Source organism: Grammomys surdaster, unplaced genomic scaffold, assembly GCF_004785775.1.
Source record: "Grammomys surdaster isolate TR1022 unplaced genomic scaffold, NIH_TR_1.0 125671, whole genome shotgun sequence".
In the NCBI taxonomy this organism is placed as follows: domain Eukaryota; kingdom Metazoa; phylum Chordata; class Mammalia; order Rodentia; family Muridae; genus Grammomys; species Grammomys surdaster.
This window is the reverse complement of record NW_021620508.1, coordinates 1,362,613-1,427,872: the sequence shown is the minus strand read 5'-3', so window position 1 is coordinate 1,427,872 and position 65,260 is coordinate 1,362,613. Positions and strand designations below refer to the sequence as shown.

Here is a 65,260-nt window from a genome sequence, read left to right as displayed (position 1 = left end):
AAACCAAAAAAAAAAAAAAAAAAAAAATTCCAGTATCTCGTCAGGCGGTGGTGGCTCACGCCTTTAATCCCAGCACCTGGGAGGCAGAGGCAGGCAGATTTCTGAGTTCGAGGCCAGCCTGGTCTACAGAGTGAGTTCCAGGGCAGCCTGGGCTATAAAGAGAAACCTTGTCTCGAAAAACAAAAACAAAAAACAACAACAAAACATTCCAGTATCTCTGGTGTGCATTATTTTTTGATGTCTTGTGTTTTACTCAGGGTCTCACGTAGCCCAAGCTGGCTTCTAGGTATGCGAGCTGCATTTTTTATTGTTGTTGTTGTTGTTTTGGCTGGCCTCGAACTCAGAAATCTGCCTGCCTCTGCCTTCCAAGTGCTGGGATTAAAGGCATGCGCCACCACCGCCCGGCGTGAGCTGCATTCTTATAAATAACTGGGTTTAAGGTTGGGGCACAGTGGTTCATACCTGTAACTGCCACACTTGAGAGTCAAATGCAGCAGTTCTCAACCTGTGTATTTGGAAAGTCAGTTATGTCAAATGATGTTCTCCTGGAGCACACAGGTAAAAAGATGTCTTGCTAAAGCAGACACAGTAAAGGACACATGATGAAGGAGTATAAATATGCCACCACAGACAATGAGAGAGAAGCCTTGGTTTGGTTTGTTCTACCTCACTATTCTTCACTAAGGACATGCATGTACTGGTTCACCTTACAAAGCGTTGTTGAGTTCAGCTTGTGGTAACACCAACATTGAGAGAAACTTGCCTGAGGACTGCTCGTTAAGTTCTTACGGCAGCTTGACACTTCAGCAGCTTTGCCTCAGGCTGGCAAGCCTTTTGGTTTCTTCAGGATTGAACTATAGCTGCTGGATCATGCATGGTGTCTGCCTGCCGAGAGGACTGTCTGCAGCTCCTAAGTTGTATTTGGCGTTTGCTATGGGACTGAACTGCTGACAAAGAAGGTTGAGCTCGCCTGCAAAGAACTATTGCTGAACAGATCCACTTCCCCCACATCCTAACAACTTTTCTCTTCCACGACCTCTGCAGGGTGGTGGGCTAGAGGAAAGATTGAGAGCTTATTAAAATAGGTTGCAAAAAAAAATTACGCCTACAACCCCATTGGGGGTAGAATAACCCTTTCACAGGTGTCGCCTAAGAATGTTTGAAAACACAGATATTTACATTAAAAATCATAATATTCGTAAGGATGAATATATAAAGTAACAACAAAAATAATTTTATGATTGGGGGTCACCACCATATGTGGAAGTGTATTAAAGGGCCACAACATTAAGAAGGTTCAGAAGCACCGTTCTTAAATATTGAGACTCTGAGGCCTTTGGTATACAGTGAGATCCCATCTCAAACAACAATAAAAAAAAAAAAAAAAACCCAAACTGGCTTTAGGGGCTTGGTAGACAGCTCATCAGAAAATCTACTTATTTTTGTTTGTTCTGTTTTTCCAAGACACAGTTTCTCTGTGTATCTTTGGCATTCTGGAACTCACTCTATAACCAGGCTGGTCTTGAACTCACAAAAATCCGCCTGCCTCTGCCTCCTGGGGGCTGTGATTAAAGGCATGTGCCACTAGCTGGTGGTAGACCTTATCTCTTAATGGCTGGTCTGTGTCCCCAGAGGTAGCTTCAGCCTTACACCCCAACCCCTCATCAAGTCTTAGGGCCACCACAACACTGCCTTCTGGGACTCCATTAGCTAAGAGTGCCTACTGCTTCTGCAGAAGATCTGAATACAGTGAACAAAAAATAGGAGTGAAGCTGTGATATGGAGTTTGTGACCCCTGGGAAAGACTCAATCCAATTATAAGTAAAATATTTATTGATTATGGGCTAATCTCTGAGCCAAACATGAGATTGCTTTGAGGAAGGGGTAAAGGGGCAGGACTTTTAAAGGGGGAAAACCACATGAAGACCTTCAATATCTATCTATACAGGCAAGTAAAAATTGTTCCGTTCTACCAAGTTAAGTGATTAAGGCAGGTCAGAACAATCTTTGGGTATCTGGGTAAGCAAGTTATAGAAGTTTTTTTTTTTTTTTTAAAGCAATTGTTACATTTTTGGGTGGGTGTCACTGAGTCAGGGTTAGTGGGAACTTATCTTCCAGGGACGAGAGTCAGAGACAACTGGTTTGGTGGGTACCAAGATGAACAGTATAAAACGGTACTTCTTTAGCATCTGGATGCTGTGTTCAGGTTTACAGAGCAGGAACTCTGAGACTTGTACAGGGCTGGTTCTTGACTTCAGAAACCACCACCAACATCCCATGCTGTTAACAATGTTGTGTCTTCTTACTCAAGAATTTCATCTAGAGACCAGCTTGTGACTTCCCTCTCACAGACCTTTCAGTGTCAGCCCCAAGTAGTCGTGAGGAGAAAGAGTGGCGAAAACAGCAGGGAACGTAGGTGGATCATGGACACATTGAACTACAAGCGGCCCAAGCAAAGTAAAAGACTTGCTCCTCAAGGCCGGTGGCACAGCCGCGCAGGCGCCCAGCCACCAGTCGCAGCTTCTCACTGTGCTTCCTAATCAGTAGAAACATCCCAACCCTTCCAGTCACAGCCCTCTTCCCCACCACCCGCGTTCTCTCACTCTTTCCTCTTCTCTCTTTCAACCCCTTCTCCTGCACACACGCATGCACAGCGTGGAACCCTCGGTTGGAACTACATTTCCCAGAAAACAACGGGTGCAAGCACCGCCGTAAGCGCGCTCCCACACATTCCTTCACACAGACACACAAAGTGCTCCTGTGCTCTTCACGAACCGACAGGCCTGACAACTGGCGGCTTCTCTATGTGAAATCAGGAGCTCCAAATTCGAGACATTTGTCTAGAGCCTTCCTCCACCGCCCTTGGACTTCGGGTGAATTGGTTTTGCGAAGCACGGAGATCCCTGCGGAGCGGAGGGGTGTTATTTGGTCACTGGGACTGGACCATAAATTGCCTGCACCCGTTGTTTTCTGGGAAATGTAGTTCCAACCGAGGGTTCCAAGCTGCAGTGACTTTCGGGAAGCACAAGCAAGAGCCCCAAATGCTCCCTCACACCTGTCACAATATCTCCTCTAAGCCCTTTCAAGGAGAATTCCTCTGAGCCAGATGGCCGAGATTGCCCCTTTCTCTTTCTCTCTCTGTGTCTCGGTATCTCTCTTCTGGAGATAGGGTTTCTCTGTGTAGTTATGGCATCCTGAAAATCACTCTGCAGACCAGGCTGATTCTCACGGCGATCCATCTGCCTGGGATTAAAGGTGTGCACCACTAACTGCAGGCTACATCTTCTCTGGCAGAATAGCTGCTTTAGTGTCCCCAGAGGTAGCTTCAGCTTTCTACATGGTGATCAAGTATTATACTGCTGAGCGCATCCCTAGCCAAAAGTACTGTTCTTTTCCTGGGACTGGAGGAATTAGACACAATTACCGTTCATTTTAATTTCAGTATTACACTAGATGTCCAAATTCATGTGTAGGACCGCTAGTAAGAGGTACAGCAATTAAAACACTTAAAAGCCATTATTTTTAGATATGATTTGGATTAGGTACTATATTCATAGAACAGTCCCCATTTCAAATTTTAAGGTGATATCAGGCGTACACACCTGTAGTTATGACAATGGGAAGAATGAGATAGAAAGATGGAAACATCAGAGTTCGCCTAGGAGACAAATCTTGTCTCAAAAAATAATAGAAAAATTAAGAAGAGGTAAAATGTTACAAGTTCATTGGAAAACATAAATTTATGTATTTAAGAATCACTGCTAGAGCCCGGCAGTGGTGGCACATGCCTTTAATCCCAGCACTTGAGAGGCAGAGGCAGGTGGATTTCTGAGTTCGAGGCCAGCCTGGTCTACAGAGTGAGTTCCAGGACAGCTAAGGCTATACAGAGAAACCTTGTCTCGAAAAACAAAAACAAACAAACAAACAAAGAATCACTGCTAGATATGATGTCTCAGGTTTGTAATCCCAACTCTCAGGAGGCTGAGACAATCGGTCCAAGTTTCAGGCAAGATTTGTCTCAAAAACAAACAACAAAGTCAGGGCATGAGTCTTGTCCCTTTAATTCCATTACCAGGATTACTGAAGCAGGAGCATCTCTATGAGTTAGAGGCCAGCCTGATCTACATAGCAAACAAGCTCCAGGCCAGACCACCGGCCAAGTCTACCTAGTAAGACTCTGCTTTCACAGCAGCAAAATCAACCAGCAATAACAAAACCCACCAAGACTTGTGGCAGGATGATACATATTTTTAATCACAGCAACCAGGAGCAGACATGGGATCTTAGGGTTTGAGGCCAGTATGGTCGACATTGAATTCTCATTATATTAGTAAGACAATATCTAAAAAACAATCAAATAAACAGAACTCGGTAAAATTTAATCCAACATAAATGTTCATGATTGGCCCAACTGAGTGTTTGGAACGGAACAGAAAGTGCTCTTAAACGCTGAACCGTCTATAGTTATTTTCCTTTTTTGACACAGGTTCTTAGGTAAACCTTGGCTTCAAACTTGCTATGTAACCGAGGCTAGCATTAAAATTCCTGGTTTTCCTGCCTCTACCTCCTGAGTTCTGGGATTACAACATGCAATGCTCAGCCCAGGCTAACGAAGCACTTTTAAATTAGTGGCTAAAGTGTAAGTAGATTAAATGTTCCAGTAAAGATAGGGCTATCTTTGCCCTATTCAGTCATTCACAGTCCTAAAAGTCTTGTCTCGATGATCCAGATGACCACACTGGAGAAGCTCTCAGACAGTCAAGAGCTGGACAAGTTCTTTACTGAGAACGTGGTCTGTGGTGTCTTCTGGGAAATGTAGTCCTGAGCTGGGTCATTTGCTCGAGTTCTTGCCTCACTTCTGTAACTGGAGTAAAGATCCACAGCACCGCAGAGCCGAAACTACTTAAGTTTCAGAGGCCTCAAGCCTTGGATCCTTGAGAAATTCCCCCTTTAGAAGATTAATCGTACGTTCTCTCATTTCAACATGTCTCTACTTCCTCTCTCGGACATTGAAATTCTGAGGACGCTAGAGCAGCACTCCCTTCTGGGAAATGTAGTCCACTATAAAAGCTCAGACACATGGCGGAAGTGGCTGGAGAGAGGTTGTTCCGGATCATCTCTGTGCCCTACCCGACCTAACCCGGTACTGTCCTGGTTGGTATTCGCTGGTCGTCCGAGTTCGAGGCCGTGAAGGCTCAGTTTATACTTTTGAGGTGAGTCTGCCCTTGGTTTTAGGGACTTTGGGTATGGGGCCTTGAGGCCTGTATTCGTTGGTCGCCGGCTGCAGGCTGGCTCTAGGGGACCCACCCGGTTTCCGGGATGGCGCTGAAGGCTTAAAGAGGTCTCCTCCGCAGGGATTAAGGCGGCGCGAGTGTGATTGCAGGGGCGAAAAGGTTTTTGGAGAATATGGATTGTACGGGAGGGTGAGAGAGAACGTGCGCGAGGTCGTCAGAACATGGGTGATAGGTGGTTGCCAGATCCTCTAGTCTTCCAACGCAAAGTCGGGGTGGAGGGGGTGTGGGGAGCGGAATACGTCTACTGCTTTCATGTCAAATTTACTTAAAAAACTGGAGAGAGAGAGAGAGAGAGAAAAGAAAGCTAAATAGTCGAGATGGTAGGGATTTCTGTGCTCAAGACAGATGAATTTACTAATCAGCGTGAGTTTTAGCTATAGTTAGGAGTTAGGTATGGTGACCCACATCTATAATTTCAGCACTTGAGCTGCGGAAGCTGGAAGTCGGTGACTTTGAGGACAACCGTCGGAACATAGTGAGTTCTAGGCTACCGGGAGCCACATAGGGAAATCTTATCTCAGAAATGTATGAGTGTGTAGAAATTGTATTTGTTAAAAAAAAAAAAAAAAGCTTAATTACTGTGGGATTTCTACTTTTCTGTCACACCCTCCGAGTAGGCATTTAGCCTTGTTTAGGGAACTTTTAGAGGGTCTGTAAGTCTCTGTTCACTACCATTAGAGAAATCAGAATTTTAAGTTCAGGATTCTGGGTGATCCACTTCAGGTTCTAAAAAAGACAACTTCCTCAGCTCCAGGCGTCTACGGCAGGAAACAGACATAGCACTGTGTCCCCGTGGTACCCCATCTTCACCCTGTCCAGTTTCTAGTTACAAACCCAGTCCTCCGTGGATTTAGAAGGCGGGGGCTTTTTGAAGGTAATTACGTGGGGGTAGTGCCCTGGCTGGATGGAGCTGCCCGCCTTCCCTAGGTGAGAGTGCATGCAGTACAGAGACTCCATCTGTGGACCGGGAAATCGGTTTTCACTAGACACCAGATATGTCCGTGCTGAGATAGAGACTGCTCTGCCACCACAACTGAGAAATAAATTTGTTGTTTATAAGCTACCTAGTCTCTAGTATTTTGTTATAGCAACTTAAATGGGCTAAAACGGACTTTAATACTGCACCTGACCAGTTCCTGCAGAAACTATTGGAAGTTCCTGAAATGTACTTTGTTTTTTTGTTTATGGCTTCCAGAGAGATCAGGTTCCTCTTTTTTTTTTTTTTTAAAATTTGCTTTGGTGGAGGAATCCACAGAAAAAGCCTTTCTTCATGACATAAGGAACTCTTTCTACTGTCCCAGTAAAAGGGAGTGTGGGGTGAGATAGCGTTGGGGGCTGACCAATCCTGGGTGAGATGTAGGGGTGGATGTGGAGGTTTTGAAAATTATTGAACCTGTTGATGATGGTAATACCTCACACTGAGAGCCTGGAGCCACAGCTTTGATCGTTGGACAGAATTTCATTTTATTTCTTTTTTTTTTTTAAAGATTTATTTATTTATTATATATGAATACACTGTAGCTGTCTTCAGACACACCAGAAGAGGGCATCAGATCTCATTACAGATGGTTGTGAGCCACCATGTGGTTGCTGGGATTTGAACTCAGGACCTCTGGAAGTGCAGTCAGTGCTCTTAACCACTGAGCCATCTCTCCAGCCCCTCATTTTATTTCTTATGTTATTTTTTTTGAATTGCTGGACTGAGCCCAAGTCTTTGAGCATCAGGTAAGGTTTCTGCTACTGAGCTCTGCGAAAAGCCCTTGGTCAGTCTTAGATGTGGAGGAAATGCCATGTGAGGAAGAGTCAGCAGGGGGAGGGACTTCCTTGTCAGCTTAGATATAGAGGGGGATCCCATGTCAGGAAGAGTCAGCAGGAGGAGGGATTTCCTTGTCCCTTTGGGAATTCTGGGGAGAAAACTATGTTCTGAGAAGCCCACCTAGGTCTCAGCTCTCCAAGTCTCTTGAAAGATTCTAGCGATTGGGGAAACTCCACTTACAGTGTCTGGACAGATGTCTCAGTGGTTAAGAGCACTGGCTGTTCTTCCAGAGAGTCTGGGTTCAGTTCCCAGCACCCTCATAGCTGTTCATAGCCATCCATAACTCCAGTTTCAGCCAATACAGTTCCCTCTTTGTGACCTCTCAGGGCACCAGGCATACACATGGTACACAGACACACGTGCAGGTGAAACACCCATAAACATAAAATAAGTAAATCTTTGTCAAAAACCAATTCTGAGCATAAACTCTCAGGCAGAAGTTTTATTAGGGGAGAAGGGGTTGAAGAAAAGGGAATAAAAGGCACTTGTTTAGAGAAGCTCAGGCTACCTGCAGAAAAAAAAAGAGCAGGTGTTTTACTGGGTTGTTGAAGGGACCTAGGGCATCAGTTGTGCAGGGTTGTTTTTTTTGTTTTTTTGTTTTTAAATTAAAGGCTGGTCACGGTGGTACATACCTTTAATCCTAGCACTCAGCAGAGGCAGGCAGATCTCTGTGAGTTTGAACCTAGCCTGGCCTACATATCGAGTTTCAGGACAGCCAGAGCTACAGGGTGAGACTGTATCCAAAAAAAAGAAAGAGAGAAAGAAAAGAGAAGAAAAATGCAAATAACGGAGCAAGGTATAGAGCACACATTTCAAATTCCAGTATTTGGGAGGCTGAGGCAAGCGGATCTTTGAGTTGGAGACCAGCCTAGTGTATTTAGTGAGACACCATCTTCAAAAAAGAAGGAAAATCTCTCTATGTTTAAAAGAAGGTTTTGCCGTGTATGCTTACAGATGAATGGCAGGTTTGTCCCTTGGCACATTCATCCCGTAGCTGGTGGGTTCTACCCTTGTGATAAGGGGATATGAGAAAGGTTTATTTCTTACCGTATTAATGAAGTAGGAAGGGAACTTCCTGGGTGGGTCGCAGGCCTTACAAACTGAAGGAATGAGGGTCTGTCATAATCCCTGTGAGTGTCTCTCAGGAGCTTTTCAGTTATTGTTGTTGTTTGTTTGTGTGTGTGTGTGTGTGTGTGTGTGTGTGTGTGTTTGAGGTAGAGTCTCACTAAGTAGCATTCCTGGCTAGCCCAGAACTCTCTATGTGTATACTGTGCTGGCCTTGAACTCCTATAGACTTTCTTACCACATGAATAGGAAAAGCACCTCAGCATCCATCTGTATATGCAGACTGAATATCCCGGTCTTGGGATGCTGGACCTAGTTTCTCCCAAGTCCATCTTTTTTCTTCTGTTCTGCAGTTTTCCCAACCCAGAAGAGCCGAGAAGCATGGCCGTGGTGGATGTCAACACCGTGTTTAAGGTGAGGTGAAAGTTCTCCTGTCAACTATCTTCTGGTTGCTGATTCCACATTGTTGCAGTAACTATGGAAGGGTTGAGCTCTGCCAACATAATTCTCTCTCCAGTATATGTGAACTATAAGGGACTGTTTGGCTTTTCTCTTCTTTCTTACCTTTTAATTTTAAATTTTATTTTATGTGCATTGGTATGAAGGTGTTAGATCCCCTAGAACTGGAATTATAGACAGTTGTGAGCTGCCATGTATGTGCTGGGAATTGAACTCAGGACCTTTGGAAGAGCAACTAGTGCTCTTAACCACTGAGCCATCTCTCTCTCCAGCCACTGTGTTTTCTTTTTTTTAATTCAAGCATCTTCCAGCCCGTGTAAGGAGCCCCAGTACCTACGTGTTCATGAATTTACTTCATTTTCTTGTTCCTCCGTTTCATTATCTGAAAGTGGAGGAAATAATAGCATTTCCTTTAGGTTAGTTTTGACTAAATTGATATGTGTAACGTGTCGAAGACCAGCTTCATTCAGCACGTCAGGGTCTGAGGAGGAGGAGGGGTGAAGTTGGCGGAATACATGGACACAGGAATCTTTTGATAGTTCAGACAAGTTCTCTTACTTTATTTCTGATGGGGTCCAGGAGTCACCCCATAAACTGCACAAATACTGATCTCAGTCAGACAAGGATGGTTTATTGAACGCATATCCTAAGAGTGACTGATCGGGGCCGTTGCTCAGAATTTGGGCGCTGAGGCTATGACCCCCAAACTCTTTTCTGTGTCAGCTTATAAAGGCTAAAACTGCAAAAACCACAATGAGCTCATAGGTGGGTGCTGGAAGTGCTGCCCAGTGGTCAGCCCTGACTCAGGCCATTTTAGACACAACAGTTCATACTGACCTTTAATTTGATGGGTCCTACATGAAGCCTATAGTTGTGGAATTTCTCAAGATTAACAAACCTCATAACCCACAGAGCTTAACAGAGTATGTGATCAGCATGGCCCTGCTCTGAGTCAAGTTATTTTTCTATGTCAGTGACTGGCAGGCAAATTACAGCAACAATATGAAATAACTGGTGGGTACGGGACAACATGGCTGTAGCTATGCTAGGGGGACAGGCCTCAATAATTCCTCTTCTAACCTTATATCCCCCAGCAAAATCTTTTAAGCAATGTATAAGTTACAATATGGCTACATTCTATTTTTCTTCAAGTGAATGATTACAATGAGTACAGATAAAAAGCCAGCATGTTCCCCAATACTTTTACATGGTTAAACATTTTATGGATTACAGGTGAAAACCAGCTGATCCCCAAGGACCCACACAGATTCATGTCTAAGCAACTTGTTACAGATGAACAAAGTGTAAGCAAGCTAGGTATTCTTCTCAGCCAGTTTTCTTACCAGCAAGCTGTATTTTGTGGTTACAAAGAAAGACTTGGTCATTTTTATTATTTATTTTTGGAGCCATCGTTTTATTATTTATCTCAAAAAGTAATCTTATATAAAATCTTGTGGAGAGCTTTTGGGGCTGCTTGGCAGAAATCTGACATTGGCCAAGGACAAGGAAATGGGCTTCAGGCAGGAATCTGACTTTGGGCCATGACAAGGAAGTAAGTTCAGGCAGGAATCTAATTTTAGGCCAAAGCAGAGAAGTAATTTCAGTCAGGAATGGAAGTCTTAGGCTAGAACAAAGAAGCAGGCCTCGGGCATGAATATGACTGTGGGCTAGGACAGGGAAGTAGGCTCATATTTTTGTCATCCTGATGAGCCCTTAGAAACAGTGATCGTGACAGTGGCCACTGGACTTTGCTTATTGCCTTGCTTGTTCCTTGACTATTTGCATTTATTGTATTGCTATTTCCTCAACCTAGAACTGACCTAAGTACTCGCATGTAGTTAAACTGGTTTAAAAGCAAATTGGGAAAAAATAAATCCACTCAGTCTTCAGCCTCAGAACTGGCTGGGTCACGCTGCAATACTGTCTGATTGTCTTTTTCTGTTAATCCTCACTCCTGCGCTGGGGAACCTGTGGACTGACTGAGCGGGCTTGGTCAAAATCTTAACCACAAATCTAAACTTTTATATAAAAAACAGTCATTTTACTTTAATTTTTTCTAGGCCCTCAGGGTGCACGCCTGCTCATTAAAATTTTTCATAGAATTAGAAAGCCAAGGGCATAAATGTCTACAGGAAATTAACCCTCGCCCTTAGTCACCAGCCCGGCTTTATCAGGAAGGCGTGTCAGCAGCGACCGGGCTGCCTTCGATGCTCTTCCCTGTCCTCAAGGAGTCCCTCGCTCAGCTTTCAAAAATGAACCTTCCTGAACTTTAAATTCTTGCCCAAGATTTTCTGCATCAAAGCCACTAACACAAACATCGTAACCTAGCTTTACTAACGATATGCATCTCCAGATCCTTTCTAAGAGTGGTGGTCATTACTAGCAGTCTGCTTCTCTCTAGGCCTCACTAAGGGAGGTGGGTGAACCACTAGTATGCTCCAGCAGCAGTGCTCAGGAAAGATCAAGCACTGTTATTGTGAGAGCCAGTGGCTCTGCGCACGCGCAGGGGGTGGGGGGTGGGACGTGGGGGTGGGAGGGCGCAGAGCGCTCATAGGCTGCTCAGTAACAGCATGAGCCACACCAGCAAGTTTACGCTAACCATTAGGCCATCCTCCCTGAATTCTAAAGCTGCTTGCTGTCCCTCCCATCCCCCCCGCCACCTAAGTCCCAACCTCACTACATGAGACCATGTCTCAAAAAAAAAAAAATTCCACAAAGGAACATGTTGTTAGATATTTGCAAATAAAGAAAAATGCTTTTGCTTTTAAATTCTCGGATCTTTACATTTTTTATTTCGCTTCATCATTTAATTGTACAGTCTTATTATTATTATGTCGTCCGCAATTTGCTGTGTAGATTGCTCTGGCCTTAAATCCATCGAGCTCTGCCTGCTTCTGCCTCCCCGAAGGCTAAAGCCTGGCTACTTATTAGATTACGTTAGCCGGGCTCTCGTAACGCAGGCTGGCTTTGAACTTGGTTTAGAGCCAAGGCTGAGCTTGAACTCATGAGCTTTCTGGTCTCACCTCATTTGTTAGCCGCACATCCTTTGGTCACCCTCCCCCGAGAACAGAGAGCAGACATATAATTTATTTTTTCATTATTCCTGTCAGAAACACATTGTCTTTTTTTCTGTTCTGCTTAATAACTTTCCACCTAGAAAACCAAAAGTGCTTTTTTTTTTTTAAAGATTTAATTTTATTATTTTCAATTACGTGTGTGCGAGTCAGTAGGTGGGTACACACGTGTGAGAGAAGGCGCCTGGAGAGACCAGAGGGGTTCTGTCCTCTGGAGCTGGAGTTACAGGCGGTTGTGAGCCACCTGACATGGTTGCTGGGACTAGAGACACCACAACCTTGACAGTGTGACACCCACACTGACTTTTGTGCTCCAGTTTTGGAAGGCAGGAGGTAGCCTCGGCACGCATCGCTGGCGTTGCCTTGACTGATCCCCATGTCTGCTTGCAGAGGTGTGGTAGTAACCCAGGGCAGAGGGGACACATGCCAGAGGGAACGGGATCAGTGGCTCGTCTTGCTTTGAGTTCTCCTCCAGGGACAGTGCTTTTACTTTCTGAGTGCCTCTGTACCCTCCTCCCCAGGGGTATGCCCACTGCTGTATTATGTCTCCCTGCTTACTATTTTAGTCAAAACCAAAGCGCTTCCACTTGAGCGTGTCAAGTTCGGAACAGGTGGCCTCAGCAACAGATGGTGGCTTCTTCCTTCCAGGCAGCTGCTGCAGTTCTATTGAGCCAGTTGCATTCTCTAGCGCTGAGCCTCTCTAAGGGCCGGGTGCAGCGCTGGGTGCCTTGTACCCTCGACTGCAGTACCTCGTCTCTGGGTTTGAGTTTGTTCCTGATTTCCAACTTGAGACCGAGAGTCCCTGGTAGCCCAGGCGTCCTGGTTGGTGTTTATGCCAATTTGGCACAAGCTACACTCATCAGAAAGGGAGGAGCCTCAGCTGAGGAAATGCCACCATAAGATTAGAGCGTAGATGAAGCAGCAGGACATTCTTTAAATTAGTGCTCAGTGGGGGAGGGCCCAGCCTACTGTGGGGGAGGGCATCCCTGGGCTGCTGGTCCTGGGTTCTGTAAGAAAGCAGGCTGGGCAGGCCATGGGAAGCAAGCCAGTAAACATAAGCATCGCCCCTCCTGGCTTCCCTCAGTGATGGACAGTGATCTAGAAGCGTCAGGGGACTGCACACCTCCTCCCCAAGCTGCTTTGGTTTTGAGGTTCCATCATAGTAACATGTAAAATGGCTAGCTGTTTTAGAACCCTAACCAAGTCTCTTAGCTCCCTGCCAGCTCTCCTCGCAGTTTCCAGCTCAGCCCCTTCAGATGTTCCTCCCAGCCGTTCCTCTCAGTCCCCACCAGTGTGCGTCAACAGTCCCTTCTCCCCGTTCTCCCAATCCGAGCAGCTCCAAACTGTGACGACTGTTCTAGCCTATCTGCTCAGCTCCGTCTCTTAACGTCTTCACCAACCGTCTTCTCTTCTCACTCTGCTGGCCCCGTTCCTTTTTCTCTGCCTCAGCTGGCTTTTTTATAACCTATTCTGTCCAAGAGATAACCAACACTGAAAGTCATAAGGTCAAGCAGTTTTAACAACTAAGAATTCTTAAAGGGCCAGTTGACTAGCAACTGGGAATCCTTTAAAGGGCCAGGTGCACAAGATAAATTACTCGGCAGTAATATTAACCCTAACTAAGACCCCAGGCTAGCCCTGGATTTCTTAGCTGTCCTCCCCAGTGCTAGAGTCATGAGAATGACCGCGTGTCGGGCTAGACTGGATCGATTCTTTGGTTGAATTTGCAGGATGGAGAGAGGCAGTTATCCTCAAACTTATGAAATTATTCCCAAAGAAGGCAAATTTGGAGAGAGAAACTTGCCAGGGGCAACGTCTAGACTCTGCATCTGTGTCATCCTGGTGGTAGCCTAGAGACAGGCTTAATTCTCCCAGCTGTGATGTGAGACAGCCTCTCGGGAGAGTGGCCAGCAAGGGACACCTGGCCAGTCCCTTCTCCTTTGGAGTGTTTGTTGGGAGTACCTGCTATGGCCACATCTCATCTGTGTTACTCTTTGGCCTCCTAGAAGTCAAGCCGGGACAGGCCAAGGTCTCAGGCATACAGTAAAAAACAACAAAAAAAAGTCTCCTCAAAAAGCCTACCTTATCAGGCTGGACATTTGAGGGCTCAGAAATGATTTCTCAGAGGCCAGAGGCTGCTTCTTTGAAATGTTCAGTTTCCCTGGTGCTGGGAAGGGGATGTGCCTTGACCTGGCACCCCATGAAGCAGGAGTCTTCACATTTCCCTGAAGTTACTTTCTTCCCTGTTGTGTGTGTTACCCCCCTACTTTCATTTCAGGAGTTGGTGGTGTTCAGGGATGTGGCTGTGGAGTTCTGTAAGGAGGAGTGGGAGTGCCTGGGCCCCACTCAGAGGTCGCTATACAGAGACGTGATGCTGGAGAACTACAGCAACTTTGTATCCCTGGGTAAGTTCGTCTGTGCCTCTCTGCAAGGGCTGGGAGGGAAAGCCTGTGGGAGAGAAGTCTATCACATGCAGCCTCTCTCCATCCCAATAGCCACTGCTTCAGAGCCGGTAAATAGCTGCCTTTAAAGTCCTTTGATACACTCGGACACAAACTTTCTCAGATACTTTCCTGCTTCTTTTAATTTTCATCAGTGATTCCTGCAAGCAACAATTATTTACTAAGGTGCTTGCGAAATGGTGGCTCGCACACTTGTTTGTTTGTTTGTTTGTTTGTTTGTTATTTAAAATCCCAGTCCTTCTGAGGGTCTGCAGCTTATTTTAGGTTCAGTCAGTTCTGTAATGGACGCCTTTTGATGTTGCGGCTCGTCTCTGTGTTTGTTTTTACCGGTCTCTTTCTTTGAGTAGGACTTGCCATTTCTAAGCCGTCAGTGATTTCGCTGTTGGAGCAAGGCAAGGAACCCTGGCTAGCGGAGCAGGCAGGATGGTACCCAGGTGAGTAAGGGTGGTCGCACGTGGTGCACAGACAAACATGGAGGCGGAACACAGAGACGTATTAAAAAACGAGAAAACACATCATTTTGTTGGTTTCTAATGCTTCCTGTCTTCCAGCGCTAACGTACGCACTTTCTTTCAGATCTGCTGTCTGTAAATGAAGCTAAGAATTTGTCTCTAAAGAATGGCATCTTTGGAAAGGAATCATTAAAATGGAAAATAGTAGAAAGAGTGGGTACTTCTTGCCTTGAGGAATCTTGTTTTGGAGATGATTGGAAATGCAAGGGACCCCTTGAGACAAAGCCGGAATCTACAGAGGAATATGTACAGGGAGGGACAGGCCCATTGGAAAGGATGTCAACCAAATTCATTCAGCCTGCACCCATTGCTCCGAGTGAGGTGACTCATTCTGAAAGGAAACACGCTGAGCAGGAAGCGGGTGAAACCATCACTCCACAGGTACGGATTCCTACCAGTGACAAACTTAACGAAATGTACGAGAACGCCTTTATCTATTACACCGACGAGATGAAGTGCCAGCAGGATTTTGCTGGGGACAGATGTGATGAACTGAAGGGGTGCAGCAGAGGATTTGCCTATGACTTCCAGCTCACCCCGTATCAGATCAATAAGAAGCCCTACCAGTGTGAGATCTGTGGTAAGATCTTTGAGAAGCATGCTTACCTTGTTCAACACAACCGCTTTCACACGGGGGAGAAACCGTGCGAGTGTAAGGAGTGCGGGAAAGCCTTCACCAACTGCTCCCTGCTGGTCCAGCACCAGCGGGTCCACACGGACGAGAAGCCCTACGAGTGCAAGCACTGTGGGAAGGCATTCCTCTACTTCTCCACATTTTTCCAGCATCAGAGAACCCACACCAACGAGAAGCCGTACGAATGCCACAAATGTCAGAAGGCCTTTAACAAGAGTGCCAACCTCACCAGACATCAAAGGATCCACAGCGGTGAGAAACCCTACGAGTGTAACTTATGTGGAAAGACCTTCACTTGGGCTTCCAACCTGAACGATCACCAAAAGATTCACACCGGTGAAAAACCGTATGAGTGTAACTACTGCGAAAAGGCCTTCCTGTGTCATTCGGCGTTCATGAAGCACTATAGAACTCACACAAACGAGAAGCCCTATGAGTGCCAGGAGTGTATGAAGGCCTTCAGGCAGAAAGCCCATCTCATCCAACACCAGAGAGTTCACACTGGCGAAAAGCCTTACGAGTGTAAGGAATGTGGGAAGGCCTTCGCGTGCCCTTCGTACTTTAACAGACACCAGAGGATTCACACCGGAGAGAGGCCTTATGAGTGTAAAGAATGTGGGAAGGCTTTTATTGATTGTAAAACCCTCATTCTGCACCAGAGGATTCACACTGGTGAGAAACCCTTCCAGTGCCAGCAGTGCAGCAAGGCCTTCAGGCAGAGGTCCCACCTGACGCAACATCAGAGAATCCACACCGGTGAGAAGCCCTACGAGTGTAAGGAGTGTGGGCAGGCCTTCACTCGGCTCTTACAGGTAAAGAAGCACCAGAGAGTACACGCAGTGGGAGAGATCCTGTGCATTTGAGTCCTGCCCTCTGTTGACTGAGAAGTCTTTATTAGCATCTTCACAGACATACAGCTAAACATGAATGAATCAGAAGTGTGGGAACCACCTCAGTGTGTCCCTCAGCTATGCAGACTGCTGAGAAGAGCCTTCTGGAAGTGAGGCGTGTGGAACAACCAACCTCTCATACTGTGCTTCCCGTTGTGTAATTTATACTACAATCAGAATAAGAAACCCTCATTATTTTCAGCTATCCAGTATGGAATAAGAGTTTGTCAGAGAGAGCCATCTGATGACTACTTTTTTTTTTTGCCTTATAACCTACTGTTTATTGAGTATTAATTCACATAAGAAAAATAAAAATTAAATTATGAATAGAAGTACTAATCCTATTACCAGTAAAAGGTTTCTAATTAGTTATAGCTATAGACAGTACCACATAGAGAACAGTGGCTGCACGCTGTTAGCGTAAAAACTCACATCCATCGATTGCTGCCTGTAGTTTATTAAGCTGACCTCAGCCCCGCTGCAGATTGCTGCCTTTTAGCTGGTAGTGTGGTTATTCTGAGGACGGGATGAGTCAGTAAACAGGGGACGGTAGGCAGGAACAGCCATCAGGAAGGATTCGGAGTCCCCTTCGTGACGGTCTTTGTTACTCTTTCTGGAACATTCATATCCATTTCGTTCATGACATCTCCTGTCAGTGCTTGTCCCATGCCAAAACCTTTGAAAGGAGTTCTGGAGCGATCGCGGTTGGAACAGAACGGGAGCAGATTTCCACTGCGGCTTCCGTTGAGTCAGAAGTCGACCCTAGCAAGGCCGCACGGACTCGCTGATCAGGGTGCCTGCCACAGCAGAGGTACCGCGGTTCCCCACTCAGGAAGGACAGTCGGATCTGCACAGGACAAGAATTGGAACAAACTCTTAATCTATCACCATCACCACGTGACTCTTGGTCACGTGAAAAACGCAGTCTGAAAATACAGCTTGTTTCCGTGTGGAAGAACCACCGCTCTATGTACTGAAACCGGATGTGGTTCCTTTGAATAGATGCTATCAAGTTACACCCCCCCCAAGCAATAAATCTTAGAGTTGACAGCAGAAATACATATTATATACAATAATCAATGAGCTTAAAGAAGTTTCTAAAACACATCAATAAAATGGATAACCATACTTTAAAAGCTTTTTCCAAACCATCTGATACATAGACTAGATTTTCCAGGGCCTAAGCAGACATTTGAAAGACACAAACGCAACAGTCAGTGCTAATGGGAAGTAGGACATTCTCAGGCAGAAATAGGTTCAGTTGGCTTTGGTGGGTTTTATTTCAAGACAGGGCCTTTCTTAAACTTGTGGCAATCCTCCTGTTTCAACCTACTGAGTGCTGGGATTAGAAGTGTGTGCCACCATACTGGCTTGAACTCGGAGCCCTGAGCCTTTTATTCCCAGCCCCCTTTATTTTGAGACAAAGTCTTGGCTAAATTGCCTAGGCAGGCCTTGAACTCATGACCCCTTATATTAGCCTCTTAAATAGCTGGGACTGTAGACCTCTGTCACCAGGTACAGCTAGAAAGTTTTACTGCTATGAAATAATGTATTCACTATTACAGCAGATAAATTTGAAATGTTTAGTGTAAATTTTGTGTGAATGTATATAAATTTTTTTGATTGGCTCATAAACCTATAGAAAGTTTCAAAAAATCAGGGTACTCTTCAAAAAAATAGAAAAATGTTTTGTGTTACTACATGTGAAACGTATGGTAGTGTTTATTTGAGATAGGGCCTCACGTGGCCCAGGCTAGCCTCAACCTCATAATCCTTAGCTTCCCAAGTGCTAGTATATCAAGATACCATGGAAATTTGAAACAACAACACATTTGCCAATCTATCCTTTTTTTTTTAGGTTAAATAACCTTTTTATTGAGACAAAAAGTTATAAATCTCAAGAGTATATTGGTACACTCATGTAATCCCAGCCCTGAGAAGGCAGGTGCAGGAAGGTTAGGACTGTTCAAGCCTAAACTGGATCACATAAGAACTGATCGTACGTTGGAATCTCTAGAGAAGGTATTATAAAAAGCAAACATTTCAAAGTCAGGCAGCAAGTAAAGGCATTTGGAACATGGAATTTGCCAGTGGGAAATTGTGTGGTAGAATGGTGGACATAAATTGTATCAGTAACCCCAGTAACCTTTTGAATAGGCTGATTGCTATAGTTGAAAGGAAGTTTTTCCTTATTTAAATGGAATACTAGGTTGGTGTGGGACATATCTGGAATCATATCCCTAGCAACGCAAAGATAAGATTGCTGTTGCTTCAGATTAGCCTGAGGTCCATAGACCAGCCCCATCTCGAAAATGGAGAAAGACAGACAGACAATGTTTCGGAAGGATTGAAACTGAGGATAGAAATTTACAGAATATTCTTTTTTTTTTTTTTTTTTTTTTTTTTAAAGATTTTATTTATTTTATATATGACTAAGTACACTGTAGCTGTCTTCAGACATACCAGAAGAGGGCATCAGATCCCATTACAGATGGTTGTGAGCCACCATGTGGTTGCTGGGAATTGAACTCAGGACCTTTAGAAGAGCAGTCAGTGCTCTTAACCACCGAGCCATCTCTCCAGCCCCCCAGAATATTCTTTTACATAAGAAGAAATTTTCTGTGTCTTGAACTTCAAGTCTGAATAAACATTAGTCAGTTCAAATTTTATATAATGCGTTCTTACATAGGCCTAGAAACGTCGCTCCGAATATTTGGAAATATAATTTTAAATAACCTCAAAACCAAGAAAACTTAATGGAGCTGAGGGGGAAGTGGTAGTTTATGAGATCCAGTCGTGTGTATCCGGCAGGGTTTCCAGGAAACAAGTCAGTGAGGAATTCATCGTCTCAAGATGACGGAGAATTTTAAAAGGTGGACGCAAACGTAATATGTTAGGAATTTAGTGGGACGCAAAAGTGATACACGTTTTTAAACAATTGACATATTCTGGGATAATCTTTAGCCATTAAGAAGGAATTTCTGACATTGCCAGTGATGTCTCTCATATCTTTAATACTAGCCTTTAGGAGGCAGAGGCTAGATGATCTCTGAGTTCTAGGCCAGCCTGGTCTACATAGTGAAACTCTGTCTGGGGGAAAATAAGAAAAGTGGGGGCCGTGGAGATCATAAGGCATAGTGCCTAAGGCCTGTATTCCAGCGCTCAGGAGTGTAGGCCCTGGCAGCCTTGGCTACATAATGAGACCCCTCCTCAGCCTTGAAACTGAATCCAACACGTTATTGAAGAATGAGTCCTTTATGAGCCCTTACGTGCTTCTAAACGTAGGAAGTGGAGTATGTTAGACAACAAAGACTAACGTCCTCGTTCACAGTCCTTGTCTGTCAGGTGGGGTTTTTTGGCCTTAACCACAGTTAATTGAGAATCGGTCTCTGAGGTAAGTAGAGGCCCCTTTCACCCTTGAAATAGAGAATGAGGTGGTGATCTTTGTACATATTAGCCTCTATATGCAAATATATGTTAAAGGTCCGTCCCTGGGTTGGATTTGCTACATGCGAGTATATGTACATTTACAAAAGGCTTTTGGTTCTTTCTCCGAGGTTGTGTAGTGCCCCGTCCGATACCTTTGCTAACACTTTTCTGTTTGTTAAAGCTTTGATTTCACTAGTCTGTTAAGTGAAAAGTGTTATGACAGTTCTAGTTTGCATTTTTCTGCTACATGTAACTTGCATCTAATGCCATATTTCCCTATTTTCAAATATTGCATTTTCTGTGGAGTGTCTCAGTACCATTTTCTGTTGGATGATTTGTTTTCTTGATGGCTATGTAAGACTTACAAACCTCTAGACTGTGGTTATAGCAGTTTCCTTTCTTCACGCCTTGTTCGGATTTGTCAACTTAAGCAGTTCATGTTTGGAAGGCATCTGTCTTGGTGTTAATGCTTGTAAGTCATTCTTTCCCCCATTCCAATATATTCTCCGAAATCCCATGCTTCCCTCTCATGGTTTATGATTTAAAATGTAAATACAGGACTCGGAGTAGCTTTGGCTATGTCAATTAGGCGAAGGACACCCTGTTACTCTTCACAGATGGTGGCTTGGTTGTCTGAACACTGATCCAATCATTGTAAGCACAATAAGCTGGGTTCCATTATTTTTTGAACGTATCCCCTTCCCTTTAAAATTTGTTTTCATTTTGAGGTAAGTCTTGCTATTTAGCCTAGGCTGGTCTTCACCTCCCGATCCTCCTGTCAGCCTCTCATGTGCTGGAATTCCAGGTGTATCCCACCACACCCAGTTGGACCTCTGTCTGGCTGATTATTGCTTCCTTTCTTCTCCATCTGCTCCCTGCTCTTCTCCCCGCCCCCACTCCTCTTCTTAAGATTTCACTTTAGCTGGGCATGGTGTACACGCCCTTTATCCCAGAACTCAGGATGCAGAGGCAGGTGGATGTCTGTGAGTCTAAGGGGAGCTTGCCTGGTCTATACAGAGTTCCAGGCCAGCCAGGGCCATGCAGTGAGACTCTGCAGTTTCATTATGTGTGTGTGTGTGTGTGTGTGTGTGTGTGTGTGTGTGTGTGTGGTCTTTGCCTGTGAGGGCAGGAGCTTTCAAAGATTTATGTGGCGCCAGAGGCATCAGCTTGCCTGGAGCTGGTGTTTAGATGGTTGTCAGTCAGGCACGGGGTGTTAGGAACCAGGCACTGGACTGGGGTCCTCTGCAAAAGCATGCACCTGAGCACTGAGCCGTTGCTTTAGCTCTTTCTTGTGTTTGAAACAGGGCCTTGCTCTGTAGTTTTTTGGCTATATTTTATGTATATGAGTATTTTGCTTGCATGCGTTGCCTAATGCCCATAGAAACCAAAGGAAGGCATTGTCTCTCCTGGTATTGGAGTTACAGACAATTGCGAGCCACCATATTGGTGCTGAGAACTGAACCTGGGTCCTCTGGAAGAGCAGTCAGTTCGTAAGCACTGAGCCACCTCTCCAGCCCCCTTAAGTATTGAATGCTATAATATTTAATAGTAATAATTAAAAAGTCAGTTGGAAACCTATGAGAAGACAAACCATCCAATAACCCAGTGTGGTGTCTAATACCTATAATTCCAGCCGAAGGGAGAAGTTGAATCAGGAATCACAAGTTCCAGGCCAGCCCGGGCTGTCGTTTAAATAAACAGAGCCCACCAGTGTTGGGCTAAAGGGGCTCCCACAAGCCAAATCTCGGGGAAAAAAAATAGACATCAGAATGAAATTAATTATAACTCACTGGGAATCTACCCATAGGTGCTATTGAGGCTGAAGAAACGGATTAAAGGAAAACTTTTCCTCATGTAAGAACTCTCTTAGGGTTTTATTGCTGTGAAGGGACACCATGACCAGGGCAACTTTTATAAAGGAAAATATTTAATGGGGGTGGGGCTGCCTTGTAGAGGTTCAGCCCATCATCATGATTCGGGAAAGGTGGAGGCATGCAGGCGGACATTGTGTACCCTGAGCATACATGACCTCAAAGCCCCGCCTCTACGGTGATACTCTTCCCCTAGTAAGGCCACACATAATATCGCTAGACCTACAGCCAAGCATCCAAACACATGAATCTGTGGGGCCATACCTATTGAAACCACCGCAAGAACATAAGAATACCATGAAAACCAGTCAATTTATTCTATCAGAGAAGCCCATACCTATGGTTTCAGGTGCCATCATTCTGGGCCCCTCGCCTAACCCTCATTCTGAATCCTATATTAAGCCCCAAGCCTTCTTCATTAAAAGAAAACCATGCCAAAGTGGTGGTGCACACGTTTAATTCCAGCACCACGGAAACAAAGCCAAGTGGATCGTGGATCTCAGAATTCGTGGCTAGCCTGGTCTACACAGATTCTAGGCTAGCAAGGGCTACATTTGTCTCAAATAGATATTTAAAAAAGAAAGAAAAACTAGTAAAAATAGCTCAGAGGGCAGGAGTGTGGTGGTATGTGACTTTAATGCCCACATTTGGGAAGCTTGCTGGAGAATCACTTCAAGTTCAGGGACAGCCTGGTGTCCACAGAGAAATCCAGGGGGTCATTTAGGGAAACCACTGCTTAAAAAACAAACTGTAGATGCCCAAACTAGCGTAAGGGCCTTGATTCAGCAAGCGCTCCATGCTGGACCTCAAAGCATCAGGGTTTCAGTTTGTTCAACGCCAGAGTTACTGCTCTAGGCCCAAAGACTTCGTCATTTCGGACCAACCCAGGATCCTGGAGTCAAACTCCCTGTGTCCTGGCCTGCACAGGATGCCACCAAAACCTCCCTCCTCTCCGCGATTCCCCTGTGCGCATGCGCACTGCTGCAGAGAGCCACACACAACCCCCACCCCCAACCCCTTGCCCCAGTCCAGGAGCTGGGGACCAGGCTCGCAGCCTCGGCATGGCTGGAAGCCCAGAACCTAGTCAAAGAAGCTAGTGACATTCAGTCTCCGGTTTGAGATCTGATGTCGCAGAGCCTTCAGTATCACCGTCCGTAGCATTTCGGTGCCACCGCGGCAGCGCTGACCGTGCTCGCGACCCACCCTCCTGGGATAGCTGTCATCTGGGTGGCCCCCGGACTCGTGCGGCCTAAGCTCTTCTCCAGGAAGCCGTTCTGAGGACCCCTGGAACTCAGGTCGTGGGTACGGCTGCCGTGCTGACGCGCTGCACCTAAACCCGGGCCTGGCTGTGGACCAGGACCGAGAGGGAAGGCGGGGGCGCGATCTGCACGGTGGAGATCCTGTGCAGAACCTTAGATTCCCGGCAGGCCTGGGAAACTGAGAACCAGGGGACACCTCGGACCTAGAGGCTTGGCAGCCCCCGGAGTGGTAACCTGGAGGAGCAGAGTAGCCGAAGCAGCAAACTCGGGCACGGGTGACTGTGAGCTGCCGCAGTCTATCTCGATTGCTGGGTTGCATACGGGTGCGGTCAGCCGGGACCCCTGAAGCTAAGAAGGGGATTCTGATCAAGTTCAGAAAAGCTGTAGGAGTGAAGCCAGAGGGCGTGGTGGCACATACCTGTCGTCTCAGGTTTTGGGAGGTAGAGGCAGGAGGAGAAGACGCTCAAGGTCATCCTCTGCTGCTTAACGTTGGGTTGCAACCCCGTCTGAAAGAAAAGAAAGAAGGAAAGAAAGAAAGAAAGAAAGAAAGAAAGAAAGAAAGAAAGAAAGAAAGAAAGAAAGAAAGAAAGAAAGAAAGAAGCAAGCCCTGGAGTGTCTTGAATTCGCTCTGCCAGTCTTCAGAAGAGGCCCTAGAAGCCAGTAGCCACTACTTCTGTTTAAAAGCGAGATTATGTGTGAGTTTCTAGTGCTTCTGTATTGCTGTGAAATATGCTTATTTTTTTTTTTTAGAACGTGAGTTTATTGAATTATCTTCCTTTTGAAAGCCATCTGTGAAAATGTTTTATTCAGCTGTGAGTGGTGATATCACTGCCACTCCAGGAGGGTCAGGCATTCAAGGCCAGCCTGAGCTACATTGAGACCTTGTCTAAAGAGAAAACAACAACAACAGAAAAGAATGAACTATTCATTGCTTTGGGTCTGAGAATTTCCCTGCATTTTTAGTGGGCAGAGACTTAATCAGGATTTCTCTCTTAGCGCGCAGCTCCTGCGGTTCTACGGTTATGTTGTACCCACATGCTATACATTTAAGTTGTCCCGTTTTTCTTAGGATTCTCTAATACGGAAATATCTCTGCTAAAGGCTGACGTGTGATTTGTTAAGGACTAGCATGTTATTTAAATGTTTGAGGTGGTGGCTGGAGGGACTACTGAGGCACTTCCTCAGGCCCCTGCACTTGTCGTTTGGTATGTTTGTTTAAGATTTATTTATTTTATGTATAGGAGTGCTCGTTCTGCAGGCCAGAAGAGGGCGTCAGATCCCAGTACAGATGGTTGTGAGTCACCATACGGTTGCTAGGAATTGAACTCAGGCCCTCTAGAAGAGCAGCTCGTTCTCTTAACATCTTGCCAGCCTGCATTCTTGTGTGGCATTGGATCAGCAGCAGCAACCGATGCATCTCTTGGGGATGGAGGTTACAAATGCACGGGCTGGGGCTGGAGCTCTATGACAGAGCGCTTAGTGAGCACAGGCTGGACTACCGGCTTCAAAGGACTGCAAAAACAAACCAACAAAGGCCGGGAAAGCGCATTCTGTCTTTTAAAATTTATTTTTATGTACATGTCCGGAGTAGGCAACAATATTGTGTTGTGTCACCTGGACCTGAAGTAACAGATGCTTGTACGGACCATCTGGGTGCGGACTACTGAACTCAGGTCCCCTGGAACGGCAACCAGTGCTCCCAACCACTGTGCCATCGGACCACCCATCCCACCCAAATCTGTTTTAACCAGTCTTCTAGGTGATCCTGGTGCATACTGAGGTCACATTCTTGCAGCTGATTTCCCTTGAGAAGGGTTTTATTTCTGTATAAGCTGTCTCTCACCTTTCACAGTTTGTGTGTTGGAAGGCAGGCTGTGTACAAGGGAGAAATGGGATAATACGTTGACTTTTCAGTTTTGGAAGCTCTGGGACAGTTCTGATCTCATGGCTTCACTCTCTTTCTCCAGCTATAGCCTCTGTGAACGGCTTCTCCAGGATATGATCCTTGAGGAAGGACGAGCCAGTTCTTGCAATTCTAGAATCATGGCTGATGTAAGTTGGTTTCTCTGTACTTGATATTCTGACTTTTAATATATATAAAAGTGATACATATATATATATATATATATATATATATATATATCATACTGTTGATTGATTTATGTTTTGCATGTGCGCATGCCTGTCTCAACTTTTTTTTTTTTTGGTTTTTCGAGACAGGGTTTCTCTGTGTAGCCCTGGCTGTCCTGGAACTCACTCTGTAGACCAGGCTGGCCTCGAACTCAGAAATCCGCCTGCCTCTGCCTCCCAAGCGTGGAGATTAATGGTGTGTGCCACCACCATGCAGCATTTGTATTATTTTCAATATATTTATTTAATTTTATTGTATGTGAGTGTGCATGGCTGTATGTATGCACACCACACGCATGCAGGAGCTCTCAGTGTCACAAGAGGATGTTGGATCTCTCGGCACCAGAGGTACAGGTGGTTTTAAGCCACCGTGTGCACTCTGGGAACCGACTCTGGATCCTCCTCAAGAGCAGCAAGCGGTCCTGGCCTCTCGGCTGTCTCTGCGGCCCCTTTAAAACACGCTCAAAAATGTTACTCATTTTTACTGACGTGTCTGAGTGCGAGCACGCAGACGTGTTATGAGTGCTCAATACAGGTTCTGGGGACTCTGGTCTTCTGCAGAAGCAGCAAGCACTCTTGACTGCTAAGCCATCTTCTAGTCCCCTATGGCAGGGATAGGCTCGTATATTTGAATATCTGGTCCCTAGTTAGTGGAACTATTTGGGAAGGACTAGGAGGTGTGGCCTTGTTGGAGGAAGCTTGTCACCAGGAGTGTGCTTTAAGGCCTCAAAAGCCCACACCAGACCCAGCCGCCCTTTCCCCCGCCCCCTCCCCTCCCCCTCCCCTCCTCCTCTCCTCCCCCTCCCCTCCTCCTCTCCCTCCCCTCCTCCTCCTGTTTCCCCTCCCCCTCCCCTCTTCTCCCCCTACCCTATCCTATCCCCTCCCTCTCCCCCTCCCCCTCCCTCTCTGTCTGTGTGTCTGTCTGTCTCTGCCTGCTGCCTGTGAGTCAGGCTGTAAAGCTCTCAGCTACTGCTCCAGAGGCGTGCCTCTCTGCTTCCCAACATGTGATAACGGACTAACCTTCTAAAACTATAAGGAAGGCCCCAATTAGATGCTTTCTTTTATAGAACTTGTCTTGGTCGTGGTGTCTCTTCCCAGCAATAGAACAATGACTTAGTCCCCGCCCCTCATACATCCTACCCCATTTTATCTTACACACGGTCCGCGGGCTTGTCATTGCAGAGGATGGTGATGTTCAGAGATGTGACCGTGGACTTTTCTCAGGAAGAGTGGGAGTGCCTGAGTGCCTACGAGAGGAATCTGTACAAAGACGTGATGCTGGAGAACTACAGCCACTTGGTGTCGCTGGGTAAGCTCATCTGTATCAAACCAGGTTCCCAGAGACAACATTCTAATCTCAAAGACCTACTCTTTGTGGTTTAGAACGGGCACCTCTGGGAAACACTTTTATGGTCCCACCTAACTGAAATACATAGTTATAATTTAACTTTTATAAAATAACTTTTATAAATATAACTTATATGTTACATAAGTGAGACGGCTCGCAGTTAAGAGCACTGACTGCTCTTCCAGAGGTCATGAGTTCAAATCCCAGCAACCACATGGTGGCTCACAACCATCCGTAATGAGATATGAAGCCCTCTTATGGGGTGTCTGAGGACAGCTACAGTGGACTTACATATAATAAACAAACAAACAAACAAACCTTTGGGCCAGAGAGGGCAGAGTGAGTGGAGCAGAGCAAGAGGGAGAAGGGAAGGGGAAAAATTGTATAACATAAAACTTATAGCTTATACGTTTTATGAAATAAAGCTTTTATAAAAATAATTTTTAAAAGGATGGGATTGTAAACATAAATAGAACTCTGGCTCTACCTTTGATCCTAAAAGAATTCTAATTTTATTGTTTTTCTACCCTGGTAGCCATCTTAGTTTTGAAGACTTGATTAAATAGAATCTTTCTTTTGGTCCCAGAGCGATGTCTCAGAGGTTGAGAGTGCTGGCTGCTTTTGCAGAAGACCTAGGTTTGGTTCCCAGCATCCACATGGCATCTCACCACCACTGCAACTCCAGTACAGGGGGGTGGGGGGTCCTACGCCCTCTTATGGCCTCTGAAAGAACTGCATGCACATGGTGCACCTGCATGCAAAACACCTAAATACATAATAAAAGTTTAAAAACTAAATTAAACAGCTGGGCATTGTGGCACATGCTTTTAATTCCAACCCTCAGGAGGCCAAGGCAATCCAGTCTCTGAGTTCAAGTCCAGCCTGGTCTATAGAGTGAGTTCTATAGATAGCCAAGACTACACAGGAAACCCTTGTCTTGAAAAACCAAAATAATAATTATAATAATAATAGTAAAAAAAAAAAACCCTGTGTGTGCCTTCCCACGAGGTCTCATGTACCTCATCTTGCATTCACTGTGTAGCCATGACATCATGATCCTTCCTTCATCTCCTAAGTGCTGGGGTCACAGCCGCGTATCACCCCGCCTGGCAAATTGATCCAGTCTTTCAATGTATTCTGTTGTTTCTTTCAAGCAGGATGTTCCATTTCTAAGCCAGACGTGATCACGCTGTTGGAACAAGGCAAGGAGCCCTGGATGATTGTGAGGGCTGAGAAGAGAAGGTGGAGCCGAGGTGAGTAAGGGTTAAGCAGGTACAGGTGGCGGGGTGTGACTGTTACACATCGGCTGGTTGGAGGACCCGCCCCTAAGATGTGATGAGGAGGTTGGAGGACCCGTCCCTAAGTACTAATAGGGAGGTTGGAGGACCCGCCCCTAAGTACTAATGGGGAAGTTGGAGGACCCGCCCCTAAGTACTAATGGGGAAGTTAGAGGACCCGCCCCTAAGATGCTGATGGGAGGTTAGAGGACCCGCCCCTAAGATGCTGGTGGGGAGGTTGGAGGGCCCGCCCCTAAGATGCTGGTGGGGAATATGCACACCTAAGATGCTGGAGAAGAGACATGAAACTTGGAAAGAAAACTTAGATCTTTCAGCACGAGTCACCAATGACATTTCCTCTCTACTTCAGTCTGCTGTTTGTTTCTGATTATTTCCCTTCTCTTTCAACGACTGAAAGCTTTCTCATCTGGTGATAATAATTCTGCCTGTTTTATATCTAATTTCTTCATAGATAATCTTTTGTATTTTAAATCTGCCCCAGCGCACCCTTAAAAGACATCCAAATTATTTTTATTTTATTTGTATGGTTTGCTTTGCCAGTATGTTTGTCCGTGCATTGCTTGCGTGTCTGATGCCCACTGAGGCCAGAAGAGGGCATCAGTTCCCCTGGAGACCGCGGTTGCAGGTGGTTATGGACCACCATATAGGTGTTGGAACTTGAACTCTGGTCCACTGGAAGAATATAGCCAAATGCCCTTAACATCAGCCCATCTCGACAGCCTGATTTTTTTTCCTCTGAGAAAGGGTCTTTCTGTGTAGCGAGGCTGATCATGAACTGCCCTACACTCCCATCCTCAGATCACCTCCAGTCCTAGGCCTACTGGCATGTGCTGCTATGCCCACTTTGTATTTCAATTTTCCTGTAGCGATTTATTGCTCTCCTACTTCAGTTTCATGGGATTTATATTTGGTAATAAAGTCATACAATAAATGGGGATAGAAAGGTGGCTTCACTGTTAAGAACACCGACAGTATACAGGGTCTGGGTTCAGTTTCCGGCACCCACACAGTGGCTCACAACCATCTGTAACTCCAGCTCCAGGGAACACAATGCTCTTTTCTGGCCTCCAAGGGCACTGTATGTTCATGGTACACACACACACACACACACACACACACACACACACAGAGGCAGGCACAACACATGTAAAAGTTACAAAATAGCAAGTCTATGCTTGTGTTGGGGGGTAGCTCAGTGGTTGAGCAGCTGTCTAACCATGGCCTTGATCACCAGCATAACACGAGATTAAACAAAGAATGAATGGCTTATTAATATCCCAAAACGGCTGGGAGTGGTAGATCGTGCCTTCAATCCCAGCACGTCGGAGGCAAGTGGGTCTCTGTAGTTCAAGGCCAACCTGGTCTAAAAGTAAGTTCCAGGCTAGCCAGGGTTACATAGAGACTGTCCAGGTGGAAGAAGACAAACCTGAAGTGATGAAGTAGTAGAAGAAAAGTGGACAGGTTATTGATATGGTGGATTAGAATGAGGTTTAGGGACAAGAGGAATTTGAGAGTGGCCAGAAAAAATAGAACCAGTCAGAAGAGGCTCTGGTTTGCTAAAACTGGTTGGCTAAAGATGGGATCCCTTGAACATCACCAGTTCACATAACCTCGATGCCTCGCGACACATAAAGTACACTTTATTCCATAAAGGTGTTTCGGTTTTGTTCATTCGTGCTGGATATGGTGGCTCTAAGGATGGATTCTGGGGCCTCACACAGGCCACCTGGGCGCTCTCCCACAGCTGCAGAGTCCCCGCTGGTCTGTGTTCCCTCCCGGCAGTCTTTGTAACTAGTGCCTCTGGTATAAAAGTCAGGTCCAGTTCTTCCTCCCAACCCCATGCTCACAGAAATAAGACCCAGTCTCAAAATTTATTACAGATACCTCAGCCATAGGCCAGCACTCAGGACTAGTCTCAGACAAGATAAAAACTTAGATAACCCATATACTTTATCCTATATTCTGTCATGTGGCTGGTTACCTGTGCTCAGATACCATGTGGTATCCATCTCTCATCTTCCTGGGTGGATCTCTGGTGTCTCGCTCTATCCCAGAATCCTTTGTGCCTCCTGGATGTTCCACCTCCTATTTTCTGCCTAAGCCATAAACCATAGATAGACTCTTTAATTGACAGATGAGGCATCCATACAACACACAAGATCTTTGCTCTACATTCTAGAGCATTCTTCTCAAGTTTCATGGGAGAGCATCTCCTTAATGGTGAATAGCTTCAGTTGCCTGCAGGGATGTAACTTCTCATAGTCAAACTTGGGTACAATACGCTAACTCCTTATAGCACAGCCTGTTTATCTATAGAGGGGTCTTATGCTTGAGACTGTTCACAATGCCAAATCCTGTTTTAAAAAAAAATAAAAGACTGGGTTTCATTACGTAACCCTGGTTCAAATGGAACTCACTATACAGACTACGCTGACCCTGCATTGTCAGATCCACCTGTCCCTGTCTCCTGAGTGCTGGGATTAAAGGTGTGTGCCGCTACATCTCACCCTTCATTTATATTTTTCAACTGTGTGTCTGCGTGTATGTGTGCATCTGTGTGTCTCTGTGTGTGCACACACATGTGTGTGCATGTGTGTGTGGTATACATCTGTGTGTGCATGCACATGTGTGAGTGTGTGTGTGAGAGTGTTAAGTGTGTGTGCTTGTGTATGTGTGTTTGGCTTTGTTCACTTATCAGTGTGCTCGGGAAACTGATCCTCACTGTGGTGTGGATTGTGGATTGTCCCGTTTTGGCGCTGCCTTGTGTTCCTACGGGGCCATTTACTTTAGCTGTTCTTCTCCTGAAGGAGAATTCTTTCCAGTTTGCACATGTTACAGATACTGTTACTATATGATATAAATTCTTTTTTTTTTTAAAGATTTATTTATTTATTATATATGAATACACTGTAGCTGTCTTCAGACACACCAGAAGAGGGCATCGAATCTCATTACGGATGGTTGTAAGCCACCATGTGGTTGCTGGGATTTGAACTCAGGACCTCTGAAAGAGCAGTCAGTGCTCTTAACCACTGAGCCATCTCTCCAGCCCATATAAATTCTTTTTAAAAATACCTTTTTTTTTCTTTTGGTTTTTCGAGACAGGGTTTCTCTGTGTAGCCCTGGCTGTCCTGGAACTCACTCTGTAGACCAGGCTGGCCTCGAACTTAGAAATCTGCCTGCCTCTGCCTCCCAAGTGCTGAGATTAAAGGGGTGCGGCACCACCGCCGGGCTTAAAAGTACCTTTTTGTTTTTAAAAATTATTAAACTATTGGGCTGGGGATGTAGCTTCGTGTAAACAGCTTGCCTGCTATGCATGGAGCCTAGATTTGATCCCCTGAACTATTTAAACCAGGCATGCTGCTGCATCCCTGTAACCCTAGTCTAGGGAGATAGATGGAGGCAGAAGATGGAAAGCATAAGGTCATCTTTGGTAACGTGCTGAGCTCAAGGCCAGCCTGGCCAACATGAATGAAACCTTGCCTCAAAGAAAGTCAAAGGGATCAGCAACCTGAAACTGTATCAAATGCTTTAAAAACTGCATGTTCACCTATGCGCCATGTGTGTGCTTTGTGCCTGCAGAGGGCAGAAGACGACGTGGCTAGGTCCCCTAGGGCTGGAGATACTGACAGTTCTGTGCCATGTGAGTACTGGGAACAGAACACTGGTTCTCTGCAAGAACAGCAAGTTCTCTTAGCCACTGAACCGCCTCTCCAGTCCCTGTTCTAGTAGTTTAGAGGAGGCAGGCGTGAGCTATAAGGAGCAAAGGGAATAATCGTGTGGCTATGGTAAATACAAGTCATAGTCTTCACGGGAAAATAGACTTCATTCTGCGTTAAAAGACAAGTCATTCCATTGTTTTAAGTAGCGAGGCTTGAGAACCAACTCAGCACGTAAGAGTGCTCAGTGTATTTGCAGAGGACCTGAGTTCAGTCGCCAGAACCAGAACGGCAGCTCGCAACTGCCTGCGACTCCAGTTCCGAGACATCTGGCCTCCGTGGGCACCTGCACATTTGTGATGCACATAAACTCGTGCAAACAAATGCATATGAAATACGTAAGACTTAAAATTAAATTTAAAGTGGGGATTCTCACTGTTGATCCACATCGGTTCTCTAGACGTAGCATTTTCTTTAACCTTCCCAAGCTTTTCTTAAAACCACATGATTATTTTGGGGTTTTACGTCCATTCAGCTGTTTGTTTTGTCTTCTCTTCCTCGTCTTGAGCAAAGTCTTGTATGTAGCTCAGGCTAGCCTGTAACTGAAGCCTTTACCTCAGCCTCCCAAGTGCTGACAGCACACCTGCAAAAGGCTTGTGTTCGTTACTTTTCTTTCTTTCTTTCTTTCTTTCTTTCTTTTTTTTTTTTTTTTTTTAGCGTTCTGAGTACACTCACTGTAGCTGTCCTCAGACACCAGAAGAAGGCATCAGATCCCATTATGGATGGTTGTGAGCCACCATGTGGTTGCTGGGATTTGAACTTATGACCTCCGGAAGAGCAGTCAATGCTCGTAACCGCTGAGCCATCTCACCAGCCCTACTTTTATTTCTTTATTTTATCCAGATTAGGACGGTTTCATGCGTCTATCTTCTTTTGCTTTCAGATCTGGAATCCAGATACGGCAGTAAAGTGTTATTTCCAGAAAAGAATACTTACGAAATTAATCTATCTCCGTGGGAAATAATGGAAAGAATTAAAAGGCACGGCCTCGAAGACTCCCTTTTTGGGAAAGACTTTGAATGTAAAATATTTGAAGACCAAGAGAACTCTCATAGGGTATATTTCAGACACGTGATAAAAACCACCTCTGGAAAAAGACCTCCGTACAGAAGAGGCACATCTGTTAGTCTCTATCAGAAGAGTCCCAACGGAGAAAAGCCCTACGAATGTGGGGATTGTGGGAAGGCTTTCAGAGTCCGCCAACAACTTACTTTCCATCAGAGAATCCACACCGGCGAGAAGCCCTACGAATGCAAGGACTGTGGCAAAGCCTTCCGACAGTGCGCCCACCTCAGTCGCCATCAGAGGATCCACGCCTCGGACAAACTCTACGAGTGTAAGAAGTGTGCAAAGATCTTCCCGTGCAGCTTGGACCTCCGAGGGCATCAGAGGTCTCACGTGGGCGAGAAGCCCTACGACTGCAAAGAGTGCGGGAAGGCCTTCCGAGTCCGGGGCCAGCTCACGCTCCACCAGAGGATCCACACCGGCGAGAAGCCCTACGGGTGCACGGAGTGCGGGAAGAGCTTCCGGCAGGTGGCGCACCTCACTCGCCATCAGAGGCTCAGCGGGGACAGCTCGCGCCACGCGTGTAAGGACTGCGGCCAGGCTTTCCTGTGCAGCACCGGCCTGCGGCTGCATCACAAACTGCACACGGGAGAGAAACCCTACGGCTGCAAAGAGTGCGGCAAGGCGTTTCGGGTGCGGCAGCAGCTCACCCTGCACGAGAGGATCCACACCGGCGAGAAGCCCTTCGACTGCACCGAGTGCGGGAAGAGCTTCAGCCGCGGCTACCACCTCACCCTTCACCAGAGGATCCACACCGGGGAGAAGCCTTACGAGTGCAAGGAGTGTCGCAAGTTCTTCCGCCGGTACTCGGAGCTCATTTCCCACCAAGGCGTTCACGTCGGAGAGAAACCCTATGACTGCAAGGAGTGCGGGAAGGCTTTCAGGCTGTTCTCCCAGCTGACCCAGCACCAGAGCATTCATTTTGGAGAGAAGCCCTATAAATGTATGGAATGCGAGAAGACGTTCAGGCTCCTCTCGCAACTTACGCAGCATCAGAGCATCCACACGGGCGAGAAGCCCTACGACTGTAAGGAGTGCGGGAAAGCCTTTCGGCTCCACTCGTCCCTCATCCAGCACCAGAGAATCCACTCCGGCGAGAAACCGTACAAATGCACGGAGTGTAAGAAGGCCTTCCGTCAACACTCGCACCTCACCTACCATCAGCGGATTCATAAGAATTCTTAAGGATCCTCCTACGAGTCCTGGCATCGCAAGCGTGTTAAGGAGCATTCGAGAATTCTAGAAGGAAAGCGGTTTTAAGTAACAGCATAAAAGGTTTCAGTCAAAGGAAAAAACTTTTGGAAATTCTTTCGTAAATGTATAAAAGGTATCTTGTCTGTACTGTATACCTACCTAAGTGCATAGTCAGGGTACCGACTCATTTTGAAAATTAATTAAATAAAAAGAAGCGTCGTTCAGCTTGCGGTGCTTGCATAAACTCTCAGAGCTACTGAAAGTGGCTGAGGTACAGTTCTTAGAGAGTTTCATCAAAATCCCGCAGAGTGATGTGGAATTAGGAAGTTGTATCAGGAAATCCGTTTGTAACATACAATGGAGCAGCGATTCTCAACCTGTGGGTCACGACCCCTCTGCGGGTTAGACCCTCCCTCCCACCGGAAACACCTAAGACCCTCAAAACACGGGTTTGCGTTATGATCCATAATAGTAGCCAAGTTACAGTTATGAAGTAGCAGCAGATGATTTTATAGTGGGAGTCACCACCACACGAGGAACTATATTAAGGGGTCACAGCATTGGGGAGGTTGAGAACCACTGCTTTAGAATTTAGCCATTGGGTATAGACTGGCTTGCACTTGACAGTGAATAGTCCAGGCTGGCAGCATCTGAACCTACTGATCGATCTTATCAATATAGCACAGTAAAGCATTTGGTGCCTTCCACTGTGACAGTGTGACATTGAGGAGACAACCATCAACAATTTTAAAAAAATGAGTAAAAAAAAAACAAAAAAGTATAATCTAGGCCAGATCTTCACAATCCTTCTTGTGTGTTTTTTAAGCTTTCTACATATTCAAGAGTGGAGTGAATTCTGTTCGTAAACTTTTTAAAAATTCTTTCTCAAAAGTAATAAAGACTTTTTTTATGGGCAGTGATGTCAAACATGAATTATTTCACTGCGACCACCCACGTGAGCTGTTTCTCTGCACCGCATCACACCACGATTGGTCTGACTACCGTAAGTGTAAAATAGAACCAAATTCAAGTGTCTTTATTCCTAACTAGTACCTTGTATACTGGCGTCTTTGAGGTTTGATAATCCGAAAGTTCTCGAATAAAATCTGAAACTTGATAGAATCTGAGATAATTCTCCAGATAATTTGAGATCATTTTGTTTTGATTCCCTTTTCGTCTCTTTTCTCTTCTCTTCTTTTCTTTCTGTTATTCTCTTTTCTTGGAGATGGGCTCTTACTGACCTGCCTCAAACCCACTGTCCAGGTCTTAGGGGCCAGTATTAAGCATTACAACACATAGCAAACTACCAAACCTCAACACACCACCTGTCAATAAGAAAACCTGTGGCCAATGAGCTGAGGCAGGAAATAGGAGGCGGGACACTGGCAGGAAGAGAGAGGATTCTGGGAAATGGTGAGAGGTGTGGGAGATTCGGGCTGGAGCGCTGAGGAGACAGATATAAAGCAGCAGGATAGAATAAAGGGGAGATTTGCCCCAGACTTGGACGCATAAAACTGAGGAGAGGTAACTATCCATGGGGAAGACATAGAATAGTTTGAATGGGTTAAAAACTTATATGACAGTCAAGGAATGAATCTAAGCTTGTGGCCTAGGCATTTATTAATAAATAATTAGTCTCAGAGTCCTCATTCTCAGAGCAGGGGCTGGGAAGGAAAAAGTGATGTATTTTTACAAATGTGTATTAAAATTAGCATTTTTTTAAGAAAATGAAACTAAAAGCTTATCCAAACAAATAACTCAGATTTAGTGGCTACTTAACCTAGTAATCTCACATGCACAATGTCACTCAAGTCTGTGAGTGTGATTAGAATATTAGCAACTGGTAAATACTGCTCCAAGTGAAGTGGCTCACCATGCTGGGAAGTTTAGACCATATACCATACATGCCCGTACAGGTCCATTCCCAGCCATGGCAACCTATAGAGCGCCTATATATTGGCTTGCTGGTTTTTCTGCAGTAATTAGAAGTTTTAACCTTAAGGAACAATCCACGACTGGGGACAATACAAATAAATCCGTAATTCATAATTCTGAGCCAAAACAGGCATAAAAGATGGCACCCTGACCAGGAAGGTAGCTCAGTTGATAGAGTGCTGTCCAGCAAGCAGGAAGTCCTGGGTCAGATCCCCAACACTGCCTATGTTGAACAGTGGCACACACCTAAAATGATAGAACTTGAGAGGTAGACACAGGAGGGTCAGCAGTGTTGGGGTCCAGGAATCACCCCACAAACCACATGAACACTGATCTCAGACAGGGATAGTTTATTGGGCACATGCCCCAGAACTGCTCAACCAGGAACATGGTCCAGATTTGGGAACTGAACCAAGACCCTGAGTTAAGGTTCTACAAGGCTCTTTAAGCCTGAGATCTATAAACATCTGTGTCAAGTTATTCCACCAATCAGGATTTAGGAATAGGGGGCTGGAGAGATGGCTCAGTGGTTAAGAGTGCTGACTGCACTTCCAGAGGTCCTGAGTTCAAATCCCAGCAACCACATGGTGGCTCACAACCATCTGTAATGAGATCTTCTGGTGTGTCTGAAGACAGCTACAGTGTATTCATATATAATAAATAAATAAATCTTTAAAAAAAAAAAGGATTTAGGAATAGGGGGATTTCCTTAGGAACATGTCTTTGTTGTACTTATCCTGCGTGCTCCCATTGGTAGGGGTATTCAGTGATGGCAGGGGACTTGCTAACATTCATGTCTTAACTTGCCAACCAGGATGTCAGTAACCCACATATGTCTCTTTCTGTCAAGTAGGATGTGAGTCTCCAGGGAGGTCTTGGGAGCTTAAGCTTTACTGGACCCCCTACTCAAAACAGAAGCTGTAAGGGTAAAAATTAAAGCAGCTCAGCAGAGACCACAAACAACTTGGCAAAGACCGCAGGACAGCTTGCTGAGCTTTCTGAGAGTAGCCATAATAAAAATATCAAGCCCCTCTAGGGACGAGGTGACCAGAAATGTAGAAACAAACAAAGACATATCTTGACCAGTCTAAACATGCCCAAGTGAGTAATGGGCCACCTGGTGTTTATCCTAGAAGGTCTGAGGCTTCATGGTCAAAAATAGTGGGCCATCCAGCCTGTCAAAATGATTGCTTACGCAAAGTGCTGATGTTTGAAATATCCAATCATATGTAATCGTGCCAGAATTTCCCACTTTTCCCTTCCCCCTTGTGCCTCCCCCTATAAAAGTTCTAAACTTCCTGGGGTCTTCATCGAAATTCTCTCCCCTGCGTGGGATGAGTTTCGATCCAAGGGCCCTTGTTAGTAAACTGCCTTTTGCCATTGCATCAAGTAAGTCTCTCGTATCTCCTTGGGTGCGCGCTAATTGGGACTTGAGATGGCATCCTCTTTCTGGGTCCTTACAAAGCTTTATTCCAAATAGTTTCCTGTATCGGTGCAGGTGTCTGTCTTATGTTGGAGTCCATCCCAGGGGCAGCTTGTAAAAGCAAATACCATAAAAGTTTATACACAGGTACAGGAAGTGCTGTTGGGTGGTTGGTTCGTGTCCAAGCTTACTGTGGGTAACTATACAAAGCAGTTCTACTGACTTCTATTGTGATTGGTTTCCAAGGGCACAGGATATAACAGAATATGTAATCAACTTGGGAGTTAGAAAGTTTCCCAACAAGCCGGGCGGTGGTGGCGCACGCCTTTAATCCCAGCACTTGGGAGGCAGAGACAGGCGGATTTCTGAGTTCGAGGCCAGCCTGGTCTACAGAGTGAGTTCCAGGACAACCAGGGCTATACAGAGAAACCCTGTCTCGAAAAACCAAAAAAAAAAAAAAAAAAAAAAAAAAAAAGAAAGTTTCCCAACAACAGCAGAAACGTATGTGAAAGTTTCCTTATAATATTAGTAAAAGCACAAAATGACAGGCTAGCCAGGTAACAGTTATCTAGGGTCTTAAATTTTACCTAAGCCTTAACAAGTAGGAGTTCAAAGCCAGCCTGGACTCTATGAGACCAAGTGTGATGGTTTGAATATGTTTGGCCCAGGGAGTGGCACTATCAGGAGATGTGGCCTTGTTGGAGTGGGTGTGGCCTTGTTAGAGGAAGTGTGCTACTGTAGGGGTGGGCTTCGAGACCCTTCTCCTAGCCACATGAGAGATGGTTTTTGTTCTAGCTGCAGTCAGATCAAGATGTAGACCTCTCAGCACCTCCTGCACCTCCTATGCCTGGCTGGAAGTTGCCATGCTCCTATGAATCTGTAAGCCAGCCCCAATTAAATGTTGTTCTTATAAGAGTTTTATAGCCGGGCAGTGGTGGCGCACACCTTTAATCCCAGCACTTGGGAGGCAGAGGCAGGTGGATTTCTGTGTTCAAGTCCAGCCTGGTCTACAGAGTGAGTTCCAGGACAACCAGGGCTACACAGAGAAACTCTGTCTTGAAAAACCAAAATAAATAAATAAATAAATAAATAAATAAATAAATAAATAAATAAAAGAGTTTTATAAGAGTTGCCTTGGTCATGGAGTCTCTTCATAGAAATGGAAACCCTAAGGCACCCAATCTTTTTTCTGTTGTCTGTCTTTCTCTCTCTCTCTCTTTCTCTCTCTCTCTCTCTCTTTCTCTTACTATCTCTTTCTCTCTCTCTTTCTCTCCCTTCCTTCCTTTCTTTCTTTCTTTCTTTCTTTCTTTCTTTCTTTCTTTCTTTCTTTCTTTCTTTCTTTCTTTCTTTCTTTCTTTCTTTAAGACAGGGTTTCTCTGTGTAGCCCTGACTGTTCAGAGACTTCCTCTGTAGCCCAGACTGGCCTTGAACTAACAGAGATTCACCTGTCTCTGTCTCCCAACTGGTGGGACCAAAGGTGTGTGAAGTGGAAATTTCTGGTTTTGTTGGAGACTCACCTTTGTCATGTGACCTTTTCCTGGACACCGTCTTACGAGAGGCTGTGTGGATGAAACAGACACGTGAGAGGACATTTTGCTGAGAACAGACCCATGGTGTTTTCCTGGAAGCTGTCTAGTGAGAGGGCACTGCTGGAAGGGTTTTTCTGGAGTGGATGCTTGAGAGAACACGTGATGTTTGGAAAGAGTGCGAGGATAGCCCGACAGACATTAGATGATGCTCTTGCGTTGGTTCGCCTTGCAATTCTGCTGATCCTCACTGGGCTTTGCTTAAGCTGTTCTTCATTGATGACACTCTAGCTTTGGTTCTTCTTCTTAAAGTTGGTTTTGAACAATCTCAGCCTCCAGGCATGTGCCGTCACCACCAGGCTAGAGACCCTGTCTCTAAAAAAAGTCATAGTCTATGATTCTCTACAATAAGTACAAAACTCAATACCTTTTCCACGTAGTTAGAAGGTAGAATAGTAATTGGGGTGGGGTATGCTGCCCAAGAGTAACAGAGAAGCAGTCTGAGGTCTCTGGGGACAGCAGTGTGGGGGTCTGGTGACAGCAGGGTGGGGCTCTGGGGACAGCAGTGTTTGGTCAGTGGGTTCGGGTGCTGATTTGACAGATGTATTCAGTTTGTGAGAACTCACACTGCATACAAGTCCTTCACTTCTCTGTATGGATCTTGCACAATTAAAAGTTTTTAACTCAGGCTGGTGAGATGGCTCAGTGGTTAAGAGCACTGACTGCTCTTCCAGAGGTCCTGAGTTCAAATCCCAGCAACCACATGGTGGCTCACAACCATCTGTAATGATATCTGATGCCCTCTTGTGGGGTGTCTGAAGACAGCTACAGTGTACTTACATATAATAAATAAATAAAAATTAAAAAAAAAAGAACTGACATTTAAAAAAACAAAAAAAACAAAACAAAAAAGTTTTTAACTCAGAAAATGACAATGAGCTCATATGAAGATTCAAATTTAATATCACCACTTTCAACTATATTCTTGTGATTTTTTTTTAATTTTACACCAAGATTTCTTGCTCTAGAAGATGCTGCAATGTAAAGCCTCACTCTATCGGCTTCTCTAATAATCCTGAATTAAATGAAGCCTTCTTTGAATTGTCCTTAAATATTCACTAATATGAGGCTGGAGAGATGTATCCGCAGTAAGAGCACCGGCTGCTCTTCCAGAGGTCCCCGTGTTCAAGTCCCAGCAACTACATGGTACTTCACAGCTATCTGTAAATTCAGTTACTCTGAAATGGAAGAGTCTGGATATGTCATGTGATGCAGACTCAAGTGGTGTTTTGCTGAGGCAAGACTTATGGGAGGACATGTGATGTCTGGAGAGAGTATAAATAGGACTCAGTGGACAGTGACGGGGAGCTTGCATAGCCAGCCGTGAAGCTCTTCATTGGTCTTGCATCCTGGCTGATCTTCCCGTCGTCGAGAGAGGCATGGCAGAGAACTTCTCCTGGCATCCAGGCTGATTCTGGTCTCTCCTGCTGATTCGTATCTAGTCAGCAGAGGCCTGGCTGTTTCTGCTGGATTGTGCCACCGCTGCTGATTTGTGTTTTGTATCCGGATAGTACTTAACTGGACTGTTGTATCCCGATAGTACTGAACTGGACTGCTGGTAATTCTGAAAACAGAAATTGGAATTGCCCCCAAAGAATTATTTCTAAACATGTCCATACCCCCCCACACACACCTTTTCCTATTTAACATCCTTTCTCCTAGGAGCTACCTTTGGACAGTGGACTAGAAGCAGGGTCAAAGCATTTGAGAATATTGATTAAGGTTGGTTTTGAAAAATGTAAGCTTACAGATGGCACCCAGTGTGGCTTAGGCATAATGGGTAATTCTACTTCAAATGTGGTAGAGGAAAAGTCAGGTTATGAGGGGTTACAATGTTCTTTAAAGGGGTGGGCAAAATAGCATTTATGGCAGCTGCTTGTCTCCTACCTTGTTCCCAGAAGGTTTTTTGTTGTTGTTGTTTTTGGTTTTTTTGGGTTTGTTTTTTTTTTTTTAGCTTTTGTTTCATGGTTTTCATGTTATGTTCTTTTGAAAAAGACTGGGGAGAAAGCTGACAATTCTCCTATGTTAGAGAAGATTACAGAGTCGGCTGAGCATGTGGAGAGTTTGCAGATAGAGGTAGATGTGCTTGGGAAGCAAAAAGCCAGTGGGAGGAGAACAACAGGGTTCAGGCTTGGTGGCTGAGACTGGGAATTTACTGCAAGATGAGAGAGGGACACAAAAGAGGCTGAAAGGTAAACTGCCTCCCCACCCTCTCACTACCAAGCACCCAGAACACCTCCGTGAAACTAGGGCCAGGAAGAGCAGGAGATGGTACAGGTACAGCTGGGTAGTGTTCAGCAGAGTGCACCACCAGAGGATTTGTTGGGCCTACACAGGCACCCTCAGCCTTCTCTTTGTGCAGCATAGCCTGCTAATGATGGCGGTCCTGCCTGTAATGAGTTGACCTGGCATCTGACAGAAATGCTGGATCCAAAGCACTTTAAAGAGGCTATTATGTTGTATGGATTGCATTCTCCATTTGTCTCTTTTGTTGTTGTTGTTGTTTGGTTTTTGTTTTGTTTTTTGTTTTTGTTTGTTTTTGTTTGTTTGTTTGGTTTTTTGAGACAGGGTTTCTCTGTGTAGTCCTGGCTTTCCTGGAACTCACTCTGTAGTCCAGGCTGGCCTTGAAATCAGAAATCTGCCTGCCTCTGCCTCCCAAGTGCTGGGATTAAAGGCGTGAGCCACCACTGCCCGGCTCATTCTCCATTTGTTAAAGAAATGTTAAATACTTGGGCTAGACAGAATAGGGTTGCCCCCAAGACTGGAAACGATTGGTGTCAGCTGTTCTAGAACCCGGACAACTATTACAGAGGTTATTGTGGTGGAGGCACAAAGCCACAAAAAAAATAGAACAATGGAATATAGCAAGGTAGGTAAGAGTTACTAAAGACCAACTGCTTGGTGAAGCAAGTTATACTGATTTACAAGAACAAATCCAATCTGATGATGGCATAGTCAAACAAGTCTTGTTGTGCTTTAAGGGCCTGGGATAAGATTGAGGAGCCAGGGAATAAATTCTACCTCAGTTATGAAGGTAATACAGGGACCTACAGAAGCATTCACCAATTTCTTACAGAGATTGGGTTCAGCTATAAATAGAGCCATATCAGAGCCTGAAACCAGACAGTTATTGATACAAATACTGACCATTGAAAACACAAATACTGAATGTAAGATTGCAACCGGACCACCGAGAGCATGAGGAGCCTCAGTAGATGGCAAATCCTCTGGTGGTGTGCTTGGCTGAACACTACCCAGTTGTACCTCCTCCTCTTTCCAGCTATTCCAGTGGATAAGAGAGACAACTGGTATTGGTTTTCAGGAGCATCATACCAGTATTGTAGGGCAAGCCATAGCTAGAAGTCTTAGAAAATTAAATGCCCAGTGCTTTAAATGTGGTGAATTTGGCCACAAAGTGTCCCGTGGATTACCTGTGTGAGACCAGAAGGGCACACAGGGAAGCTGAAACCTTATATAGCTGACATACCCATAAATTTATATGGGAGGGATTTTTTTTATAACAATGGGTACTAAAATAAATATTTATGTAATTCCAGGGACAGCAAATGAGGAAGTTAGGTGTGCTCTGAGAGACATTCCTGAAGATATTGATACAGGTGATCAAAGAAAAAAAATCACAAGCTGTGCCCATGATCCAAAAACAGGACAACATAGAGACTGAGTTTCCAAATTTATAAAAGGGGTCACTGCTGATATACCAACAACCTTGCCCCTAAAATGGTTATTAAACAGACTCGTATGGCAGGTCACCCATAACAACAACAAAATTTCAGGCACTTGAACAACTGGCATAAGAGCAGCTGGAGGGTCAACATAGAGAAGAATCTACCAGCCCATGGGATTCCCCTGTGTTTGTCGTAAAAAAGGAAATCAGGAAAATGAAGGGGGGTCAAGGATTGAAGCACGGATAAGACCATACAATGAAGCAAAGATCAGCAAAGACTCAGACCAGCAGAGCATTGTAAAGCTAGCTGTGCAAGCCCGGTCACTGTAGGTTGAGTCCTATTTATACTCTGTCCAAACATCACGTGTCCTCCCACGAATCTTGCTTCAGCAAAACACCCCGTAAGTCAGCATCACCTTACGCTTCCTGAAACTTCCACTTCAGGGTACACTACAGAAATGCAGTCAAAGGATGGGGCAGAATCTTCAACAGAAGGAAAACAAGCCATGTCTTGACAAAAGTAAAGGGATGTCAGGAACTCATAAGCTACAGGACAAAGCTTGGGAATTTATTTGTTTTGTTTTGTTTTGTTTTCGAGACAGGGTTTCTCTGTGTAGCCCTGGCTGTCCTGGAACTCACTCTGTAGACCAGGCTGGCCTCGAACTCAGAAATCCACCTGCCTCTGCCTCCCAAGTGCTGGGATTAAAGGCGTGTGCCACCACCGCCCAGCAAAGCTTGGGAATTAAAAAAAAAAAAAAGTGAGGACACACCAGGCTTGTGTGAGTGCCTATTCCACCATTTCAGAGGTCACTTTGGCTCAACACCCATAGAACTCATCAAGAAATCAGAGAAGGCTAGACAAAAGTAGGGTGACTGTAGATCAGGATAGGATCCACCCCAGAATGTGACACAAGTCCCCTTGGCTGGAGTCACAAAGGTACAAAGTTGCCCCCGCCTATCAATCATACACCATGGGGGCATAAAAGCCACAGATGCCTCAAATAAAAATGCGGTCCACCCCAGTGACAGTCACCCTTGCCCCATACCCCCACCAAAATTTTAAAAAAGGCCCACTAGGAAGCAGTGACACCTCAGTCGGGCACCTTACACTTTCCCAAAGTTTGGCAAACACATAAACCCAGGGAACTCACACTCAAGGGACCTCGAACTGGTAAAAAGCATGGCACAAAATGGTCACACAGATTCTAGACACACACACACAAAAGATGCGGTCATACTCACCAATCAAGGAATCTCTACATCTTCACATCCCCTAGACTACCACCCAGATACATGGTAACAACTCTACAGGCCTCCGGATTCCGGGAGTCAGCTTCTCTTCAACGCCCTGCACAGGATGGAGCATCCAAACACTTGGCACCAAGGCATCTCGTTATCCCTAAAGTGGCTAATACGTTCTCTAAAAACCTGTCAGGAGTACCCTGCCCACTCCTCAAAAGAGGTTCACAGGAGAGGGAAGTACAACGCCTGGAAATGTAGTCTGGGAAGGGACAGGGGGCATAAGTCTGGGCTGAAAGGTGTGGCCTGAACCACAGACACAAAGTACTCAGCTGTTCTTCGAATCCTGAGGAAATCCCAGCAGACAAAGACTCCCTAGACCAGACTTTGATCAGGCTCCTCTGAATCCTCGTTTCTATTAGATGTCCTCCCTGCCAGGTCATTCCGACATCAGCAGAGTGCCTTGATAAGATCCCCTTTTATTGATACTCAAGTTCGCCCAGTACTTTACCACCCACTCACTCCTCATCATGCTGGTTGGCTATCATTTCTCTGCTGCCAATTGGCAACACGTATTTGTTTGAGACAGCTCAGACTGGCCTTCGATTCGAAGAGCTCTCCTGCCTCAGCTTCCCTGAGGCTGGCATTAAAGACGTGAGCCACTGTGTTCGGCTTGTTGCAATGCAAATTTTTGTAATAATAATAATAATAATAATAATAATAATAATAATAATGACATTTGTGTGTGTGTGTGTGTGTGTGTGTGTGTGAGCGCTCATGTGGCCTTCAGCAGACAACTTGCAGGAGTAGATTCTGCCTTTCACTGTGTGTCCCCGGGGATCGAACTCAGGTAATCGGGCTTGGCGTCAAGCTCTTTATCCTCTTAAACCCTTGGAGATTTAGCTGGTCTGGTTCAATTCTTTGACCCAGCACCGCGAATTTCCAAGGGACCACCACTCAAGTGGCGACAAGCGGGACCACGAGGTATTCTGGGAAATGTAGTTCAAGGCCGTGCTGGCGCCCGCAGGCGCGCGGTTAGAGTAGGCTGAGTCACCCAATCCCCAGGCGGAAATCTGGCTAAGGAGGCTGTTCCGAATTCGACTTCCTGCTGGAAGTTGGGGCCGCAGACCGGAATGTAGGACCCCAGCGTCTGAGACCAACCCAGCAGCGGCAGTTTGATCAAGAGGAAGCCAGCCTCGTCCTGTAGGTGACAGAGTCCGCAATGACAGCCCTGCGTGTGTGTGAGAGAGAGCATGGGGAGGTTAGTGCTGCTGGATCTGGGAGGAGTTGAACAGCAGGGAAACTGCGAGGTGAGGAAAATGAGCGAGAGTTGGGGTCGAGCTGCGGCGCTTTGTGAGTGGATCGAGCTGACGTGGGGAGGGGACAGCGTATGTGGATCGAATGGTTCTTGGGGATTGGGTCTGGACTGGATAGATCACTGTACACGAGTGGCTGGGATTATAGAGAGATCTGAAGCATCCTAAATCACATTTTTTTCCCCAAATTACGATTGGTTAGTGTGGTCTTCTGGGGTGTCCGCGTTACAGGAGGGAAAAGGTACAGCTGAGGTTTTTTTGTTTGTTTTTGGGTGAGGGCATTATTAACGCCCCCAAGCAGACATCTTCCCTCCTCTAGAGAGTTCCTGAGGAGACACAGATGAGGTTTGGTTTTGGGCTTGCAATTCTCTTTACCTCCTACCTCCCCTTCTCTAGTGGTTTCTGTTGTTTTGTTTAGGCAGGATCTTTAACCCTTTGGATGACTGAGAAAGCAGGTGTGAACCACCATGTCCTGCACCAGAAAGTCATTGTGTTTATTACAGAGAACAGCATTGCCATGACTGAAACAAGCTGCACACAGTACTGAAGGACCAGTGGGGCCCAGCCTCCACGGCGTGTCCACAGCTTCCAGACTTTGAAAGTAAATGTCACGTGGTTTCCTTATCTGAAGTACTTAGAAACTTCAATGCCATAAGCCTACCCACTTCCCTTTCTCTTCTTGAGATAGAGCCTGTCCCTCTAGATTTCTCTTCTAGATAGGGGCCCTAGCTAGCACAGGACTTGCTATGCAAATCCATACTGACATTGAACTTAGAGACTCATCTGCCAATGCTGGGATTACAGGTGTGGGCTACCATGTCTGGCGAATAAGTGTGTGTGTGTGTGTATGTGTGTGTGTGTATGTAATCATTATATATATATTATATATTATTATATAATGATATATTATATATTTTATAATATATTATATATAATTATATATTATAATTATAATGTATTTATAATATATATTTATAATATATTAAAATTATATATAATTATATATTATATATAATAATTAATAATTATTATAATATAATTATATTGTATGTAATTATATTATATATTATATAATATATATTATTATATATATTTTATATGTGTAATATATATGTAATCATATATATGTAATCATTAAAGACCAACCAAGCTCTAGTACAGTTGTCAAGTGGTGTTTTTTGTTTGCTTTTGAGATAGGCTGAGGTCATGCTGGCCTCACACAGGGTATATCAGATCAGAGTCTAGGGCTGAATCTGGCCCCTCCCAGCTGCACGTTCCAAGTGCTAGGGCGCTAGGTGAGCACCGTCACACCCTGCCAGTGAGTTGGCGTTAGAATTAAAATTCAAGTCTTGGACCGTCCTCTCGGTAGATTATAACTTCACCGAACTGGATGTGACATAGTTGGACAAGAGACTGGTGGGTGGACAGAGCCATGAATGAGGTTCTTAGCCCAGTAGCTGAATGAGAACCCTCCGTGGCATAGCTGTCCACTGAGGGGCTGACGCCGTTGAAGTGCCTTCCAGATTTCCTCCTAAGCCCTGCTCTTAAGTTGTTATTGCTGTGACCCATCCTCCTCTATTGGGACTTCAGCAAGATGGGCAGAATGACATCGGTATACCAAAGAACAACAAAACCGTGAGCATGAATTACAACACACGCTTTAAGGGGAGTCCAAGGGAGTGGAGCTAGTGTGATACGAGGTAGCGAGTGATTCAGCTAGTTCGTCGTTGGAATGTAGACTGTACAAACTCACCACTAGTATGATGCTGTTTTACAACCCATGTGTCTCAGCATCTTTCTGAGGCCTGTTTCCCTGGCTTCCCAGACAGTGGACTACATTTCCCAGGGACCATCTCACCCATGGATATTGCTGGTCCAAAAATGGTTAGAGGCATCCTTTGGCTAGCTGAGGAAGAGCAGTATGTAAGTCTCAATATTGGCCATCTCAGCGTGTCCTGAAATACCTGAAGCTCTTGTGAACAGAGGTTAGCTCTGTGTGTGGGGAAGGTCTGTGTCGATGGAAGTGGTGGAGTTTAAAGCCAGGGTCTTTAAATTGACAGTTGTAGTGTAGTCTTTTGTTAAAGACAATACAGAGACGGACTACATGTCCCAGAGTGCACCGTGACCGAGCGACTTCCGGGGGGAGGGGTTCAGCCCAATTGGCGTCGGGCTTGAAGCCCTAGGAACGTCTAGGATCTGTCGGGCATAGCGAGTGTCAGTTTAAAGCTTGGAATCAGAATGGCCATGAAAGCGGAGGCTTTCCTGCGGAATTGTAGAGTTCTGAAGAGGATGTGGTGGCGTTCCCGGCTGGCAGGGTTGGGGTCAGTATGGGAGCTTGGAGATGGGGTACGCACACTTGGGATTAATGTGTGAGCCGTGAGCGATTACCGTGCCTGTGTGTGTTCCGGAGAGCGATGGTCACTTCAGTGGACAGTTTATGTATGCCTGTATGTACATGACCGTGTATGTAAACACGATAGAGCAGCTGCCCTGGCACACAAAGAATGAGCAATGGGTTTAATAATAGACGCTGTACTTTCTGAAAGTGGGCGTGGAGCTGAAGGAAGTGCTTTCTCGTCTTGGTGAGTGGAATGGCAGAAACATAACTGGGAGATAAACGAGGAGAGAAAGGGACAGGAGAGGGTCAGATGCATAGTGTGTCAGCGGAGGATCCGGATTTGGTTCTCAGCCCCGACTTCTGCCGCTCTTCTTCGCTTCTACCAGCCATAGGGACCTTCCAGACCTTGCTTGCTTTCATGTGCAAGTCTTTAATCCCAACAATATGAAGGCAGAAACGGGTTATCTCTGTTTAGGGCTAGCCTGATCTACTTAGTAAGTTCCCAGCCAGCCAGGGTTACATAATGAAACCTTGCCTCCAAAAGCCAAAATAAGTTAATTAATTTATAAATTGAATGATAACTTGGCTATATATACGGTCATTGATTCTCTCATCTCTTTTCCCACAAATATACAAGCCACAAATTTTCAGGGTGGGAAAGTCTAATAAAAACTTGAACTTCGTCTCCGCTAGAGGTAGTTGACCTTTTTAGCATAGCTCTTTTCGAGTTTTAAATTTTTTAATAACTTTATTTTATGTGCCTGAGTGTTTGCCTGTGTATATATCTATGGATACCAAGTGCATACCTGATTCTCTGGAGAGGTCAGAAGAGAGCGTTGAATCCCCTGGAACTGGAATGCTGGGTGCTCCTGTACCATCATGTGGGTGTTGGGAATGAAGCCGGGGTCTTCTGCAAGAGCAACAGTGCTCGTAACCCCGAGGCATCTCCTCAGCCTGTCCTCTCTTCAGGGTTTTTATCTAACTTTTTCTTAGGTGACGTTGTGTGCTATTTCCCCCGTATCATCACGTCCTTCCATTTATTTAGGCAGGTAGGCGTTAGTATCCACTCACGGTCTCACAGGCATCTATCTGTTCAGTCACCTTGAATCCAAGTCCCCCTTACGTGTCTCCTTTTAGCAACAGTCTCTTCTTCTCTCCCCCCCCCCTCACCCCCGAGACAGGGTTTCTCTGTGTAGCCCTGGCTGTTCTGGAGCTCACTCTGTAGATCAGGCTGGCCTTAAATTCACTGCCTGCCTCTGCCTCCCAAGTGCCGGGATTAAAGGTGTCTGCCACCACCCACTGGCTCTTTTTTGGGGTCTGGGGAGACACAGAGTCTCACTAGCCCTAGTCTCTCTAGCCCCGTCTGGCCTAGAATTCACAGAGATCCTGTGAATTCCCTGCCTGCGTTTTTTGTCTTGTCTGTCAGAATCTTGGGTTCAGCCGGGCAGTGGTGGCGCACGCCTTTAATCCCAGCCCTTGGGAGACAGAGGCAGGCGGATTTCTGAGTTCGAGGCCAGCCTGGTCTACAGAGTGAGTTCCAGGACAGCCAGGGCTACACAGAGAAACCCTGTCTCAAGAAACCAAAATTAAAGGGATTAAAGGCGTGCACCACCACTGCCCAGCCTGTCTGTCCTTTCTGTCTGTCTGTTTGCTTGTTTTTTTGGCTGGTTGGTTTATTGTTTGTTTCTTTGTTTTAATTATATGTGTGTAAGTGTTTTGTCTGGATGTCTCTGTATCCTGTGCAAGCATTGCCCATGGAAAGGATGGCTGATCCCCTGAAGCTGGAGTTACAGATACTTGTGAGCCAGCACATGGGTTCTGGGAATTGAACCCATGTCCTCTAGAAGGGCAGCCAGTGCTCTTAACTATTGAGCCATCTCTCTAGACCTTTCCACATCTCTAAGTTTGAAATGTACAGTTAGAGACTGGAGAGATGGCTCCACAGTTAGGAGCACCCGCTGCTCCCGCAGAGGACCTGCGTTCAGTTCCCAGCACCCACATGGCAGCTCACAACCATCTCTGGAACTCCAGTTCCAAGGAATCAGACATCCTCTCCTGTCCTCAGGGAGCATCAGGGACACGGATACACAGGCAGGACGAATACTCATTCACATAAAGTAAAAATAAAGTTTTTAAAGAGCAGTTATTTCTCTCTGCAGAGGTGAGGCCCGACACCCAGGCTGCGAGGCACACTTGTTAGGACTGTGCCGGGGTTGGAGGTTAGTGGGGACTGGCAGTGGAGGTGGACTACGTGTCACTTCTGCAGGTGCCCTGTGAACTCTGGGGCCTGTGTGCGTGCTTATCTCACTGATTGCCTGGTGACTTTCTTCAGACTTGTTACAGCCTCAAAACTGTCTTCAGTTTTCTAGCGTGACCCTTCTTAGATGTTGTAGATGGAAATGTCTCAGTAGGTGCTGTAGAGTTTGTTAGACACGGGGAAAGCCCCTGTCCTGGACGTACAGAGGAGTCCCAACAGCTCCGGTGGACACCCACAAGGGAAAATTACATTTCCTTCAAAGATTTCTACTCCAGCTTTGTAGAGTTTTTTTTTTTGGAGGCATTTAGATTAAATCAGAATAACCTTGTCTCATATCCTGATCTCTGGAATGATTTATTTTGTTTTATTTTTCAAGTTAGGGCTTTTCCGAGTAGCCTTGGCTGTCCTGGAACTCACTATGTAGAGCAGGTTGGCCTCGAACTCAGAGATCCACCTGCCTCTGCCTCCCGAGTGCTGGGATTAAACATGTGTGCCACCACCACCACCTATAGGATGATTTTGGCCACAGTTTACTAGATTACAACGTCATCCTGCTTCACTTGGGGTTCTCTTGACTTCTGGCGGAGCTGTCATTTCTCACGCTCCCTCTGAATGGTCTGTGGAAAGCCAGCCGTCTCATGGCTCTCTTCCCTGTGCGCTGTCTTCTCAGGAGCTGGCCTCATCAACACAGGAATCAAGAAGAGGACCGACTGGTCGATTTTAGGAGTTTCAAATCATGGCCCATGTGAGTTCATATTATCTCAACAATAACTATTTCTCCTCACAAGAATGTGCTTGTCTCTCGTTCTGCACGGTCAGTGGTGCCGTGAGGCAGCCTAGGATTTTCTGTGTGTGGCACTCTTTCTTCTGTTAATAGACCTTTATCTCTCCCACTCGGCAGTGCTGTGGTTTGTTTTGTTTTGTTTTGGTTTTCATTTTGTTTTTCATTTATTTATTCATTTATTTATTTATTCATTTTATATCCTGCTCAGTACCCCCCTATCAATCTCCCCTTCCCACAATCCTTCCTCCACCCCCCATCCCCTTCTCCTTTGAGCAGATGGGGTCCCCTGGGTATCTCCCCAACCCTGGCACTTAAAATGTCTGCAAGGCTAGGTGCTTCCTCTCCCACTGAGGCCAGACAAGGCAGCCCGCCTAGAAGAGCATATCCCACATACAGGCAAAGGCTTGGGATAGCCCCTGCTGCAGTTGTTCAGGACCTACATGAAGGCCAAGCTGCACATCTGTTATATATGTGTGGGGAGACCTAGGTCCAGCCTGTATGTCCTCTTTGATCAGTGATTCAGACTCTGAGAGCCCCAAGGGTGCAGATTAGTTGATTCTGTTGGTCTTCCTGTGGAGTTCCTATCTAATCGGGAAGAAAGCATGTCTGTGGAGGACATCCTGGACTGTCACATCAGATCCATAGGTGGGACAATGGTGACAGATGACAAGAAGGTTTTCAGGTACTGTCTGTACAGACTGGAGGATTTCAGTCAGCCAGGATGAGACTTGCTGCAGTTCAGGGCCTATTTCAGTGTGTAGCTCACCTGGTGCATTTAGAGGTCATGACGGAAACCCTAAGTGTACAGAGACCTGGAAATTAGCAAAAAGTTAGCTGATTGACAGTTGCTTACAGAGAGCAACACGTTCTGCTCAGAAACAAATAGAACAAAACAAAAAAATCTAGTATTTCTTTTGGAAATACATCACTAAAGATTTCTTTGAATTTAAACTGGTGGAAAATCTGACAGAAAGTACCCACCGCTTCAAGAAGAAACGTCCACAAAACGTCCAGATTTACTCGTGGCTTGTGGACATCTGGAGATAGCGACTTCAAACAGGTGTCATCTCTCCAGGATGTCTTTTTTTCCATCCTTGTGTCTTGATGGTGTACCTTCTGTGAAGCTGATAAGAATCTGGTGACCAAGCAATAGTTTGTTTTTATATTTTATAATTTTTTTTAGTGTGTATGTGTGTCTGCTTCTGTAAATAACAATGTGTGGGGAGGAGCCGGCGGAGGCTAGAATGGGGTGTCGGATCCCCTGGAGCAATGGGCGGCCGGTATGGGTGCCCAGAATGGATACTTGGAACTCAATTTAGGTCCTCTAGAAGAGCAACAAGCACACTACCACTGAGCCCCAGCCCCCAGAACAGTAGTTTTAAGAGCCTGTGGGCACTCGACTCCATTTGTCACACTTGGTTCCTTGACCCTTTCCCCAGAGCCACAGACTGCCAGCTCTATGGACCGTTCCCTGCTCTACCCTTTGTCATCTTTTTTCCTTCCAGCTGAATCATTTCTTCAACTTTGACCGTTAACATTGATTGGGTTTGTGCCACGACAGGTAATGACGTTCAGAGATGTGGCGGTGGACTTCTCTCCGGAGGAGTGGGAGTGTCTGAGCCCGGAACAGAGGAGTTTGTACAGAGACGTGATGCTGGAGAACTACCGCCACCTTGTCTCCGTGGGTGAGACTCAACCCTAGATATTCCTGGGTTCCTTATTGGCAACTACTGACCTTTTTTTTTTTTTTTTAAAGAAATGTCAGGGGGATTTCTGACCTATGTTTCTTCTGGAAAATGGCTGGTGTTTTTTGCAGAGATACTGTCCTCCCGAAATGCGTTGTGCTTTTTCTTTGTCCTTCCTGTCGTTGTTACTCTTGCTTTGTTACCAGGGCACCAGGTCAAACTTTTTGGCTTCGTCTCCATGTGGTCACTGCCTGTGTTTTATCTCTCACGTAGGACTTTGCATTTATCAACCACGTATGTTCCCCATGTCGGAAAAAGAGCAAGATGCCTGCATGGATTTGGGCATTGAGAGCAGATTTTGCCCCGGTGAGTAAAGGCCGCTGGGGTGGTCATCTGCTAGTCTGGCCATTCAGTGAGTCAGCAGCACCTCACACACTGGTCCAGACCCTCTCCTGAGAATGGCCTGCGGCAAAGGCTAGCACAGGGCTGGCTTTCCTGCACCGCCTTCACTCCCACTCCGTTCACTCCGCAGTCCGCTGGTAACTTCTGTCATCCTGTTTGTCCTACATGAGACAAAACGTGAGGTGCAGCTCTCTCTCCAGTGGTCATGATATGCTCTTCCTCTCCCTTGGTGATATAGGCCAGATCAGACCAGATTAAAAGCAGGTTAAGGCAGGTTTATTAGGAGGCAGCTCTCAGTGGATTCACCGATCTCACAAGTGGTCAGTGAAGCCACACATCCAGGCTAACTCAGGGGTGTTTTGTGTGTCTTGGGCGCAGGGCGATGATATGTCAGCTAAGACCTGGGATGGTGTCCGTTCATGGTCAAAAACTGAGCCCCTGGGGGGCCACTCTTGGGTGGGGCTGGAAAGAGGAGCCAGAGGGATTACGGAGGGATGTGTCTCCAAGCTGGTGGAGAAGGAGTTTTATCTGTGCAGGGGGCAGGGGTTGGGGAAGGAGGGCAGACAGGGTTTCCCAACTGGTGCAGGGGTGAGTAGGGGGTACCAAAGTCATGAGTTTATGGATGAAGGAGGTCAAACGCCTGCCCTCCCTTCCTGTCTTACCGTGTGGGTGTTTATAAAGTTTCCTAAAAATTGTGAACACGTCATTCACTTTAGCTACCTTTAAACTTTTCCCTCCTCCCGTGGTCCAGCACACACAGCCTTCTCGGATTACCCCGCTTCTCGCTCCTCCCTTGTTTCCTGAGTTCACGAGGCATTCTTTTTACCCACAGTCACCAGCTTTCTAATTTCGTCTTGACTTGCTAGTGTTAAGAACGAATGTATTAAGAAACCTTGTATTCTCTTCGGCGGTAGGAATGTGCCCAGAAATGTTTGCATAGAAGGTCATCTGTTAAAAATAACAAGTAAAACCAGTTTGGACTACTTAAGAGAAACTACCTGCAAAGAGGTCAGGGCCAAAGAGGGGTGATTAGGGGATGCGGCAGGAAGGAGCCCGGCTTGTCCACTTCCCTGTACTTCTCCATTGTCTCCTCTGCGGGAGAGGCTGGCCTTTGTCAGTCCTTCAGCACGGACTGACAGGCGCTCTGTAGGAATTATGTATTAGGGACCAGCAATACGGCTCAGCGGGTGAAAGTGTTTCTCGCTTTGGTCTTCTGAGGCCCTGAGTTCAGTCCCATGGTGGCAGAACTGGCTTCTGAAAGTTGTAGTATGACTTCTGCAGTACACATGCAGTACACACATACGCGCGCGCACACACACACACACACACACACACAATGACTTCCATATGTCTACTGCGGCATGTACACGCTCACAGTCTGTCTCACAGTCTGTCTCGTTCTCTCCACATCATCATCATATAATAAATTAGTCTTTGACTGAACCACCGGCCTGGATATGCTTTTGTCTTCTATGGTACAAAAAGCCATATAGAGGCTGAAGAGATGGCTCAGTGGTTAAGAGCTCTGGTTGCTCTTTTTTTTTTTTTTTTTTGGTTTTTCGAGACAGGGTTTCTCTGTGTAGCCCAGGCTATCCTGGAACTCGGTAGACCAGGCTGGCCTCGAACTCAGAAATCCGCCTGCCTCTGCCTCCCAAGTGCTGGGATTAAAGGCGTGCGCCACCACCGCCTGGCTTAGTTGCTCTTATTAAAGAGGACCCAGGTTTGCTTCCCAGCACCCACGTGGTAGCTCACAGCTGCCTAACTCCAGTCCTAGGGGGTTTCTGGCACTTCCGGTATCCTTGGGTACAAGCACACACGGTACACAGACATACATAACGTGCAGGCAAGCACCCAGTCACATAAAATAGACGCAGACATTTTTAAAATCCGTGAAGGAGCAGCCTGTGTAACCGTGTAGTCGTTGACATGGCAGCGGAAGAGACCAACCGTGAGCTGTGTTACGTCGCTGTTACTGGACTAGCCTATTGGTGCTTTTTGATTACCTGGGTTTATAACATGTTAGTCTGTTCTAAACAAGCTGCACCCCTCACCCCCACCACCCCATCTTGACACCTTTTTAAAGTAGCTCTCTGAAATTTCTGTTTATTTTTGTCCTTTTTAATACTGTACAAATTTGGGGTTTTGTTGTTATTGTTTTGTCTGTTAAGACATTCACGTCTCATGCGATTTTCCTTAACCTTAGCTTTTGATGGCATTTTTTTTTTCTTTTCTTTTTTTTTTTTTTTTTTTTTTTTTTTTTTGAGACAGGGTTTCCCTGTGTAGCCCTGGCTATCCTGGAACTCACTCTGTAGACCAGGCTAGCCTCAAACTCAGAAATCCACCTGCCTCTGCCTCCCAAGTGCTGGGATTAAAGGCGTGCGCCACCACCGCCCGGCCCATTTTTTTTTTTCTTTATAATAAAACAGTACACCTGTACATTCTCATCTTTCAGGTACAGATTCCGGGTGGCAGATGAAGAAAATCCTACCAAAAAACATCACGTGCTCAAGTCGGTTGTCCCACTGGGAGGTAACGGGAATGGAGCCGAATCACGGGCTTGAAGGCTCGTGTCCTGCCGCAGATTGGGAAGACAAAGGTCAGGCTCCACCACAAAAGGAGAATCAAGAAGGAAACCTCAAGCAAATGACACTCACGTGTGACAAACTGCCCCTTCTGAATCTGCTCACAGCTTTTAATCAGTGTCCAAGACTGAATATAGCAGAGAAAGCAAAGGAACTTAAATCTGAAAATTCCTTTAGTTTCACACCAGAGCCCACTCAACTTCAGTTCATCCACAGAGGGGAGAAATTCGGGAGAGATGAAAAATGCGGAAAGACCTTTCCTCCTAGCCCTAAACTTACCCGATACCGCGAAGTTCATGCTGGCAAGAAGGCATTTCAGTGTGACGAGTGTGGCAAGGCCTTCAGCTTCCGTTCTAGCCTCACTGGTCACAAGAGAATTCACACCGGGGAAAAGCCTTTCAAGTGTAAGGAGTGCGGGAAAGCCTTCAGGTTCCATTCGCTGCTGAGCGTCCACGTGCGGACTCACACTGGCGAGAAGTCTTACGAATGTAAGGAGTGTGGGAAGTACTTTAACTACAGCTCGGACCTCACTCGGCATCACCGCATTCACACTGGAGAGAAGCCCTACCAGTGTAGGGAATGTGGGAAAGCCTTCAGCTGCGGCTCGGACCTTACGCGTCACGAGAGGATCCACACGGGCGAGAAGCCCTACGAGTGCACGGAGTGTGGGAAGGCGTTTATCCAACAGTCTCACCTCATTAAACATCAGAGAATCCACACGGGTGAGAAGCCGTACGTCTGCAAGGAGTGTGGGAAAGCCTTCACGTGCGGGTCGCAGTTAAGTCAACACAGGAAGATTCATACTGGCGGTAAGTTGCATAAGTGCAAAGAGTGTAAGAACTGCTTCAGCTTTGCCTTAGATCGTACCCAGCGGCAGCTAATTTACATTGGTGAGAAGTTCTTTGAAGACAAGGAAAATGGAAAGGCGTTCTTTCCAGACCCAGAATTTCCTCGGTGTGAGACAGTTCACACCGGCAAGAAACTGTACGAGTGTAAAGAATGTGGCAAGGCCTTTAGTCTGCGCTCCATTGTCAGTAGTCTTAAAAAAATTCATAACAGGGAGAAACTTTTTAAATGTAAGGACTGCGAAAAGGCCTTCCGATGCCCCTCAGACCTCTCGCGGCATCAGAAGATCCACACTGGAGAAAAGCCCTACAAGTGTAAGGAATGCGGGAAGGGCTTCATTTGCAGGTCCGACCTTGGCCGGCATCAGAGAGTTCACACCGGTGTGAAGCCTTACGTGTGTAAGGAGTGTGGGAAGGCTTTCACCCGCGGAGCACACCTGACTCAACATCAGAAAATTCACAGTAAGAAATCACACGAGCTCAGCGAAGGAGAGAAGGCCTTTGGTTGTGGTTTAGAACCCGCTCCGCGGTGTTCCCTGATTCACACGGGCGAGAAGTTCTGGGAAGGAAAGGAACACGGAGAGACCGTCCTCCGTGATCCGGAGCATACTCAACTTCAGACCGCTAAGACGTCGTATGACCGCAAGGAAAAGGCCGAGGACTTTAGTTGGCGTTCCCGGGATGCGGATCTCAAGACAATTCATATTCGGGAGAAACGTTTTCAATGCAAGGAATGTCCGAAGGCCTTCAGATACAGCTCAGAGCTGACCCGACATCAGAGACTGCATACCGGAGAAAAGCCGTATAAATGCCAGGAGTGCTGGAAAGCGTTCGCCTCCGCGTCAGACCTCGCCCGGCACCAGAGGATTCACACTGGTGAGCGGCCCTACGAGTGTACTGAGTGTGGCAAAGCCTTTATTCAGCAGTCCCATCTCATCAAACATCAGAGAGTTCACAGCGTCGAGCAGCCCAAGGACGCGCCGAACGCAGAGAAGCCGCTGCTTGGCAGTCAGATGCTGTTGAACATGAGAGAGTTCACACTGGTCAACAGTCTTATAAATCTAAGGAGTGTTGGGAAGATTCTGCTCATGGCTCAGCTCAGCCAGCGTCAGGAGATCTATACGGATGAGAAATTAAGTTAAGGTGGGGAACGTGGGAAAGCCTATGTCTAGGTCTCAAATGTTGCCAGCACTAGAATGTCCACATTGGTGGGAAATCTGAGACAGATCTGGGGAAGCCTTCAGCTGTAACTCAAGCCTCTGTCCATGTCAGTCCCTGGGGTAGAGAATCCTACAGTGTAAGCAGCGTGGAGACTTTCGTGGGTTCATGTCTTGCTCAAGGGAGAAAAATCTTGAGAGGAAACTGGATATAAGGACTATGGAAAGACCTTTCTTCCTGGTTCAAAATTTAATAGACATCTGTAAAATCATGCTGACTAAGAGAACTGAATTCAAGGAATTTGGAAACATTTATTCATGATTCTGAACTGGTAGCAGTAAATACTCGAAAGATACGTAAGAGATGCGGAAATGCATTTCAGAGTCACAGCTTTAGCGAGTGGAGACCGGCAAGCAACCCTGGCTCTCCGAGAAAGGTGGAAAACCTTTTCCCTTGGACTCACCTCTCATATGACAGAAAATTCATAGTGTCGCGGAGCCCCGAAATGTATGAAAAGTGATTTTAGTTATTATGTCAACATGGGTTCACACCTGGACATTCATACTCTTTGCTGTGGTGTGAAACCCAGAGCCTGTGCGTGCTGAGCTCTCTTGTTTCTCAGCTGCAGCCCCGGCCCTCACCTTTGAAGAAACCCATGAAGATAAATATGTTGATTTGTTTTTCTAAGAGCTTACACTGTTCACTACTATGGTATCTTGTGACACAAAAATTAAGGAAAGCTAACTTATTTGTAATGTTGAATTTCTTTTTCTTTCTTTCTTTTCTTTTCTTCTTTTTTTTTTTTTTTTAAAAAAAGAGTTTTTGGCAAAATAACATGTCTGTCATTCAAAGCCATGATGTGATTGCTGTTAATTTAGGGAAAACTGTACAGGTGGGTTATTTATGTACTTCGAGAATGCCTTATAAGAGAGGTTGCATATAGCTCTATTGTAAAGTATTGGCAATGACATATAAACGTGTAACATATGTGATACATGATTTTTATATGTGTATTACTTACTTGCTAGGGAAAATTTGAAGTGCTTGCTTTTTAATACAACATAAAAAGTCCAAAAGAATTTTTAAAAAAATTCAGAATTGCATTTTAAACGTTCTGTGAGGGCTGGAGAGGTGGTTCAGTTGGGAGAGCGTTTGCCTGGCATGCACGAAGCCCTAGGTCTGTTCTCCAGCTGTATAACCAGGCATTGCACCCGTGATTCTAGTACTCAGAAGTTCAAGGTCGTGCTGGACTATGTAGTGAATTCAAAGCCAACGGGGAGTTCGTGAGACTGTCTCAGAGGAAAAAGAAAATCATGTCCTACTAAGGTTACTGGGAATCCATAATATCTATTTATATAACATATTTACTGTAGAAGAAAAGAAAACCCTGTGGAGACTCTGTAGGCTTATTTTAGCATAATTTTTACATTTGAAAAGTTTCAGTTATAAAGGTAAATGAAAAGTCACAGAAGAGGTGAGCCTAACATCGAAAGGGATGGTGATGCTGGCTTCTTGTGTGAGCGGGTTTTTTTTTCGTGGGCGGATGACAGTTCTGAATGATGCAGATGTACGTATGTTTAGTGCAGTCCTGCGTGTCATACAAGTGCAGTTTCTGGTCCCTCTTAGTACTGTGTGTTCCACAGTTGTGAATAGGTGTGATACAGGACATTTACATGTGCATGTCATTCGGAAATTACTGCTACCTATGAACTTTACCACTTGGAGAATTTTGTCGTATATCTTTCCTGTAATAAAGCCACAGTCATTCATGCTGACCAGATTTATCTTCTGAAGATGATTTATGTGCATATTTGTGTGTCTGTACGTGTCTCAAAAAGGGGGAAGAGTGGCACTTGAGGTTGTCTTCTGATCTACATGCTCACACATACACATACACCGGAAACACAATAAAGGTTTTCTTAAAAACCCACTACATTAAGAGCTGAGAAACTCTTAAGTTTAATTTAGACTCGGATGGGGAGAATGGGGCCTGGTAGAGGGAGGAACATTCTGGTGAAGTGCCCTTGTCACAGTCCAGCCATCATGGAGGAGTGATAAGCTCAGAAGGCATGCGTGTGTGCGTGTGTGAAAGCTGAGTGTGATGATTGTATTTTTTAAATTATCTTTTGTGTGTTGCATGTATGGGGTGCATACATGCATTTGGGAATGAGGATAACTTTGGGTCAGTTCTCACCTTCTGCCATGTTTATTAAACATCAAACCCATGTCCTCAGGCTGGATGGCAAGTGCCTTTACCGCTGAGCCATCTGGTCGACCCTATAGTAGATAATTTAAGTGTGACATAGGTATGTATTTGATACCAGGTTACTATTTGTGGAAACACAATGGTGGTAGCGACCCTGTGGCCAGAAGGAAATGAATGTTGTGTCTAATTGCTGTTGTTAGGTCATTTGTAGGAGTGAGGATATAGTTAAAAGGTGATGGGTTCTGGCCTGGGTGAATGCAAAGGAAGGAACAGAGGAAGAATTATTGCCTCCAACAGGCAAGGAAAGCACTGTGACTGTTCACAAAGCAGCCATCTCCCTGAAGGCACAGGGATTTTAGTCTGGAAGCCTGAGTATTCGTGCTGGAGAGCACTTTGTGTGGATCATAGTTTTCAGCATGGTGACTTGAAGGTGTACGTTTGTAGGTCTGCCCAGCATAAAGTTTATAGTTCAAGAGAAGAGGGGTATTTTTCTGACAATGTCCAACTTTCTTGTCATACAGCATATGTTCAGAAACATTAAGATGATGGACAAGAGCATTTCAGGTCATGCCGTGGTCAGTATGATGAGGGGCCAAGGTTCGTCGAGATCCCTTGAAAGAAAACATCTCACTGGCTAGGTGGCTTGGGCTGGTTGACTATAAGGGTTTTTTCCTCCCAAAGAATCTTAAGTAGATAGATAGGTAGATAGATGGATGGATGGATGGATAGATAGATAGATAGATAGATAGATAGATAGATAGATAGATCAAAATTAGCTTGACCAAGCAGAGTGATGTGTAAGCAGTAGAAGACAGCATACATGGTACATTCCAAGTGTATAAATGTGAACAGAAAACTGGAACAGTACGCTGTGGGAGGAGGGGTAAGAGAGGAAAGGATTCGTATTCTCTTAAGAATGAGACAATAGAATAAGCAGGTCCAGGGGAGATGAGCAAATCAAGCTCTTCCTTATGGCTATACTAAAATTGCAAGAGTGGAAAGCAAGACTTGGCCCAGTTGCAGACTGTGAGCCTGGAGCTCAAGATTTTAAGCCATGAGGAAATAGCCTATGGTCATGTCATCAAGAGGAATATAAGAACATATGTTGTAAGATTTAAAACGAGGTTTCATAAAGGTAGAAGGAAAGATGTCTAGAAGTCCTAAGTGAGCACATAAGCCGCTTGCCCAGACCCAGTGGCAGGAACATTAATTGCCTTTCAGACTATGCTGCACAAAGCCACATGTGTGGCAGACTCAGCAGGTAAGGAGCTTTCCAGGAAATGCCTGAAGATGAGGAAATGGCCTTGCTAACCAATGGTTTGTCCCAGAAGGCATCCTAGCAAACGTGTTTTAAGAACTGGAGACAGATGAGAATCGTGGATGGATAGGACGTAACAGAATCCAGCATCTGAAAAGGAAAATGAACCAGAAGTTTGGACATCTCATGAACACAAATTCCTCTAACTAGTTTCAACACACTCCCCCCTGACTTCTTAGGTGAGCGTCTGAGACCAGGATCTGCTATAGGGACATTTCCTAAAGAAATAATTTTGGTTAGGTTGTTTTGAACTACTCTGTTTCTTTCACATCCACAGTAATTCTTCATTTCCTGAGCATCCTTTTGCTCTCTGGCCCCAAGCTGACAGAAGTTTCTATAGCTGTCTCTCTATCTCTCTGTATCTCTCTGTCTCTGTCTCTCTCTCTCTCCTCCCTTCTCAACTCCCCATCCCATGCCCTAAATAAATAAACTGTTCAACACTGTACCCATCAGATGGCTAATACCTCAGGGGGAAGGGACGCCTCAGCATGGGCCCACCGAGACACCCCTCCCACCTCACCATACATGTCTTTATTTACTAGATACATTCTAGGACAAATAACACAGATTGCCTAACTCAGATATGCTTATTAGATACTCTCAATCTTGTCAGAAATCTGCTAAATATGTTAAATGTTTAAGCTTATTATGACAGAAACTCTAAAGCCTAACAGTAAGCCCCCTACCCTCAGGTTTCCGAGAAGGTACGGGCACAGCAACAAGACTGTCTAGATTGTGCATGACAACCATCGAGAAACACCGCTCTGTTGCCTTGCCCACTGCTAGGACTTGGCCTAAACTGTGAACAGAGGATACCCAGAGTTAAATGTCTCGTATTGCCTAAGACAAGGTGAGAGAGAAGAGGCCAACCAGGAACATGTGGAGACAGGGGACAGGGAAGGGGAGAGAGGCAGAAAGGGGTCAGGGAGAGAAGGGGGGGCAGAGAGAGCAACGAGAGGCCAAACGGCCCTTTTATAGCAAGCCAGGCCTACCTAGCTATTGCCAGGTAACTGTTGGGTTGAGCCTAGAAGGAATGCTAACATTCCTCCATTTGGGTTTAATTAAAAAAAAAAAGAAAAGAAAAAGAGTAACTAGAAAGAGGTGAGGGTGAAGCAGGAGGAGGGTCTATGTGATCTTGAGCCACTTCCTGGTGACTACAGGGCGACATGTCTCTGGGAAACCTAAGAAGATGGAGATGGGGATGTTGGTGGAGTCTTAGGAGAGTTGGCCGTTGTCTTGCTGTCCAGGGTCTGTGAACCATCTGCGAGTGGGAAGGAGCAGGTCCAGTAGGAGCATCTGTGTCTGTGAGAGTGGACCAGAGCATCTATAGGTTGCTTCACTGGGGCTGTCCTAGATGTAGATTTTGAGTAAATGCCTGGACTTGTCAAGATGCTGAAACACACACACACACACACAAACTCTGCATGTAGTTTTAGAAACATGCTTCTGCCTTTTTCCCTGGATGGCAGCCTAGCTCAGGCCTAGAATCTGCCACGCTAAACCCGAGGATAAAAGACACACTCTCTGCTTGTCACTTTACAGCTTGCCTTCCGTGACACAACCACTGAGTGCAAATACCTCCCATCTGGAAATGTGTGCCCTTACCAAACTGCCACCTCCATCTCTTCCTTCCGCCCCAAACTCGGTCACCTGTTCCAATCAGCCCTTGACAAACATTTCTGGCCACCACAGGCCCTGGCTGCCCCCAAGATCTTACATGATTGCTGTGTGCTCCTCATTCCCAAGCATGGTAGAAAAGCTCCCATCCTTCCTTGAGTCTGCCTTTTCCTCCTGGGACCTGGAAGTCCTTTCACCCAGCAATTAGCTTCCGGCCTTCTTTATTGACAAGCAGAGAACCAATCAGGGAGCTAGACCTTAGTATCAGCGCCTCCCCTTATACCTCACCTTTTCCGTCCAATTAAAAAAAAAAATTTAAAGCCCATCTCCCAGATATAAACTGAACAAAGCCATAACAATCGTGTAAATTACACAGTGTGATATACAAATGACATCCAGTCCGTCATATCTTTTCAATTAGATTAAGTACCCTATCCTATTTCCTAACTGAAAGAATCACGGGCTGGTGAGATGGCTCAGTGGTTAAGAGCACTGACTGCTCTTCCAGAGGTCATGAGTTCAAATCCCAGCAACCACATGGTGGCTAACAACCATCTGTAATGATATCTGATGCCCTCTTCTGGTGTGTCTGAAGACAGCTACAGTGTACTTACATATAATAAATAAAATAAAAATTAAAAAACTGTTAAAAAAAAAAAAAAAAAGAAAGAATCACGATTCTATCCCTGGATTGTGCCACCACTACTGACTCGGATTTGGTGTTTGCTATCGAACTGAGCTTCTGGTATCCTGACAATGAAGAGTGGAATCGCCTCAAGGAGCTACTTCCAGACAGGTTCACTACTCCTTTCCCTATTAACCGGTTTCCCTACCTCAGGCCTGTGGGTTAAAGGGGGACCAATCAGCTTAAAGGTTAGCTGATAACGCTTTGCCTAGTAAGCTGACTGTTTCTCTCCTTGCCCTTTAAACTATTGAACCTGGTTCTTCCTGTAAAAAGTCTACATTGAGAGCAAACTAGGACCTCAGTCCTTTTTTTTTGGTCCTGGACGTCTAATATTAAGATGTATGTTCAATAAACTATTCTTGTTTAACTGAAATCAGTGTTAGATTGGTTTGAGTGCCAATTCCTGAACTCCAACAATATCCTTACTTCCTCTGACTTCCTTTGAGGAAGAAAATATCCCTCTCATTTATCCATTTGAAAGATCTGTGGAGCCAGGCGGTGGTGGCACACGCCTTTAATCCCAGCACTTGGGAGGCAGAGGCAGGCGGATTTCTGAGTTCGAGGCTAGCCTGGTCTACAGAGTGAGCTCCAGGATAGCCAGGACTATGCAGAGAAACCCTGTCTCGAAAAACCAGAAAAAGCCAGGCGGTGGTGGCACACGCCTTTAATCCCAGCACTTGGGAGGCAGAGGCCAGCCTGGTCTACAGAGTGAGTTCCAGGACAGCCAGGGCTATACAGAGAAACCCTGTCTCGAAAAACCAAACCAAAACAAAACAAAAAAGATCTGTGGAAAGCTTGTCCTGCTGAGATTCTTTACTTTTCTTGCCCTGCTTTCTCAGGAGAGGACTCTGAAGGAGGCCCAGTGACCTCTTCCAACTCTGGATCATGGCCCATGTGAGTTGGAATTATCCCAACACCAAACCACTTACATGAAGGTTTTGTTTTCACTTGTTCCTGAACTACTGTCCTAAATGTCTACGAATAGAAATGACCATTGTGAAACAGTATGATGGGACTTGCTTTCGTACAACTGTGTATTCAGATACAGATTTCTGTGCCCCAAGATCTACTCTCTATGCCAGGTATCTGTCTACAACCTGAATGTTGCATGGTCAAGCATTTCTGGTCTCAATTATGTAAAAATTATTTCTCCTCATCTCTGATTGGTCAATAAAGAGTTGATTCAGCCTATGACTGGGTAGAGGAGATAAGAAGGCAGGACTTCCAATCCAAGCCAGGGGTCCCAGGGAGAGAGAGAGAAGAGTAGGGAAGGAGCAGGAGGACAGATGGGAGACTTTTGGGTCTAAATGTAGGATTTTTGGGTCTTGGTTTGAACTTAAAATTAAAAGAATCTCACTGTCCCAGGACACATCCCGGGAGGGGCACATTCCTTAGTTAGTGGACACTTGCTGGATTAACATTCAGAGGAGGAAGAGAGAGGCTGATTAATACTCCTCCGACCACAGGGAGGGAACCCACCTGTGGGTGAGGAGAGCCCAGAGTGTAGATACATTCCAGGAATCACGAAGCTGAGCCCTTAATGTAATAAACCTGGGCAGAGGGAAGACACTCCTTGTCATAATCTGAGTCACCTGGGGACCAAATTCAGAAAGGTCAGACTTTATGGTTTGCCCTCGTGAACTATATTGTACCCATAAGTACTGTACCCAGCTCTTGTTCGGCACTCTCTTGCCAGCATGTGAGAGAGTCCTAGTGCACTAGTTTCATTAAACCGAACCTCATGTGATTGCAGGAATCCTGTCCATGTACATTTCTGTGGGAGCCTGTCCCCTGGTTTTGGATCTCACAGTCCAACACTACTACCTGGCTATTGTTTGTTATGTGAAGGTCATAAGGACGGTGTGATTGATTACTAGCGTTTCTTAGTTCACAGACACATTTATTTCCATTCCTTCCACACCACAGACTGCCAGCTCTTGCTGTGCAGCTGTCGATTCCATTCGTCTCCTGCTACGCACTCTCTCCTCTCTACCTTTCCATCAGAGTGGTTTAAATCTCACCATCAGTGTTTGGTGTTCATTTGAGGATGTGGCTGTAAATGTCTCTTGGGAGGCGTGGGATTCCTGAGCCCGGAACAGAGGCGTTTGTACAGATTCGATGACGGAGAGCTACAGACGCCTCACCTCAGTGGGTGAGTTATCCGGAGGCGTTATTGGGGACCTCTGTGCTCTACATCTTTAAGGAGTACTTCATGTCTTTTTCTTATTCTTCCTTAATTACCAAGGGACCAGATATAAAATTCGGAACTCTGACCCATGTGGCCATTTCCTATGTTTTATCTCTTGAGCAGGATTTTGTGTTTATCACACACATGCACACACAAGCACACATACACACACACATGCACACATACACGCACACACACACACACACACACACACACACATTCTCCTTGTTGGAAAAAAAACTGTTGTGGGATATTTGATCACATGATGAGTCCCAAGACTGTATTATTTACTGGGAAAAAAAAAATGTTTCTAGTGGTGTGTCTCAGCCCTTAGCAGCCACTTTTAATCCCTCTGGATGGAATTCAGAACATACCTTTAATCCCAAACAATGGAGGTAAAGTTAGTTTGTAGAAGGAAGCATCCACGTTTAAAAGTGATGTCTAATTGAGTGGCAGACAAAGTGATGAATCAGAGAAAGATTTTGTTGTTGT

General features: G+C 45.6%; 2 protein-coding genes across 5 annotated transcripts; both read left to right on the top strand.

The window, feature by feature from the left end:
* Positions 1 to 5,098: 5,098 nt before the first annotated feature.
* On the top strand, positions 5,099 to 33,510 carry LOC114639011 (zinc finger protein 780B-like). Its single transcript, XM_028787654.1, has 10 exons — positions 5,099 to 5,213; positions 8,529 to 8,589; positions 13,987 to 14,113; positions 14,518 to 14,604; positions 14,747 to 16,176; positions 23,450 to 23,460; positions 24,733 to 24,817; positions 26,078 to 26,204; positions 27,398 to 27,496; positions 32,144 to 33,510. The coding sequence occupies exons 2-10, from the start codon at positions 8,557 to 8,559 to the stop codon at positions 33,508 to 33,510; spliced, it is 3,366 nt and encodes a 1,121-aa protein (XP_028643487.1). The 5' UTR covers positions 5,099 to 5,213; positions 8,529 to 8,556.
* Positions 33,511 to 44,482: 10,972 nt separating this feature from the next.
* LOC114639024 (zinc finger protein 345-like) lies at positions 44,483 to 58,547 on the top strand. Of its 4 annotated transcripts, none has more exons than XM_028787681.1 (5): positions 44,483 to 44,697; positions 49,969 to 50,043; positions 51,644 to 51,767; positions 52,041 to 52,133; positions 54,622 to 58,547. In XM_028787681.1, the coding sequence occupies exons 2-5, from the start codon at positions 50,035 to 50,037 to the stop codon at positions 56,736 to 56,738; spliced, it is 2,343 nt and encodes a 780-aa protein (XP_028643514.1). In that variant the 5' UTR covers positions 44,483 to 44,697; positions 49,969 to 50,034; the 3' UTR covers positions 56,739 to 58,547. The 4 variants fall into 4 exon arrangements, with proteins under 4 accessions (XP_028643514.1, XP_028643513.1, XP_028643516.1 ...); XM_028787680.1 differs by having other exon boundaries at positions 44,486 to 44,590; XM_028787683.1 differs by lacking the exon at positions 44,483 to 44,697 and adding an exon at positions 46,935 to 47,024.
* Positions 58,548 to 65,260: the final 6,713 nt, after the last annotated feature.

Coding starts and splice junctions, on each gene's coding strand:
- LOC114639011 (XM_028787654.1), top strand. CDS start 8,557: ATGGCCGTGGTGGATGTCAACACCGTGTTTAAG. Junction 8,590..13,986: donor ATGTCAACACCGTGTTTAAG/GTGAGGTGAAAG, acceptor CTTTCATTTCAG/GAGTTGGTGGTGTTCAGGGA. Junction 14,114..14,517: donor CAGCAACTTTGTATCCCTGG/GTAAGTTCGTCT, acceptor TTCTTTGAGTAG/GACTTGCCATTTCTAAGCCG.
- LOC114639024 (XM_028787681.1), top strand. Junction 51,768..52,040: donor CCGCCACCTTGTCTCCGTGG/GTGAGACTCAAC, acceptor TCTCTCACGTAG/GACTTTGCATTTATCAACCA. Junction 52,134..54,621: donor TGAGAGCAGATTTTGCCCCG/GTGAGTAAAGGC, acceptor CTCATCTTTCAG/GTACAGATTCCGGGTGGCAG.